Source organism: Homarus americanus, unplaced genomic scaffold, assembly GCF_018991925.1.
Source record: "Homarus americanus isolate GMGI-L3 unplaced genomic scaffold, GMGI_Hamer_2.0 scaffold57980, whole genome shotgun sequence".
NCBI lineage: Eukaryota > Metazoa > Arthropoda > Malacostraca > Decapoda > Nephropidae > Homarus > Homarus americanus.
The window spans coordinates 23,207,876-23,278,475 of record NW_024716703.1 but is presented as its reverse complement, the minus strand read 5'-3'; the positions used below and the strand labels follow the sequence as shown (position 1 = coordinate 23,278,475).

The 70,600-nt window shown below is 43.1% G+C and overlaps 1 protein-coding gene across 1 annotated transcript; it reads right to left on the bottom strand.

Annotated features, from left to right (window-relative positions):
• Positions 1-12,320: 12,320 nt before the first annotated feature.
• On the bottom strand, positions 12,321-69,355 carry LOC121858337 (max-interacting protein 1-like). Its single transcript, XM_042354733.1, has 4 exons — positions 69,233-69,355; positions 40,258-40,474; positions 22,187-22,329; positions 12,321-18,231 (listed from the first exon to the last, which is right to left on the bottom strand). The coding sequence occupies exons 1-3, from the start codon at positions 69,305-69,307 to the stop codon at positions 22,187-22,189; spliced, it is 435 nt and encodes a 144-aa protein (XP_042210667.1). The 5' UTR covers positions 69,308-69,355; the 3' UTR covers positions 12,321-18,231.
• Between the last annotated feature and the right edge of the window lie 1,245 nt (positions 69,356-70,600).

Genomic DNA, 70,600 nt, shown 5'->3' with positions numbered 1-70,600 from the left:
CCTACTGTAGAGTACACAGTACGCCATATCTCTTGAGCTCACGACGTCCTTCCTTCACATACCAAGGCAAGTAATCACCTACTGTACACAATATAGTGAAGGGAAGGGCAGGGTCTAGTCTGTCCTTTGGTAGATCTGTACTTGTGTGGCTCCTCATAATTTTCTATACTTAATGCATTTGGATATGTGCACTGACGATCCACCAATGATCCAGTACCCAGATGCTCGTATCTCATTGAGTGTAATGGCACGTCCCTGATGCTGGACAACGTTACGATAATAGCAGATCACCAGTTTTGTTATATGACCTTTACTTAGTAAAATTGCAGGATTTTCGACTTTAGGTGTACTTGCTTGATTTGTCCACCTACTCTCAAGATGCCCTTTTCGTTCATGACTATTTTACATTTCTTGACATCGAGTCGATTTAGGGCTTCCATGCTCGTGATCAAGGAGAGTAGACATTTAATTCCACTTTCGAATATTTCGTGTTGAACTTACTTAACAATTTCAGTTTCAGCATTTTGAAGTTCCTCCACGTCAACAGGACTGTACTTCAATGCCTTATTTTCTTGGCATGTCTTTACGTTCACATCGCTTGCTCGACCTTTGAATTCTCTACACAGCCATATAAACAGACAGTCGTAGCTCTTTTTACTCAGTGTCAGCTTGAGGTTCCCAATTGTTCAAAAAGAGATGCAAATACTTATAACAGGGTGCACATGCTACAATCTTTATTTGGGGATCACCACCAGGTAAGCGTTCAACTACCTGTGAATGTACTGATCACATTTGTACACTATTCGTATCTTAGTAGAGCTATTTGCCTAATTAACCAATGCACAAAAGAGACTTATTTAACGATATAGAAGAGACTTAATATGGGCAGATTTGACACAACTGTAAGGCAATGGAGCAATGGATTCGACTGAGCGTCCGAACCCGCTGCAGCCCGAAGTCACTACATATAACACCATCCATCATCACTACATATAACACCACCCATCATCACTACATATAACACCACCCATCATCACTACATATAACACCACCCATCATCACTACATATAACACCACCCATCATCACTACATATAACACCACCCATATCACTAATATAACACCACCCATCACTACATATAACACCACCCATCATCACTACATATCACCACCCATCATCACTACATAACACCACCCATCATCACTACATAACACCACCCATCATCACTACAAATAACACCACCCATCATCACTACAAATAACACCACCCATCATCACTACATATAACACCACCCATCATCACTCAAATAACACATCATCACTACATATAACACCACCCATCATCACTAAATCAATCATTAATAACACCCATCATCACTACATATAACACCACCCATCATCACTACATATAACACCACCCATCATCACTACATATAACACCATCCATCATCACTACAAATCGATAAAGTAGTTTCCGAGATTCTCGTGCGGACACACAAACAAACAAACAGGCAGTCTTCTTTGTTTTATATAGTTAGATACTTGTTTTATAGTTAAAGGCAAGTCATAAGTTACTGATGATTATATTTAGTTCTACAGTATGTTTCAACTACGGTTCAAGTTATCTCCACTGTGCCAAGGTAATGAAATTAACTGTATTATTTAATAAAAGTATTCTTATACTTTACTTAAAACGATTCCCTGGAGGCTGTATGAATTACACTCAGTAATCGTCAAGTATATACAATTAGTTTTCAACCAAAGTTCATAAAATTTCAAAATATTAGTTTAATCATACAAGCGAATTAAATTTCGCGGTGTGCTAAGGATATTTAATGTTTCAGGAATACAGGTTAGTATAGCGAATAAAATAACTAATTTGGCTTTTTTTTCATACAATATTAACTTCTCACATACAGGGTGAGCATAAAGTCTTTCCCTGATTCTGAAAAATCATATCTCGAAGACCATTCTAGAAAGAAACATGAATGTTGTAGCATTGTGTAGACGAATTCATAGATATTTTTTTCATGCATATTTTAAGCTGCAAAAAACTGTATGTTTGTACCTAGCATATGTTTTGTGTAATAAAGGTTTGTAATCAGGGAAAGACTTTATGCTCACCCTGTATTTAGTGATACTTTAATCTGTTTCAAAGTCAAAGATAACATGAGGGAGAATGAGCATAAACATTCAGACGGAAGATATTAATTAGAGAAAAGGGGACAGATAAGATGGAGGAGCGTGGTGCAAATAGCGATGTTTCTGTAGTGTAATGTCACGCAAACTCCTGGAAGATTTTACTGGCATACTGTAAGGCAGCCCTGGTGTCTCTCAAGAATACGAAGTCCCTGTTGTTTCTCTGACTCTGGTTGTGCTGACGAGTGTAAGTAACCGCTGCCAACTGTTGAATTGTGAAGCTGTCGGGCAAAAGTCCTTGGTTTGTGATGTAATTGATCAAAATGGTCATAAATCCTTCCAAGTTACGGGCCACCCCATCAACCTCCTTCATGTAAGGCTGGCCAAAGTGTACTTGGTCGAGGTGCAGATGTTCAAGAGCTACTAGATAAGGCTGGATAGTAGAGTAAATCTTCACCAACTCTTTGTCGAAGTTTCTAGCTGCGTCGGAGGAGTTATAGTTAAGCAGAACGGGAAGGTAAGGCTCCATATAGTACACCCGGCTGGCTTCACTTGAACAATCAGGCTCAGCATCATCGCAGGTTTTGGGAGGCTGGAGCTGGTTGACGTCATCCCAGGTGTCGAACATTATGGCTTGTACCTGTGGTAGATAAAGTCACGGGAGTTATTGAAATTGGAGACGTTCTGCAGTAACCCTAGCAGTAACTTGTCTTAAGTCGCGCCTTATTCATGATGCAACTATAAGGAATTGATGTGTTCCTCTGGCAGTGTCTGTGTTCCATGCCTGTTCGTGTCAGGTGTTGTGTAGTCTAGTTGCACACGTTTGCGAAAGCACATATACTTTCATAATCATACAAGCTTACACCCTTACCTACACACACACACACAAAGAACTTCATTTAAAGTTACCTTTGTTCTAAATCAGTAACCCAATTCATCTTATCAGTCTAGATATTTAATTCTTAAACGACCAAGAGGATGGTCTCCACTACAACAGAACTTACGAAATTATCTTTAAAGTCTTCAATCAAGGAGAGACAGATCTCGACGCTGCTGACGAGTTTTGTAGCCATCTGTGCCTCTGTGACCGACCCCTCTTTCCTGACGATGGAAGGGGACTTGGCTTGACTGAGATAAGAGGGGGCTGTGTGCTGACTCAGGTTAGAGGTGGGCGTACCATGGATGAGGGCAGCGTCTGTCGTGGGTCCATCCAGTACCAACACCACCAGTACAATCACTAGCCTGTACCCTGTGACGAAGAGGTATGAAGAAGAAATGCTATGATGAACAAATAGTTTCCTTATGTATTATTTTTCTTATCTAAGAAAGTCACTTACTCATCTGCTGTCGCAAGAGCAGTGGTGTTTGTTAAGCCTTTAATTAAAAAGGAAAAACTTCTGATAAACAGTTAAACAAAATCGTGTGAAACTAATATAATAAGCAAGTTCAAGTTTATTCCTTAATCAGGACAAATTTCTCAATCTGAACTGAAATTTTATGACGTAAGAATAAATAAATGATATGGCAAAATATGGTATATGGATGTTAACCTCATCTACACATACACATAAACACGCATGTACCATACGAGGCTAAAAGTGAGCTCAGGTTCACAATTGGCTCAGCCATGTTAATATTGTTATTATCCAATCTGTATCTGTGTTTTTCTGGCTAAATAAACTGTTTCAATTCAATTCAATTCAATACGTTAAACCACGTTTTTCCTCTACACCACCAGCGAGGCAGGGCTATAACCACGTGTTTCCTCTACAATAACAAATTATCGGTGATTCTTGTATATCTGTATGTTAATTCCGTGTCTTTTTTTTGTATTGAAAGCTTTTGTTGAACAATCCACTCCCCAATGCTAATATACCTATCACTGTAAGTAATTTTTTTCCATTGTGCAATGTATTTTCAACCACTGGCTGCTGCGCTTTTCAATAAACCGCAAATTATTATTATTTTTATACTCACACATAATCAATGACAACTTCCGTGCTGCTCACTCCACTAAGAGTCTCTCTGGAAACTCTCTCAAAGGATGGTTCAAGAACTTGATTCAGGGTAGCGTCGTGCGGCTCCTGTGCCTGTTTGTCATATATAGGGTATATGTGCAGTATATATACCAACAAACGTATCGTTCTCCGTGAAGCCCCACCTACCATCTGCTGTCGCAACTCCGGACTTACATTACTTTTCGTCGACAAATTATCCTGTTTCGACGGAAGTTTTAACATAAACAAGCAATACTGAACGTCATTAGTGGGCACAGTATTATGAAAGTGTAGTATTACATGCTATGTGTTACGTTTGTTTGCTTCTGTTCGTGTGCGAGCCTTTGACGAGCACACACATATCAGTTCTTGATGGTAAGTTTCATTGAACATTTCTCAACACTTTTGATTGTAGCTCATTCTTTATGCTATATTCCTTAAATTTTCAGAAGCTTTACGTCTCATTTTATAAATAGCTGTAGTCATCAACAGGTGTGCTAAAACATTCGCCGAGAGCTACGTTCAAGAAGTGACATGTACAGCGTATGTGCTTGTCAGAGAGTCGCAGTGTGAGCAATTATTAAATTAAAATGGAAAAATAAACATTTCCTGCGATTCCAAATTTTTGAGACACTCCAGCGATGGACTTTAGTATGTTCTATTTGTTTCCATTTTGTTTCTAATGTAAGTTAAAAGAGACGAATGAGGAATGTCAGGTGTCGACGGCAACAATTATTGTGTATGTTTTCCTGAAGTAAACCTGGGGAGCGGAGATGATGCTGGTGTAAAAAGTCTTATGTAACGTTCTTCTTTAATCTGATCCTTCCCTTCCTACTTTTTCTGCTCTTCGTCGTCTAGGAAGGAAAATAAGAATACATACTTTCTGTTCGTCCATGTTCCCGCCTGTGCGTCTAGAGAGGGCGTCGGAGCAGCAGTACACACACACGCAATTAGTCTCAGGACCTAGATGTTACGAGTCTTCGAAGTTGTAGTAGATCCCAGTGCGACCTACGTAGAAGGGAAAGGAAATAAATTCGAAGAGTATTTTGTAATGTTGGTATTTCCTTCAGTTCACGACGACTTTAAGGATATTGCGCCTTGGAGTTAGATGTTGCTTTATCCTCCCATCTGTATCCTGTACTGCTTAACGTTTGCGTCTTGTTTTGTTGATGTTGAAAAACCTGTTGACTTGTATTACTCAGGTTTGTATTGAAGCATTTTAAGGTGTTTTTTCTTTTAGTGTTGATATATCTACAGCACTTGAGACCACACAGCTATGAATTGTGTGGTGAAGCAAAAATCGGATACTTTATAACACTATATAATTAGGTATTAGGATCCAACAAAAGGGGTATATAATATTACGAAAATCATTGTTAAAGGTTAAATATATACAAACAAAAATGGTATCTTGGATGTAATGATGACACACATTTTGGTGCAGTATACGGTTTTGATCCCCCTCCTCCCTCCCTCTCTGATTCAGTGTTACAGCTTCGTTTTAAGAATCCCATTGTATTATTAGAAGAGTTATGAATCAACCGGCTGGATTAAGATATTGTAGCCGGGCTTATCTTGCGCCTGATAGTAGAACTCATGACGTAGGATGGTGACTGTTAGATTACAACGCGTGAACGACAAATTTACAATCCAGACGGATGTATCAGGAATAATGGGGAAGTGTTCATTATACTGCGTGGGTAAAACCAATGAGATAAGATATAACTGTTAAGTTCGTGGTTCCCTATTTTTTTAAAGTGACAGTAAATGCACGATGTTTTTTTTTTTCGCTTGGCTACTGGACCTTATAAGAGTAGTTAGTCTATTTTTTCCCATGATGAAACAGTCTTTAAGGTACTCTGCCTGAGCTGCAGTTAACAATTATCTTGGACAGTTAACGTTGCCCGACACTTTACTTCCTTTTTGTTTCCCTTTCTTCGCCAGTAGTCGGCTCTCTAGTCTACCCGGTTACCCGTTGTTGGCAAACATGGTCTTGCGCGGGCTTTTAAATGTATTTGAGTATGTACCAGTGCCAGTCAAATCTGATCTTGAATGAGCTCACACATTTTTCGTTCACTTATTTTATCCTTTTCGCCACTGATCAGCCTGCTAGCCGCTGTTGGCAAGTGCTGGGAAACAGTGAAATTATTTCTGGCAGTTTCATTGGATTTGCTATACCTGAAAACCTCTATGCAGATACCAAAAACATCCTTTTAGCGTCTCTCTATCAATAGTTGTGCCCATATTCCTATGTGAACAAATTTGGCCGACGGCCATCTTGGATTTATGCAAATTTATGCCATCACCTAGATCTGGTATCTATGACCCCCGACAATTTCCGGTTTCACTTATTATCATGGGCACAGTTGTACCGATAATATTTTCACACCCATACTTATTCATATTCTGCTTCGTCGTCTATAAAACATGTATGAAACAAGCACGTTACCCCTAGAAAGAGATTTGTTTTCTGTATTGCCTTTGTATCGTAAATTTAAAATTATGATGTAACATGAATGAGAAGCATTAAGTGATATAAATACCTACCAATAGGTGAAGCATTCAAGATTCAATATGTATATGTTGAAAGCTTCAACTATATTTAAAGGTAGTTAAAATGTACCCAGATGATGTATATGAATTCCCAGCCAAATCTGTGATAAATGTTTTTGCCTCTTGTCAAGTTACAAGTTATCCATTCAAAACTGGAGTTATATGCCTTTGATTCGCCGCCACCAGAGAACTCGATGACTATATTGAAGTAATTGTCTTAAAAAAAGTCTAAAAACATTGATCAGAAAACGTCATGTTGATACAAAACAGCATAGTAGACCAAAGAATAGGCTGGCCCTAGCCTCGCCCGACGTCCCCAGGTATTACGATGGAGTGGTGATTAGCCCTGACCACGACACTTAACATTTATTGTAGCAATTAACATCCCTATGCAAGTGGTCAGATTATGATGTGTAGACAAGCGCTCCTTATATATAGTGTATAAAAATATGAAACGTTATTGCCTCTAATCTGCTATCCGCAGGATGGTGTGGAGGGAGATACTGACGCTGGGAACAACAGCTGTCTGTGTTGCTCTTCCGTGCCTATTTTACCATATATTTCACTAATCACTCCTTCAGATACGTGATTCTATAAATTAACACTTGTCATAATGCCCTTTAATATATATAGAGTAAGGTTATTGTGTTCATTTCTCATGGCTGGTGTGAACAGTGCGGTGACTTGCAAGGGGTATTGGGGAGTGCGTCAAGGAGAGATGGGTCATGGGGCGGGGCTGAGACAAGTCGTAAGGTCTACCACACTGATAGTTTCGTTGTAAGTAATCAGTGTTTTATCAACACGTTTCATATTTGTTATCATTCATATAAATAAAACATTATCCTTTTTTGTTTATTATATATGCGGTCATATGTCGTACAGTTAGCATCACAGTTTGCTGCAACGGAAGGCGAGAGCCTACTTATGCAGTGGGACCTAAAGTTTTTTACAATGCAATGTTTCTGCTTTGATGGAGACCATAGTTATTATGTCATTGTAGTATATTTTTAAAGATGCTCAGGGTTAGTCATACAGCTATGTTTGTCTTTGATACCCCCAAAATGTTCTACATTACGGAGGGTATACGCAAACACTTGTTATCTTGAAAATAGGTTCTTATTCTCGTACGGGAGATATACAGTTGTACCCCACTTAACGCGGTCAATTGAACCCAGAGGGTCCCGTGTTAAGTGAAATCCGCGTTAAGTGAACAACAGAACATATGGGATTAATTCCAATAGAAACCAGCCCGACCCCCAAACTCCACTTTTTGACGACACATAACTATGTTGTAGTAAAAATTTTATCTTAACTTTATGATGGTATGAAAAAACAAGTAATATAGAAGAGGTTGGGTTAGGAAAAATAAAGGTTAACATAGGAAAAATGAAGGTTAAGTTAGAGAAACTAAAAGTTAGGTGGAACACTTACGGTAGTAGAAGAGATGGGTCGGCATACGGGGATGGAGGCTGGTTCCGAGGCAGAGGGCAGATTACTGGCCCTCAGGTGAATCACCATTACTAGGTGAATCACCATCACTGTCACTTACAGTTGTCAGGGCTTCCCTGACAAATCCCTCAAAGTCAACTTCACTGTCACTATCACTGGCTTGGGCTGGCTGTGGTGGGTTGCGGGCGAAGAACTCGGTTATGCTTTTTTGACGGCTGGTGTTTATGTTGTCATGATACACCGTGATGTACGGCTCCATAGCCTGCACCAGCCGGGTATGGAAGACTTCATAGCGGTCATCGTCATTGTCGCGGGAAAGGACGGACTTAATTTTCTCTGCAAACTCTATGGCACACTTAATATCACTATGACTTAAACTAGGTTCTTCGGAGAATGACGCACCTTCTTCCTCCTCTTCACTGGCGTGTTCTTCTTCCAACATCTCGTCGGCAGTCACTTCAGGATCTCTGATCACCTCCAGGATGTCTTCGTTGGTGGTCTCGGAGAAGCCTTCAGCTGTAATATTGAGCGCAGCTTCTCTGGCAAGGTCCACTGCTACTGCAACAGTCTGAACCTCACCAGTCACAGGTTCACTCCTCCTCTCACCTGGTATGCCATGCAACACATGTCTCCATGCGTGACGAATCGTAGCAATAGTCAGCAGATCCCATGCCTCCACCAAGAAGTCTACAGCTTGTTTAACGTTAAACTTCTTCCAAAATTGTTTGACGAGAAGTTCTTGAGTCACCACCTCTTGTTCCTTGTCCTCGTCGCTTTTGCTCTCGCTGTCGGTGTCACCCAGCTTACGCAACTCATCCTTGGTGTTGGTAGAGTCGTTCAGGAGCTTGAACTTCTTTGCAGAGTACGCAGCTTTCACATTGCAGATCAACTCCTGGTCCATGGGCTGGATTAATGACGTAGTGTTGGGAGGAAGGAAGACCACTTTTACGTTGGGGTGACGATCCATAAGTAGGGGCGAGTGTCCAGGTGCGTTGTCAAGGAGCAACAAAATATTGAATGAAACATTCTGTTGCTCGCAGAATTTCTTCACGTCGGGAACAAAACAGTTGTCAAACCAGAAGAGGGACAGAGAAGAGGACATCCACGCCTTACGTGCGGTTAGCCAGTGGACATTAAGCTTGTTCATGTCCATATTCTTGTAGGCGTGCGGCTTGCGGGCTGTGTGAATCACCGATAACTTTGGTTTACAGGTACCGGAGGCATTGGTGGTAAACAGGACGGTGATGCGTTCCTTCTGCAACTTCCGACCCCTTACCTTGCTGGCAGACTGGACAACGAAGGTCTTGGAAGGTAACTTTTTCCAGAAAAGACCAGATTCGTCCATGTTAAACACCTGGTTGTCAGTGTACTGTCCTTCCTCCATAATCTCACGTAAGAACGGAGGAAAATCTCTAGCCGCCACACGGTCAGCACTCGCTTCCTCACCACCAATGTTGATGTTGGTGATCTTGTTCCTCTTCTTAAACCTATGCAGCCAACCAGAGGAAGCATTGAAGGGTTTGGGCTCTGCAATTCCCAGCTTACGTGACACTGCTGCGTATAGCTCACGTGCGTACTCCTGCACTGAGCGCGTGTCCACCGCCATGTTGCGTCGCGCCTGACGAACCAAATAACTCACCAGCAAATTTTCCACTTTTGCCAGCACCCTGTTCTGGCAATACCTGATAGATGAAGCACCTGCAGACTTTGTGATTTTCATGTGCTCTTTGATCTTGGCTGCATCCTTCTTGATCGTGCGAATCGTAGATTCGTTGACGCGATGCTGGCGCGCGAGATCAACTTGCCGTGTTCCTTTCTCCAAATCTTGAACAATTTGGTACTTCACCTCGTAGCTTAAGGAACGTCGTGTCTTCTTTGGCTTAGTGCCGCTGGGTCCAGGTAAGGAAAGGTCTCTCTCTGGTGGCAGTGGTGGTCCGGCGGAAGCCATTTTACGGAACAATGGATGCGCGTTTACACGGTGTGGCCTTGAGGGATGAAACTGCCGCGGCTAGGTCAAGCATCGTCTCTCCTCCCTCCCTCCCTCCTCGGGGTGGTCACGTCATAATACTTTAAGCCAATTACAGCTAGCAGCGGAGGGGGGTAGGGATGCATGGCCAATCACAGTCCGATACATCATATGACGTCAGTGATAACGCAACAAAGACACACACTGCGCAACCTTACCGCGCCGCTTGCCCAAGCGGAGGGAGGAGGAGGGAGAGGCAGGCAGGCAGGCGGGCGGGTGGCGCGTGGGGCAAATCTAAAAATAGCGTCTCGAGCCGGACACTCACCGCGTATATGATGAAAAAATCCGTGTTAAGTGAAAGTTCAGCTCTGGCGAGGCACCGCGTATATGATAAAACGGGCTAAGTGAAACCGCGTTAGGCGGGGTAATACTGTACAGAGGAAACAAATAGACAGTGGGCTTCCACACCATAAGGACTAGCGATCTCAACTCTCTGTATCACTCCGTGCTGGCATGTACAGATGCCAGCATTCACAAGCTGAATACATAATATGTAAATATAATAATTCACATACATAACAGGGTGCATAATAACCATAATTACTATACAATACACAGAAGGTACTTAATTATTTTAATTTATTCCTTTAAGTCAGTAACAGGTCCAGCCGCCTTCCTTCTCTATTACCGCCTGTAACCTGTCAGTCATGGAGGAGACGATGGTCTTTATTTGTTGGGCGTTGGCACGAAACAGTTCCCACTGAGCCCGAATGTGGGCCATCAGCTGCTCAGGTCTCCGTTCAAACTCCGGCTCCCACGTGTTGACGATGTTGGTCCAAACATTTTCGATTGGGTTGCTGTTACAACCCTTGCTAGGCCAGTCCAGCCGCTGCAAGTTATCCTGATTCCCAAACCACTCTTGGACAGCTCTAGGATGGGGCCAGGAGGGAAGGGAAAGTTCTTTTCCTGAAGGGTGGGGAGGAAAAAGTTTTGAAGAATATCAATATATTTTTCTGCAGTGAACCTCCCTTCAATCCTGGTTACATCACCCATTCCATGGATGCAAATCCAGCCCCATATGTTGCATGTGACATGACCACTTCATGCATCCTCATGAATAGTATGAATCTGCAGAAATATTGTCTAAATTTTTCTTCAACTTAAATTTCCTGCACAAGATGATGGTATTCGCCAAAGTTTGGTCTTTTCACATTTGTTTCATGTACCCACTTCTTTTTTCTTTTTTTAGACATTCCCAGGGTCATGAGTAGAAATTCCTTCTCTTCCTCATAAAACCACTGAGCATTGCCTTCCATCTTGACTGATGCAATGATACTGAGAGTGTCTCTCAAAATACTGTACATGGCTTGCATAGTAAGCATCGCGACCAAAAATCCACAGCATAGCTAGCATCGCATCCAGTGTGAAACGGCCTTTATGCTCAACCATAAGGAATTAAAGAAGATTACCTGATGGCAGTTGTTGGGTAAAACAAGAATGGTAAGTCCCCCTCCCACCCACCTTATTCACTGCTGCAAACCCAGAGTGCCAGCCCAGGAAATGCAACAAAGACTAGGGGATAGGCACAGCTTGCTGGTCCAATTGCCATTAGGCTTGATGAAAAAAAATTATATGGCGGGATGCCCTTACTAACATTACCTCACAGGGTGGGAACAGTTGACAAAGCAGGGCGCATCTTCCTGAGGTAATCAAATGCCCCCAGCACTACCTGCTTACCTATCTATTGCTCCAATCAAATTGATAAGAAAACTTAGCAAGCCTTAAATACTGTTGGGACAGTACTTAGAAAGCCAGTACAACCAGTGGAAATATTTAAAAAGATACAAAACCCCGGAAATGGTTCGCACACACACACACACTATAATGTGCCTCATTCACTTTTCTGTACTACAGTTCAGTAATATTTTACCACTGCAAGTCTGAAAAGTAAATCTTTTGGAGCTTTGGAGCCTTGAAAAATCTTGAAATTGTGAAATATAAAACATGACTAAAGATAAAAATAAGACAGTACTGTATAGCCAATTAACATATTTTAATGATTTTTTGGCACACATTTATTTTAAAATTTTTCACAAGGGAGGCCTAAGCTGAGGTATAGATAACTATTTTATTTTTTAAATACAGCATGACTTAAATTTCTAACTACCTGTATATTCAAAAGCTTGACTAATAACTGAAAGGATAATGATAATTACACTTACACAAATTATTTTTATTTTAGATTCAAGAAAATCATGTAGAACAGAAACAACAGTTACCAGAAATATTTACATTAATGGTATTTGCGACACATAGCGGGTTCGACTTGAGGAGGGGCTGATCTATTGGCAGAAGAGGGAAGGGAGCCAGTGACTGATTCTGATTCCATTATTGTGTCTGAGAACCCAGGACTGTCGAGTTTTGATTGGTCGGAAGTGATTGGAGAACAAGAATATTACAGTATCTAGTAATAATCAGTCATGTGGAGGGATCTTATTTGTATAGGCTGGAAGGCTGCCAGATCACAAGATGAATTATTAATATGACTACACAAGCCATCATTTGGAGGGGTTCGTTGTATATGGTCATGAGAACACCCAACCATTAGTTCAAGACACTGCTTTTACTAAATGGACTGGGGATTATTGCAAGAGTTGAATAATACAACTTCTGCAAACTTTGAATCCCCCTGAGTAGCAATAACTTTCAAGATTGTTGGCAGTCAGCAAAAGGCGCCAAGGACGGCTTTTTAGGGTGTGGACAACAAACAGACTACATGGCAGCCTGAGGCCACTGGGCAGCCTTGCAGCCTCGCCTCTGTAACGCTGAGGTGAATTCGTCATAGAGATGGCATAAAGGAAATTGTAGACCAAAGAGTATTAAGTTATACTGTTAAACATATGAACAGTACCAACTCTGTTCATTTCAAGATCAAAAGCAAAAGGGCCCTGCTTTTCAGATCTTTATGTCCAAAAAATTTCCAAATACCTTTACCCAACACTCCAGTCAGGAAGTCTCCCGTTAACACCTTCCAGCCGATCCCTCACACACAGGGCAAGTCTGTTCCAAAACAGCTTGCCATGCTTAAGCTCTCCTTTTACATAAATCAACACAAACACATTCATTGTTTAAAACTTATTTACACATTAGGCCAAGATCATATACGAGACAAATGTAATCTGGTTGTAAAAAGATTCTTGCAAAACAATTTATATTTTGGTTAAAATTATCTTATCTTTTTGACTTATTATTTGTTTATCCAATTAGAAATTTTTATCATGTGAATGTGCCGTAAATTCTCGAGCAGTACTTGGGCCTGTTTCCAATGGAAACAGCAGGTTTTGGACACGGGAGCATGGCCCATCCTACTAGAATACACCACTTGCTCAATGGACCTACACCAGCCTCCAACTTTAGTTAAGTAGTGTATGTCACAAGCACAAAGGATTAGTTGTTAATGGATTGTTTTTGTAGTATTTTCTAAGTTTGATGCAGAGATCTTAGACAAGTTTGAGGCAAGGGTGAATGAAATGTTAAGACACAGATGAGTTTTTCAGTGAGTGTTTCTATGGATGACTGAAGCACATCAGACAATCCAACACATAGGATAAAATCAAATACAGTTAAAAGAACGAGGATTGGGCACTTCTACCTACAGCCATAATAGGAAATGGGATGAAGATAGCAAGATTAAAGTATCTTCCATTTGGGCATTTTCTAATAGTGAGCCTTTTAGTAAGACACACAATGCCAGTTCAATTTTTCCCAACTCCTACATGGCTTGTGAAGAATTATGGAAAGGGCAAGACACATTGACACAATATGAACAAATTTTTTTCTTTTTGTACATTTTTTTGTGAGCACCCACCCCAGTGTTCCATTGAGGATAAAGGTGTACACACATCACCACCCTCCCACTGCCATCACCATATTTAGATTGCCTATTCTTCAGAGAAAAAAAATCTGGTAAATTGCTTACTGATTCCCTTTTGATAAGATCTCTCATATCCTGACTTGGTCAGGATTTACATACTGTATTGTAATATTGCAGGTAGCAATTCAGAGTGGTGATGACAGGTGGTGGGCCTCTTGGGCACAATGGCCCCGGCTGCACTTGTCAGTGTGCTCGGATGGGCACCAATGACATAATACACACCACAGCAGTCCCAATACATTATACATTCTTTGCTGGCTTGAGTCTGGGATCAGCACTGCTGTGAATGCATCTCTTGGCATAGCAATGAGCACCTCACATACAGATTACTTGCTATACTGGTGTGCATTTTGTCCAGGCATCTCACGAGATCAAACTAAAATATTAAGAGGGAAGAACCTCAGTGTCGCAAGGGACTCTGCTCTCCCCCCACCAAAATCCTACACACTACCAATTTGGTAAGCTTCATTCCATATTTAGGTACAACCTTGTCAAGCCTACTTTAATTAGGATTGTTTGTAGAATTGTAGATAGTAGCTAAATAAATGCATGGTGTGTATCTGTGAGTAGACATAAGTGTGACATACAGTACTCACAGTCACTTACATTTTAAAAGTTAATACCTGCAATTACAAAGTTTCAGTCTTTAAACTGAATTGGATGAACCTCAAGCTGGCATAAAACATGTGGGTAGAAATGTTAAGATGGGTGAGGTAAGGAAGATTTTGTGCACTGAGGCAACTTTCCTGGACAGCAGAGTCTAAGGTACAAGTGATGCCAGGTTTACAGGTGCACTGCTCTTACATGCTTCTGAGCTATAGGATTTCATAGTCACAGAGTTACTAACCAATAATATTTGTATAATTTGAATTTCCTACACTGCTTTCATTTATCAATTACTATGTAACCTGCAAACTGGCAGCACTAGTTTACAGCTGGTTGGTAGCGACTGACTACAGTAACATTGAAGGCCCTGTGGGTAATGGGTCGTGATGATGACTTATGCTAACAGTTTACCCACACATAACTTATAATATATTCATCACTATGGAAATATCTTTCTTGATTTAAAACCAAATCATGGCAGATGCATGACAAGGAGAAGTTTTGTCATTATTATTCATCTTATAGAAGCCTCACTTTGTAAAAATGACAACAACAACGATGATGTAGAGAAGTACAGTACATTATTCTCACAGCTTAGTTATACCCAAGCTATAGTTCACAGATAAAGTATCTAGAAATGTGGCGCAGATTGCAATCCATTGAAGAAAATTCCTGAGGGTGCACAGGATACTGTTGCTTTGCCAGTGGTACTCCATTGCAGGTTTGTCTAACAATGTTCAGCTTATCAATAACAGTTATTGCACATTTAAGCTTATCAGAGGATGGTCTGTGGAAAGACAAGCCAGAACTCTTCAATGCTGGTGATTTTGGGTGGTGCAAGATTTCTTCACAGAAGATGGTTCTCTTTTTAAAAGAATATAATTTGGCATAATTTACAATTATTTTATAAGAAAATTAGCATGATAGAAATAGCTTTAAGGCTTGTAATTGTTTATCCCAACACATTAAGTAGATGTTCACAGCTAACCATAACATTCAGAAGCTAAAGGAGCACTGATAAAAGTTACTATTAGTCACTAACAAGTGTTTAAAACAAGTGCAGGCCTTAGGTAAGTTGTAAATTAAACCTTAATTTATTTACTGATTGAAACAAAACCACATGCTAACTAATATTATCAGCTCTTAAGAACTTATCATGGCACCACCCAACACCCCTTGGGACGGCTTGCGGCCACAACATTTACAAGCAGCACCTCGTGTACATTTTGATCGATGAGCACGTGGTCAACTGCCATACATGCACATAGTGGCTCGTATAAATGGACGAGTGCACCGAGGTCTGTGCGTGTGTCTGCAAATGGGATTCAAGTCTGTAAGAACAAGGTCTCTCTGTTTCCACATTGAGTTAGTGCTTAAATGAGGATGTACGTAATTTACCTACAATAAAATCTATAAACTAAAAAGTACTATCAGCTAATCATTTTAAAGAATTTTATTTTAGTAGACAATCTGAAGTGAAATAATACAATTGTAAATGGAATTAACTGAGGCATTTGGAGCCAAGGCCATTAGATACAATAATTAAAATAAATAAATCTACAAAGGACAATGAGAGAGAAAAAAGAAAACTCCTATGGAATCAGCAGAAATTAAAGCTACCAGGAGTCCAGTGGAAAAGGCTGGTACCCTGTGTCCAGACTCTACACGTTGTACTAGTCAGTATTTACACTGTACAGTTGAGACAGCCCAGGTGTCCCATCAGCAGAGCCTTGTTGATAATGCAAAACCAACTTATTTATGGAATATCAAACTGCATGGTAAAAGTAGCCAGGCTAGACTCATCGACAGAGGTGGAGTTAAATATATTCTTGCCCAGTGATGTGGTTGGAACTTTTCTTGCATTCCATGGGATGGCAGTCAAAGAGCTGGCAGTAATTATTGCATTCAAAGTTCTTGTATAAAAAAGTTATAACTATGCACTTACAGTATTTTTCAAAGGTCTATCACAGATTCCACTTCTTCAGTTAAGTATGGTATCTCTAGTTGCACATGCTTCAATCTAAATCTCGCACTTCAAAGTTTTTCTGGCAGTAGAACAAATCCACATTCTTAAAATTCCATTTTATAGCACCAACTCTTCTCCAACCTTCTGTTGTGAAAGTTTCTCAAGTTTTAGGGTTGGAATGCTAGAATGGCAGAGAAAATACAAAAAGGTAACCCGAAGCAAACAGCATCTTCAGCCTTGGACTTTTACCAACATGAGGCTGCACTGATGACATAAAATGAAGGAATCAGGTTGAGGATGAGCACAATAAAGTGTGCTAGAGGAAATTTGTGATGGATTTTTTTTTTAAAGGAAATGGAAGTACTGTATAACAAGAGAATCTTAGAGGGAAGTAAACTTTAATGCAATTAAATGAGGAAATTAAGTATAGTAAGAGGGACTCCTGGGCACAGTCTTTTGAGTGGAGATCCGTTGACACATTCCACAGTGGATTGGGGTAGCTAAGATGGATAACTCACTGGTTTGCCATTTTTGACTAACTGTTTGAGTCCAAGTGTACCTCTTCAAAATGATAAATACCATTAATTTTCCAAATTGCCAAATGAAGTTAATGACAATTCCCTAGGCAACTGATTATTAAAATGGAGTTACAATTTGTCAATTATGGGTCACCAGGAGACAGCAGGAGGGTAGGTGTTGCCAGTCCCATACCTTCCTTATTCTCAACAGTATTGTTATTACAAGTCAATGGCCTCGTTTCAACTACCAACCTTGATATCATTTTATGTACTTGCCTTATCAAAAAATATAAACTATATTACTCTTGCTGTTTGTTCCATAGTTTGGATCGAAGCAACTAAAATGAACAACTATTCAAGCATTACAATTTCAATCTGTTATAATGCAGCAATATCCATCTCCGGGAATCTTTTGTGTGACTAGAACGGATTGTTTCCATTATGTTATTCCAACACAAAACACTTACTTATACACAAGTGTAGAAGTAGACAGTTTTTTGTGTTAGGCTGGATGGAAGAAGGGGCTAGGATTTTGGAAAATGAGAAATGATCTTACATGTGACAAGAGCAATTACATATCTGTCTCATAAAAAAGAAAAATATTTTAATATATCTGCACATCAATCACTCATCACTGCTCGAACACTTCTCCTGTCGTTCACATATAATTTATAAAACCTTCTTAAGTTCACATCTTCTATGATAACAATGTGCTTTGTATCATTCTCTTTTTGGCATAAATGACAAAAAAATAAAAATCTAAAACATCATGGTGGGTGTTGGTTTGTTGCTCCATAATCTTGTTTAAAATCAGCCTGCAAGGTTCCTTAGATATCATGGAGAATGGAGAAGAGGAAGCGAATTAGTTTTTTGATGAATATTGAAAAGCTCCTCTCACTAAACCGAGGACTGAGGGTGTTGCTAGGTCTCCTTTGTCAACACAGATTCCTCAAAGTGGACATTAAATTTGCTGAATATGATTTTGCTTTTGGTGGTATTAGCCTGCCTGCAACTCCTCATTCCATGTTATTAAAAACTTGCTCGGCTCAGATCCAACATCGCCTGGTACCACCACAATTCCTGGCTCCTACACACTTGCCACCACCTGAAAAGTAAGTTAACAGGTTACCATTTTGTGGGAAAAAATTTAATTACCTCATAAAAATGTATATTTTCACCAAAGGAACTAACAAACTATTGCTTCCAAACAAAATTACTCCTTTCCACTGAGTTCTACATCAGCTAAAGATCTTAAAAATTTTACAGTATGTTTCATTAATCAAAAGGATTAAGAGTAAAATGATATGCATAACTGTACAGTCATGAACAATGAGTTCTAACTCCGCACAAGAAATTTTAGAACAGTTCTGTATACACTAGCGTATATTTCACGGTTTGGCCTCCAAGGGCATTAAAAAACTTATAAACATGTACTGTAATGCTAATACTGTACTTAAATTTCTTATGAACCAGAGAGCTGCAGTCCAGCACAAGGAGTCCTTGCTATCCATATACAGTACTGTACAGGCACTGTACTCACATGTATAGCAATTTTTACCACCAAGAATTCATTATTCCTCAGCCATACTCAGTTATATGTGCTGTATATAGTAATCCTATATGATTCAATTATTTTGTATTGTATCTGTGCCTTTGACAATTTGTGGGAGGCGATAAAATATTAAATAATATATACTGCACAGTAATTTGAAATATCTGCTAGCAGGTGATGTGTCCACTCATGTTTCTCGTTTTAACACTAATTCAAACATTCCAAAACAATTAACATTTATATCCGAAATGTATGCATCATTTGATTAATTTTCTATACCTGGAGGTTTATGAGGTTAAGTAACAATAGCATACAATTTTATAAGTTGAAGTTTGAAATGCAGTTACAGTAATCATTTCTAATAAACACCATTGACGAGAAAGCTGCCCTGCAGATATAGGTGGTTCCAAATTGTGCCAAAATCTTGATACAGTAGCTCAATTCTTAACTGCTGAATGTGTCTTTGATGAAGTAATCCAAAACTTTGCTATGGCATCATAACTTCAAGATTCTCCCTTGCCTCGTTGTCAGCCTGTATTGCTGACATTTTGAGCTCAAAGGAGCCACAGTATTTTACATCTGTCTTAATAGAACTTAACAAAATCAGAAGACTCAGTAAGCAACTCAGGGGGTCTATCATTGTAAATTGCTGCCCGCATCCATGGGAAGTACTGTACGGTAGAGATAATTGAGCTGAGAACAGTTAGAACAGCTCAAAGGTAGGGGTGTTGCAAAACGTGTCATCAGAGCAGGCCTGACCTGAACTGACCTGACCCGACACAAGGAGAGTAAGTGTATTAATCCCTTGACCATAATTTATGGTCCCGACTTAACAAGACAGCACCTGTGGGCCACGTCCTTCAGTCCTTGGATCCTGGACTAAAAAAAAGTCACATATGACCTCTGCAAGACCCAGGTGACTCCAGGGATCCCATGAAGTCTATGGAAGCCCAGTGACCCAAAGCTCTATGCGACCCTATTTGGGGTCATGACCCAGTGTTTGGGAACCACTGATCTAGAGAATTCAGAGAATCTCATAAATGCATTAAATTAAGTGAAATATTGATATTAACTAATTCTAATCAATCCTATAAAGTACCAAGCTCTAGTGAATGCTAGGCCTTGTTCACTGACAAGCAAGAAACGTCAAGTTTTGAGTTCAACTAGTTCACTTGGCTCAAACACTGATGAGATTAAGATTTTTTTTTTGAGATGCTATATGAACATAAACAATGTGATCCCGAATCAGATTAATGACTCTGTAATTCAGTAATTTATCCTGCTCCCACTATGATTACAAGGAATGAATGAACAACTGCTTTAGTTTAGGCTGCGTTCTTTCATTCTCAAAGGTACGTCAATCTGTGTACATGTAAGTCAATATATTTGTTGAATGAGTTTATTTTGTGCAGTTTAAATAAGCAAGTAGCTCTACTAAGCTTGTTAAGATCATTGGCATGACATAAGCATTCATACTGGAAGAGAGTATCGTTTGCTAACCGACCCTACAAAACATTTGTTAACATCTCAATTTAGGCTGTGTTCTTTCATTCTCAAAGACATTGTATAGAGTTGATGCTACCTTGGGAGGTGGCCTAGAGATAGAACTACAATATTGGATCTCAGGCTGGAGGTGTAGTGAGGTCTATTAAGATCAAAGAAGGTGTTTTATCCATGACCTCTGGTGACCCCCTAACATCAACGGCTGTGTGAAACCAAGACGTGGTTCTCCAGAGAGACAGAGAAAGCTCTTGTTATAGTCAGTGACATTTTGATAACCTTCATATTTTTATGCACTCCCATCATAAAATATGTAAGATGAACACAGCATAGAGGGAATAATCATGGAACAATCATCCCAACCATCGAGCAAGTAAATCATCTTAATTATAGGGCTCGACCAGTACCAGAGGCCTATACTAGATGGACGAAGCAACTCACGGGCAAGAATTCAGTCATAGCAAACTGGAGTGACTAAGGGACCGATCCAAAACACTTCGTGTCCATGGTGCCTATCGGACTCTGAAGGTATCCTTTATCAAATTCATACCCGGAGGTGTCACAAGTGGTCAGTAATATGCCCCTCCACCAAGCAGTGGTGTGGTCTCTGATCACGACAACATGCAACACAGGGTTGCAGAGACAAAATTGCCCACGAGGAAGCATTCAACAGGTGTGTAAACTGCAAACTGATGGGATTCCTGTGTGGCACCCTGGCAGTCCTAAAGCTCCTACACCCCCTCAGCATCCAGACCCGCTATCCAGGCAGGTCTAAAAAAACACTACTGCTACGAGGGAACTCATTACGGCCATCCCCTGGCCCACCCTTCCTGCCAAAGCTCCAGGATCATCATCAGCAGTCAACACTTGATCTGCATGGGGCAACACAGACGTATTGATACATCAGGTAGCTGCCAACACACCCCGTGAACACACACACACACACACACACAAAGTGAAAAGATTAATGAAATAAAACATTTCAAAGTTCAATTTACATTTCAAAATGATATGTTAAAGAACCTAAGCGATACACTACAGAAATAAAGAGCACCACCAACATGAAGCAGTAATGGGAAAATTGCAGTCAAATGGAAGGCACTCAAATGTCAGGACAGTACTAGATGTGGAAAATCAACAGCCAACAGGAACTCATGTCCACGCAGAGGAAATCAGTGATACTGGGAGCAGTGTCACGGAGGCTCCTGTGGTCAAAGACAATGAAGATGAACAGATAATAACACAAAATTGTGATGATGTAGATTGTGACAAAACTGTGTGAGTGTCGTCCGATGAAATACAGCAACTGCTGGCTAGTATATGCTCCAGAGGTGTTTCTAGAAAACTCGGGCTCCTCCTGCCTAAGGCGAGGACAGAAAAAAGATACTATCTTAAAGTGTCTCTAACTTCTTTCCAAATGCTGTACATGTACTGTAAAGTGCATAATAGCCAGTGTTAATACAAGACAGAAGTATAAAGAGGCGAAGGTGATGAGCTGGAACATCTTACCCCTCAGAAAACAATACCCTGACCTCCACCACAAAGTTGTGACGGAGGACATCGATATCGTGTGTCTGCAGGAGCGTCTGCCCAATTATGTGCACATTATCATGATCCTAGTTCTACTCAGTGGTGTAGCCAGTGGTGATTGGTTACTTAGTTCCTTGTTGCTTAATTAATGGTTGGGCTTTGTTGTTTCGTATTATATTATACTACGTACTATAGTAAACAAACGGCCTTGAGTTGCCAGCTGTCTCCAGCAGTGTTCGAAGAATCTTGAACGAGACTGTACATACCTCTCAATCGAAAATTCAAATTAACTCGAAAACTAAAAAATTATGATAGAAACGCTATAGAGTAACGTAATCTCATTTATTTCTGCTCTATGTCCATATATACAACTCAATATACAGATCCATGGACACTTTCAAATATTAACCTCTTATGGTAATATCAAATTACATAAAATACGAGTGGGAACATAAATATAGAAGAAACAAATTGTTACCTAAAGTGCATCGGAAGGCGGCTCAGTAATGGTGAGGCGGCGGGTGGAGATAGTGACCCCTCCGTCACTGGCAGACGACTGGATGGAGGAGTGGTCGTCCGTGTCACTCTGGTTGCTCGCATAACCCAGGATGTCTACCTCATCTGAAATGTAAAATGTTCATGTAGATGATGTATTTTACGCTGTTCGACTCCTGTGACTATCATTGGTGTAAAATAAAATCTTGTAGCAACCTGTACAACAATTACAAAAAAGAAATATGCTGTCTATATAAACATGGCACATGATTAAACAATGAAGAGTGTCAGAAAAAAAAAGATGAAAGGAATGACGCCCCTATACTACTCAGGTGCAGTATGACCATACCAGGAAGTTCCTGGTAGGAACAAAAACCGAGAAGTCGAATCTAAATGCAAAAATTCTCTTACACAATAAAGTAGCGACTGTTTCAGTAAACTTATCTTTACTATCAACATCGATATTCATTCTATGACATTGGATCAAAATCTTGCTAGATTAGTCAGGTAACATAAATAAAATATCAAGCCATTAATACTTTCCCGAGCATATTTAAAGAACCAAAGGCATTTTGCTTTGAGATGATGATAATAATAATAATAATAATAATAATAATAATAATAATAATAATAATAATAATAATAATAATAATAATCGATCAGCTTTCCAATAAAACTCTGTATACAGTACTCGATTACTGAATTTTCATCAACGTCAAATTTTCTAGGTGAAAACTTTACAAAGTTACTCAATTTATATATTTTCACTATTCAGTCCCTCCAAGGCTAATTTTACCATGGAGAGGTTTCTTTAGCACAGAGATGGATATGGGATTATTTATTTTCAATGCGGATTCCATGGAAGATATAATGAAAGATCATCTTGTTGAAGTGAAGGCCACTGAAAAAATCCCAATGGAGTCTGAATCAATGCAGCCAGGCATCTTCTGGCGTGCTCAGCTCTAAACGTTCCCACAGTTGACGAAGAGAGCTCTAGAGGTCCGAGTACCACTTGCGACAGGTTTTCAACGCTCCTACACATCTGAACGAAGGTCTGAAACCGTTTGGATGTTAGTGATGACATACGTGGTGCCATTTTAAGGAAAGAACCTCGTTTCACCAACATCATCGATCAAAAGCAAGAGCAAAAGAGCCACTAACTAAGACTGTGCCGGTGTGTAGTATGGTTGTAATAAACCTATGCATTTACAAATCTAATCCTAATTCTAAGACTTATTTCTGACAAGGGGTACGAAACAATCTTATGAGAACTCAAGAGGTGAAGGGGCACTAAACAAGGTTAAGAACCACTGTTTTAACTGGAGGACGGGACAAGGTCAACATTGAATGTTCCATATGGCAGAGAACAGGAGCATTACAATACCCAAAAAATTCAAGTCATCAATTTGATGGTCATTAGAGTCAGGCGGTCACTGTAATAGCATACGGTAAACATTATTCAATTTCAACCCGATAATAAACTCTGAATCAATTAATAATACTTGATGAACATTCGATTTCGCCAAGTAACAATGTCGACCAAAACTGCCTAGAACTATTTTTTTTAATTGTAAAATTATCAGACGCATAAAGGTTAACCAATAAGATTCACAGTGTTTAAAATTCGAGTCAATCCGAAGCCAACTTACCGTCCTCATACCTACTATATTTAGAGCTGTGAGGGCGGCCGCTGGTCCCTACAGGCCCAACACACCAGCGGGACAAGTTACAAGGCATATGAACACCCTCGAGTCTTCCTTTAACTACTAGTGACTACAGTGCTTTGTTGGGAGAGGAAAGATGAGCACAGTTGGATAGAGAGAGAGGTGGGTACAGGTAGTAAGTTATAGTACAGGCAAACTCTGACGTAAAGACTTAAAGCTTGTAAAAAAAAAATCTAGAAATATTCGTTTAAGATACAGTTAACGCAGTGGTGAACTATTACAGTAATAAGAAAAAAATATAATTAGTAACTCACGTCTAACAGAAAACATTGTAGGGGGAAATAATGAACGCTAAAAACACTGATCACACCGTCATTAAATTTTAGAAAACAGGGGGAAACGCATCTAGTCATCGTCCACTCGCATATATCGTCACCATCTCTAGTTTATTTTGGTGTTTATATCTCGGTAAGGTAGTCAGCTAGAATATGAAAAATAATCGAGGGGTTAAGATCACTGATATTTTTTGCAATCAAGACAATACAGCGTAATTTTTTTTTTGCTGATAATATTTTGTCTCACTAGTTATTTACGTTGTTTGTGACGGGTAAATTAAAGATCATTTTGGTTGACTATATAATGAGTTTCTCCAAAGACGGAAGAATTTTCTCAACAGTTTAGTATAGTACAACACTGTTTTCCTTATGTTCCAATATTTGAAGAGAATCAGTTTCATGGTTAATATAAACACATTACTTTCACTAAAACTTTGAAGCAACAAACTAAACATCTTCATTAAATCACTGTAGGCTGTATTGGGTAGTCTGGGTACGTGAGTGACTTACTGGCGGATCATGAGGACATCGTCATATGATTTCGTCTTCGGATGTAATACGAAAAACCATTTGAAGAGACTAACCCTGATAGACTGTTTAATGCTATAGAGTTACAGAGCCAGCGGTCTTCCCAGTAAATGAAATGCGACAGGCCAACACCGTAGACTTACGTACACGTTAGTAATTTTTCTTTTGTGCATTGTTTGTGTAATTAACATTGGGTATATCTAAAAAGCTGGTCCTCTGCTGCAGCAGTCCCCTAAATTACTCACATTCCCTTCAATTGGTAGCTGTTGATAAAGGTGTCTAACAGCATCGCAAGCCTAAATCACTAAATAATTTTGGCTTTCAGATCTTTTTCATTATGCAAGTGTAATGTTTCACAAACAAGTAAACCAAATTCTCATTCTAAATAAACTTTATTTATTTTCAAACTTATAGAAACGGTTTTTTTTTTTTGGCTATGTTGGGAGGAGGGAGACGCGAGCGTTGCGTTAGAAGTCTCTCCAAAAACATTGTACTGACGCCAGCATCCACCACCAGATGTGGTCTGAAACAAAGACTCAACCTAGTGCCAAACTCGCGCCCTTGAAAACCTCTGCCAGGGTAGAGCTTGCTAGGCAGGACAAAGACTGCTCGCCGCCACCAAATCAACTTATACCCACGCAGTCCCTTTCCCAGCGCCAACCAATCAACGCACATCATGTCATCGTGTTTACAAATACACCATACATACAACAGAAATAGTCCCGAACAATTTTCAAGTACAGATCCCACACAAACGGGTGAAACCTTAATACTATATACTAAGGATAAAATAAATATACAAAGCAGAAAAACAAGATGAGACACCCATGGTAGGAAACATTACGCTGAGAAGAAAATACGAATTGGTGACGTGTGACAACCCCCGGGTACTTACTTAGCCAGCACATGACTTCTCCGTGTTCATTGAAAGACTGTAGACACCATTGAGAGCCCCACGAGTCGAATGTATTCAAACAGAGCAAGCGATCTTACTTCCACAGCCCGGATCATTTTGAGATAATGTTCCACTGCGCACTTCCTGCATAGCAAGCGAGCGAGCGAGTAGGAGGAGGGAGGGAGGGGGAAGATATTAGGACTGGTGGGGAAGAGAAGGAGAGAAATGACTGAGAGAGTGTGAGAGAAAAGGGAATAGGGCAAGAAAAAAAGAAAGCCGGAGGGAGGGAAAGGGAGGGGGAAGGGGTAAAATACAGACCTGGAGGATATAATGCAATAGAGAAGGGACTATGAAGACAAAGAAGAGGGAGAGACTCTGTAGAGATCGGTAATTGAGAGAGAGAGAGAAGTCTTTTACTTTACTTCCTCTCCATTACGAACAAGCAACGAGAGGGAGGGATGAAAGGAAATAATGGAAAGAAAATGGAAAATAGAAGCAATGAATGGAGGATATAAAAGTCTCTCTATTACTTCACATCACCATCTTCTCTTGTTCGCCCTTTTCCACCACATTTCTTCCTCTTGTCCTCTTTTCCATTTATCCTTCTAATTAACTGCAAAGAAATGGCTGAGAAACATGAAAAGTAGATACCGATAGGGAAGAGAAGTTAACATCGTAAAGAAGGAAAAAATGAGGTGTCAAACGAACGAACGATGATGATGATAAGGTCAAGATGGAAGAAAGTAGAGGTGATATATCAAAAGTTCCTTACGTTCCACTGTCCTGATGATGTCCGCCGTTTAAGTGTCCGTCTACGAGACCCCAAAAGGAAACTGTACGTCGCTTTGTGAGCCTTCATATCTTCACGGCACAAGGCACATCCCGCACACCTATGACCTATAATGTTGGGGAAATGTTTTTACTGTCCTTGTATGACCTAGTTTTCCGCTAAATGAGGTTACATACACACACACACCTAGTTTCCGTCCGTTACCTACTACAATTAAATGACATGTATGTGTGTGTGTGTGAGTGTTGATGGGGAACGTGATTGGCCATGCTCCTCGGTCCCCGGCCAATCAACTTGGTCTACAGTATACCATTGACAGATCTTACAAAAAGCGACTCGCTGATAAAGATTCGGCTTTTCGATAAGTGTTTACGTTTACCCATATATTTAATAGTTTTGATAAGTTTCTATAATCTACTGGAGTTAACGGAAGACATATATCAGAGAGAGACCCCAGATCTTGAAGAAAACGTTAGGGTAAAGCTCTGCTGCTTTTAACCCAGCAGCAAGCGACCAAGGTCACGACAAGGTAGGGGGAGAACTGAGCCTTTGGCACTCCTTCCTACCAGATATAGGCACAGGAGTCCGGCTCACCCCAGCTGATACTGGTGAGTGGATACCCAGTGGGATGGTGAAAAGCCGGAGACCAACTGGTACTTTATTTAACCAGCATTATACTTCATAAATCTTTATAATCACAATTCTCAAACAACTGAAATGAGTATCCATTAATACATGCAATTCCTACACGAGTGTCTACTGTTGGCAGATCAGGTGTTAATGGTGAGTGTGTACCTACGTGACGTGGACCAACTGTGAGGTCCATGAGGTGAACATGACTGTGACTCGCGGTGAAGCATTATGTCCTGACATGTCGACCACACACCCACAAGATGCCAGTTGGATTTACCAGCTCATGCCACAGACTGTGTTGTGGGCACGTCCGACTCCCATCAGTTGAGGTGCCCAGCTACCTGGTGTCCTTACTAGCAACACTCACCTACTGAGGTAAAGACAAACCGTTGGTGTTGCTGCTTAACCTGGCGTTCACTAGTATGCCACACAGAAACATTATCCAAGAATAAGTTTTAGGGGAGCATGAACCCCAGCCATCCTTGCCGTCTCAGCAGTAAACATACTATGTGACACGTCGAGTCATATTTCAACTTGCGCCACTGGTTTATACTCATCTTTTTATATTTATGCCATTCCGCCTCTCTTACATCCGCCGGCATGGGGTGGGGGAGGGGAGGGGAGGGGAGTGGGGAGGGGTGGGGGAGGGGGTGGGGGAGGGGAGGTGGGGGGAGGTGGGGTGGGGGCGGTGACGATAGTTTGTTATAAAGAAATATACTTGAGGATAAATAAATTGTGATGATAATGATGTTACTGATGCCGATAATGAACAGTATTTGGGGACGTCCACTGCACCATCAGAAAGAACAACAGTGTCAAGAACAACAGTGAACACAAGATGATGAAGTGAAAAGCAGTGTGCTGATGAGAACATAAAAAGTGTCATTCTTAACCTCCATCTGCGCTTAACAATGAAACTATCACTCGTCTTCCTCCCTCTCTACCATCTACACAACACTGAGACTCCCCCTATGAACAGTGAAAAATACCAGTAGTGTCCCAGTGTGTGTGTGTGTGTGTGTGTGTGTGTGTGTGTGTGTGTGTGCGGAGACAAAGGCAGCAGCAGTGACAGAGGCAGCAGCAGTGACAAAGGCAGCAGCAGTGACAAAGGCAGCAGCAGTGACACAGTTAAAAGCAGCATTAGTAATATCTTGCAACAACACGGAGGACTCGACAAAACATACAGCGAAGCATAAATGAAATAAGTAAGGGGAGACAACAGTAAATGGAAAGACAACAGACGAATAATGGGGAAGCGCGAGAGACATTTCCTAGAGGAGTGTGTTGTTGTATGGACCGCATTTTGAAGTAAGAAAAAGGATCTTACTATCGCTGAAAACTTCGATAAATATCAATTAAGAAACTTTTAAGTTGTAAAAGACATAAGAGTGTTGTGGTCGGCATGGATGAACTACTATGGGAGAGAGAGAAGGTTGCCTCTGATTGGCTAAGAGATACGAGAACGGCGTCCCCTCATTTGCCTCTCAGAATGGTTGCTTAAAAGGGACGATATTTGTTGTCTTCGTAACCTTTGACTGACTGTAAGACACCAGAATAAAATCTTCTTCGTTTCTCTGATTGGCTGCGGGGGATCAGGACGGTGCCATCAACTCTTCTGATCTGGCCAATAAGAGGAGTAGTGGGTTGCATCCGTTCATCCTGGTTGTGAGATAGTTCCCTCGAGGGGGTTGGGCTCGTCGCCACTCTATTTAACAACTCAGTGACTCGAGAGAAGTTAGGTGGGCTGGTGATTGATGATGTCTTTAGATTCCTCGTTGATCGAAGTCTAGAGGAAGGACCCCCCCCTCTCTCTCCCTCCCTAACAGTCCTCTCTCCACTCCTACCTCCCTCCTTCCCCCCGCAGTCTTACAGTGTGCTTGAGGGAGGGAGTTCGGGTTAGACTTGGCAACCTATACTCGTGGAGAAGGTGAACCTGCCTACTTACGGTGTGATGGTGCACACCTACAATGTGAGTGTGATGCGTAAACTTGGTCACCTACACCACGAGGGTGTAAACTTGGCCACCTACACCTATAAGAGAGTAAACTTGGCCACCTACACCTATGAGGATGTAAACTTGGCCACCTACACCTATGAGGGTATAAACTTGGCCACCTACACCTATAAGGGTCTAAACATGTCCACCTACACCTATGAGGGTGTAAACTTGGCCACCTACACCTATAAGGGTGTAAACTTGGCCACCTACAGCGATGAGGGAGTTAACCTGGCTACCTGAGTCGCCTGCATAATGATAACCAGCTACCTACCTGGTTAAACGCCACTGGGCAAAGTTCCCAAAAAAGACGAGTGTGACTAAAAATTGGTGACTGGCTGCCTTGAGTCACACTTGAAAATAAAAATATCCCTCACTTGCGAAAAGACATACAACACTCAGATCAGAAAAGGCAAGCATTGGGTTACACTTTCTAGTTGTTTATACAGTACAGGTAAGATGAGTTGTAGAAGCTGCGGTGGAGCATTTAAACGAGTACAACAAACACGACTCTTATTCTCAAGGCGAGAGTATCACGTTGGTAGACCCCTCCCCAGTGAACGCCTTATGTATTGTTCGATAGTGCTGGGTGTGACGGCCCTCCCATAACACGCGAATGCTACCCTCACACACAGAAAAGGGGACAGAAAATGGAGAATTCTTTATTTGATTATCAGGCCATCGTAGGGTTGTTAGCTCCTAGGGGTGGTGTGTGGATGTGGTGGTGGCGAGATGGGCAAGGGGTGGTGGGGAGGGGAGGGAGAAGACTAGATGGCAGCAGGTTGGAGTTGGAGGCTTGAAGAGAGCCAGCTGCTCGCCAGATGGTCCTGTTTGGCACCAGCCCATACCGCAAAAGGGAAGAAAAATAATCCCAACGCTTGCAACAGTTAAAAAAGAGGTTTTGCCCGAGGCTCACGTGAAGACCCGATGGAGTGTTTGTACTCGCGTCATCTGTAAATGTTTAGACTCTTCTGTATGCAAACTGTACTGCTCCTTAAGGGTACCATGGCTGCCTCTAGTATTGACAACAAACACAGTAGTTTAACATCACATCCGTATCAAGTACGCGGACGTCAGTTTCGACATCCAAACGAGAAGTGACAGGAAATTTTCACTGTATTCTTACCACAGGAATACTGAGTGTAGGAGCGAGTACAGTACTTGAGATGAAACACATGATACTCTTATGGTGCTCACTCAAGCCCACGACCTACAGTTTAGTCTTTTATTCTTTAGTTACTGAACCATAATTTACCTCATATTAAACTAATAAAATAGGATTTACTAGTCAAAAAGGAAAATAAAAACATTCACAAAATTTTCAACATGTAAAGATATTCTTCCCACGTGCAGTGTCTCCTCACCTGCTGATGTGTGTTACATCACGTAATCCTTGGCGTGGCTCATCTAATGCGGCCCCGGCCTGAGGTATCCGTGATCTGGTGTACATTCCTGAGCCAAGGAGCTGGGCTCTCCGCACACTGCCCGCCCGTTTACGTCACAACACACACCTCGCCAGGACTATAATTAACTCTCCTCTTCCTTCTCCCGCTATCTCCCGTGCATCACCTTCCTTTACACACCTCATCTCTCTTCTGTTGCGAATAAGTTGTGGTATTGATATATTTCAGCAGCACCGTCTTATTTTTGTCTCCTGTATAGCGATATTCAAGAGAATGATTAAACATAACTGTACGTTCTTGTAGAGACAACTGTCATCACCCCTCGCTGCTCCCGCTCACCAGTGTCTCTCACGTACGTGTGTGTGTGTGTGTGTGTGTGTGTGTGTGTGTGTGTGTGTGTGTGTGTGTGTGTGTGTGTGTGTGTGTGTGTGTGTGTGTGTGTGTGTCTGTGTGTGTGTGTGTGTCTGTGGGTGTGTGTGTGTGTGTGTGTGTGTGTGTGTGTGTGTCTGTGGGTGTGTGTGTGTCTGTGGGTGTGTGTGTGTGTGTGTGTGTGGGTGTGTGTGTGTGTGTGTCTGTTGGTGTGTGGGTGTCTGTGTGTGTGTCTGTGGCTGTGTGTGTATGTGTGTGTGTGTGTGTGTGTTAAACACTAACATAATGCTGCGTCGCGCAACCTTAGTTTGTGTAAGTGTATATAATGAGACGCACTGGACAAGCAGGCCAGGGAAAACAACGCTGTACAATAACATACAAACGGCAGGGTAGAGTGTCCACAGGTACAGCTACTCCCCCTCCCCCCGCCATTGTTACACGCTCCAGCGTTACTTAACCCATTGACCAGTAATAATGTCCCATAACGCTAGTTCCACTTCATTAACAATGCTGGGCACAAGTGTCGACATAGGCTACACTCTAGGGCCATGTGTACCACCATACTGGGCGTCGACAGCATCCTAGTACTTGTGTCAACACAAGACACAGACTGCAATATGTATTGCTACTGAGGACACAAACAATTTAACTGCCAGGTAGTGATACAGTGGACAAACTTGGCCACCGGTACTAGGAAACACCTTGCTGTGGCCACCCGTACTAGGAAACACCTTGCTGTGGCCACCCGGACAACTCACCGGTTTCCTCGGCACCGTGTGACGCGGAGCTGCTCAGGGGCGACGACAAATCCTTGAACAGCTCACCTGCAAGAAACAACACACCATGAGTCACCAGCCCAGTCTTTACTCACACGTACAATATCATGACACTCACCTTATTCTTAAGTTAAACACCATAACCGTCCTGCGAGCAAACTGCGATTTTTTTCATTATTACTGAGATGAAAATGTGAAATTTTCACTAACAGCTCACACAATACACAGACGGATATAAGAAGAGAAAGCTGCACTAGGAACAGGCGTTAGATACATTATGACCAGTGAACTGTACTTAAGGAACTTCTGGAGACCCGTGTACTGGCACACAACATATCAATCCATGCAGGCGTAATGTTACCTGTCTGTCAAGTACACTGCAGTTACACCTGGTTACACCTGCTCACACATAGCCGCATCTGATGAATTTGTTTTACCAACAGTTTCAGACACTTCCATATACTCCAACATGTAACTATCGCCGTGACACTGATCAACTGAAATTGAAAATATTACAATCAATCAAGGAAGTTGACTGTCTATGAATCATTCATCATATAACTATTGATTTTCCAAAATAAATAGTGAAAATCTCATCATTTTCATTTCGCGGCTGCATTCCCAGTTAGAGAATATTGAGGAGACAATTCATCAATCAACAGTTAGTCCATAACGTGGCGTAACACATGCTGAAGGTCAGAGTAATTACACGGTGAGAGCTGCAGAACTCACGTGTGTGTGTACCTCACCATCAACACCCTGAAGGACCCAGTATACTCCTTGGTAGCAGAGAATGCAAGTCTTACAAAACACTCCTTGTTTACACTTCGTCCCCTGCAGCTAACGCTCCACCCACAGCTTAGGGTAAAAATTATTTTTTTTTTTATCAGATCAGTGTTGCCAGATGATAAAGTAAAGATGAGTTTACGGGAGGGAAATCAATAATGGCGAAAACGTCCTTGTGACAAGTTATTATGTGAGCAAGTTCCGGCGGTATTCCTGCTCACAAGTTTCCGTCGAAAATTAGTGAAGCTTAATACTTAGCAAGTGTAAGTTATTGAGGTCCCTTTCTCTTTATATAAAGATAATTCAAATAGAACTTTTCCTCGCGCAAATATACAATAAATTAATCAGAATACCAAACCCGTCTAAGTAACTTTTTATAATAAACACGACAGCATATAACAGCGTGGAACTGTTCTCAAGTACCCCCCTCAGGCCCAACCTACCATTATCAACTAACAATACAAAGGGAATGGCTGTACGTAACGCTCCAACCATCCTTCGCTTCCCTCTACCACCACAATTATCAACTGTCCACCATACTCTCTCTCTCTCTCTCTCTCTCTCAAGGTAACGTCACCAATCACCTTAAAATCCTCACGTTGTCTGGAGGTACCACGTTACATGACTTTGTCCATTTAGCTACAACCACAACAACTAGCTATGGTTCTGGTTACCATTACCAGGATACTGCGCTCAGTGTACAGTCTTGTTCCATACTGCCGCCACCTGTCCTCTCACCTTCAGCCACCATCACTGAGCAGTACACGAGCAAGATACGATGTGACGCTCTATATTAAACGTTATATAGAGGGCTGACACGAGGGTTACCTGTCGTCTCTCACCACCCAGTGTGTCCCCGACTGTCTGGTGCGAACAATGACATCATTAAACAGTCCATCAGTGATACACAGTGTTCAAGGAGTAAACTACACAGCCGTACAGTACTTGGCACACCCCCTGTCCTCTTTACAGATCTGTCATTAATTCACATGTCAAAACACACCCTAATCCCCCCCCCCCACTCCGTCAGATCATGGAATGCCTTAAATTCTCTACTGAACGATCATCGATGCAACGAACTCAGGGAAATTTGGGCTATACTTTTACCCTATCTATCCCTAACACCGAGGACGTTGCCAAAACTTTTGAAAATGATTTCGGGGCACATAATTTAGACGATACAAAAATGCAAAATAATGACAACATCACTGCTGAATGGTGGTTATAGATCTCCCCGCCAACGGGAGATAAATATATATGTCTGAGAGTATTAAAGGTGCCTTAACGTTGGCTATTGGCAGCCGCGTCCTCGGGAGGCCATACATCTTCCCCCCTTCCTGCCTTCACCACCAGTTATTGCCACCACAACAGAATATAGAAAATTTATAATGATGATGGTCCTGCTTATGGTAAACCTGGCAGAGGTGGTGGTGCTACTGACGGTGGTGGTGAAGGCATTAATTGTGGTGTCCCTGGCGGTGGTGCAAATAACACCGTGCAAATAATGTTGATGGTAAGAGACGTCAGAGGTGCAGTAACACAGTAATGCAAATGGTGATATTATGAAAACAGTGATGGAGGTGTTTGTATCCTACAGGGTACAAACAGCAGGAGTGTGTGTGTGTGTGTGTGTGTGTGTGTGTGTGTGTGTAGTGCGAGGGACTCAACATTGGAAATACCGTACTGTACTGCGTGAGTAAGAAACATAAAAGTTCGGCAATTCTTTCCACTCCTTCTTTCCCCGACTCACCTCAACTACCTCAAACTTATACCAACAGAGGACCAAAATAACATGACACTAAACTTAACCCAATTCAAGCTACAAATGACCGCCTTCACCAACTACCTACCCGACTGTAGTCTTCATTCAACCACCACCGGAGTGGGAAGGGAAGAAAGGAGGGTAGAGGAGGGGGGACCCTAATCTTGGCACCTTACACTTCTCAGCATTTTAGTGGAAGAGATTTCGGCAATATCGGGCCAGGTGGTCTCCAGGTGAAGAGGTGAGCGTAATAAAGTCACACCGAGCCTCAACAAACACTCGCAGCTCGCACATTACCGCGCTCCGCTGCATCATAACAATTCAACCCATTTTTTCTTCCACATTCTTTTTTTTTCTCTTTTTTTTAATCTTCTGTAGCAGCTTATTGTAGCGAACTTCCAATTAATATTCTGTAGTTTCTGCTTTGTTGAAATATACAAGTTAACCATTAAAATATAATCTGCCTCATTGTAAAAATTCTTAACTTGGAAATATATTATAGACAGAATACAAATTATTTATTTTACTTGAACAACTCATAAGGTTTTTTGTCTAAGTAGAATTCTATCTATAATAATTTTGAAGTTATTAAGTTTAAAATAGATAGAAAGACAGATATATAATAACACCTATACTGACACATTTCAATTTATTCTAAAATTCAACATCACACAGACGAGAGAACAAGAGGCGTGACTTACCCAGCCGATGACTACCTGCATCACTTCCCTCACCACTTCATCTCTTTTCTCATTAACAACTGTAATTGATGTGTAATTATATCGTCGTTAGTTCGCTGAAATGAACTTGAGGGAGGAGACAGGAGACAGGTAATGGATTTCTATACTGACTAAATACAAGAGAATTTCAGGCAGTCTATTTTAAATGGAAATCCAATGACAGGCAATTTGTCCTGCGCACGACAGCCAGTCCTTCTCACCTTTAATAACCGCAAGTTATTTATATCTTCACTGCCGATAATCATTAATAATTAGTGAACGTGTCTACCACCGTTAACAAGCTGTAGAGGCCGTCGTCCTGTACCTGTGTCTTGTAACACCTACCTCTCTCTCTCTCTCTCTCTCTCTCTCTCTCTCTTCTCTCTCTCTCTCTATCCTGTCCCTGTGTCTTGTAATCTCTCTCCCGATACTTACCTGGCCACAACATGACGACTATACACCAGTAAACATAAGAGTACCCGCTATACGCTCTCAACTGGTCAACACTCACCGCAACAGGCAAGAACTAACAGATAAACACAACGTGGAAACTACTTAGGTAACCAATGTAATCCGGTTTGTCTAGGCCTACAGGAGTCTAAATGTAATCCGGTTTGTCTAGGCCTACAGGAGTCTAGGGTTTCATTAATCCAGTTCAGCGAGGTTGTAAATTGACGTCGGACCGAGTTAATGGTGATTGTTATTATTCCACTACGTCAAAATTGCAAACTTACTCTGTGGTTTCTTAGCTTGACTGTCGCGCGTCAGTAGCTATCCTAACCTTCGCTCGCTCTTAGGTCCCAACATACTGTAATCACCTCGTACAGAGTGTGATTTACGCCAGCAACAGTTTACGTGTTTTCTAGGGTGCAAATGACTGACTCACTGACTGACTCACTCACTCAATGACGGATAATATTTCATTCCTGTGATGGAGTAACTCGCTCGTTCAGTCTTGGAATATGGCTGAACTGTAGCGGATGTAAGAAGTTGTAGCTGGGGATCGTCTGTTTCGTGTTTAACTTTCCTTTTGTGTCAGTGGTTGGTGGATAATTATCAGCGGCAGTGGCCAGGCTGACAGAGACGCTGCTGGTGGAATTATGAGAGGGATAATTTAAGTCACGTCACTCATGGTTACTTTGAAATACGTCAGGTAGATGGCGCCCCTGTGTGTGTGTGTGTATGTGTGTGTGTGTGTGTGTGTGTGTGTGTGTGTGTGTGTGTGTGTGTGTGTGTGTGTGTGTGTGTACTGATAAAGTTATACAAGGCAAAGTCTTGCTTACGTTACAAACTGTGTTGCGTAATTCTCGAGGTGATTCACTTAAAACTTAGCTTGGTGCTGTATTCTAGTTGATGCCAAAACAATTTTAAAGTCTGAAATTACTTTACCTCCAATAAGTTGAATTATACTGTATATGAAATGACTACATTGCTTTACAGAGTGAGAGAGAGAGAGAGAGAGAGAGTTATGCGAGGCGTGAGTGATAGCCGCAGTCTGTGATGGCACACTACAGACTCATCTATTTTCAAGTGTTTTATTTACTCAGTATCAAATAATCATTGAGGTGTGAGGTATCTCCCTCCACCCGATCCTTCTGCCTCACATAATACACACCACAAAACTGATGATTAACTATCTCCAGTGTTAAACTTGTGTGCTATTAGTGCAATACATTCCTGGTGTAATTTCACGGTGATTCTATAATTTCACAGACAATAATTACACACAGTATAAGACTTAAAATTATCATAGTAACGGTGGGAGAGATGATAAAGGATATACAGCAGCTGAGGAATAAGAAGCGGGTAATATAAGAAGGTGGTGTTCACTGGCCGAGAGAGAGAGAGAGAGAGAGAGAGAGTATACGACATAGTGAGCTATAGAGAAATGTAGTTGAGTTATAATGAAAACATAACTCATGGAAAAAATAAAATATATATACTGATAAGAGATGGGGGGAGCTGAGTTGTTTATACTAGATATTGGGCTCTAACCTCTTCACTTTGGCCGACGATGGTAGTAGTATGGTAGGCCGGGCGAGGAGCCACAACGCCACCACGTTATGGGAACCCCGATGGGCTATGGAAAGTCATGTAGAAAATGGGAGTTTTATGGGGGAGGATAATGGGAGAGTCAGACAGGAAAGTGATGAGTTTTAATAATGGACCACAAGAGAAGGTTACTATAGAAGGTGATGATGGGAGCCTGGGAAGGAGGATATGGGTGTTAAAGATGGGTTAGAGGATGATGGGGGCGGTGGGGGGAGGCTCAGAGGAGGAGAAAGTTTAACGGGTGTTGAGGAAGAGCAAGGAGCACCAGGTTGAAGGTGTTGACACGATCTTGGAGGAGTGGATAAGGTGGAGAAGGAGGGGATGATGGTAGATGGTGGTGGTCTGAGAGAGAGAGGGGGGGGGTGGGGTGTGTTGATGGTCCAGGTGAGGGAGGGTTCAGAGAGGTAACGAGGTTAGAGTAAGCAGGTAGTTAAGTGTCATGATGGCTGGTGATGGAACTTAAGCGAAGGAATAAGAAAACATGTGGATGATAAAGGAAGAAAAAAGGAGTAACAAAAATAAAAACAATAAAGTATTAAAAATTCCGAAAAGCAAAAAAAAAAAAAAAAGATTTTCTCGACAAATATATCGCTCAAGTTAAGACAGTGTTCAGGTCATTACTTTATGAGCGATCCTATGTGGGATTCCCAGGCCAAGGTGATCAGTAAGTTATGATAAGTGTGAAGAGCGAAGTTGGAGTATATGCCTGAGTGAAATGCCTTCCACTTCTCGGGGATGGAGGAGTCGTGTCGGCGTCCTTCAAGATGGTCCTGAGACGCTGATGGTATTTAAGAGAGACCAACTACTCAGCAGAGACCACCACCAGCCTGCACCACCAGCCAGCACCAGCACCACCACCACCACCACCACCAGCACCACCAGCCAGCACAGTAGTCACCGTCATAAAGTAAGTACGAAGACCAGCACTTGGATAAAAAGATGACCATGTCTGCACTAAAAAAAAATCCCCAATGTGGAAAAGATACATCACTTAGGTCAAAAAGGGCGGGATTTGTCTGACTAAACGTAGTAAAAAAAAATCACGTGTATGGCCTCCAAGCGCCGCGGGAGAAGCTTGGTCCACCGATCTCATCGTCTAAAAGGGTTTGTTCCCGCCATACGTAAGCCTGGTCCCTTAGCTATAGAGGTCTTCTTTCAGCTACATGTTAACTTTGTCCCCTATCCTTACGTAACTCTGGTCGAGTCTCCTAGTCTCCTGGCCTTACGTAAGTGACGTGAGAGGGGGGAGAGGGACGATCACCCTCGACGCGTCTACTCGTCACCAAGTGTCTGAAACACTCAAAACAACAAACTTTTCCAAAGTAATTTCTTGTCTCTAAAGATAAAATTCTTTTAACATACAATCTGTTCTATTCTTACGTAGTGCCACATCTACACGACTGTCAGCATGACAGGAACTTGACTCACGCGACAGAGAGAAATGTGAGAGCTACTCGTGTACTGTGGCTCACTCTCCCTCCCCCAGTACACGACCCCCTCAATGACTCCTCTCGTAGATTGCTTCTTCTCGGGACGTTGTTTTGACAAGTACTTTAACCTGATTATGCAAATGAACACAGGCTGTTTTACGAAACTACTTCAAAGAGTAGAAAAGACGGGCAGGTAAGGCCCAGAAAGCCTTTGAAACTAGTTATAGACAGCCAGGCAGCGTCGTTCTGAGAGAGATGAACGCCGACCAACTCAGACTAATGAATGGTGGATCTGATCTGCCAACATTCGAAAAGGGAATTACACCGGCCTCCTACAAGCTCTTTAACATTCCTTGCTAACTACCCTCTACCCTGGGTCTTGTTCCCCCACCAAAAAAATCCCACTTTGGATAATTAGCCCTCATTACAGGCTATCTTATATAACCCACTATCTTTACTTATATAACCCACTACCTTTACTTAAATAACCCACTATCTTTACTTATATAACCCAATATATTTACTAATATAACCCACTATATTTACTTAAATAACCCAAATTATTTCGCGCGAAATGTGTAGATACTAAATAGGAATAATCATCTGATTTAGCCGTAAAATGTAACTAAGGAACTTGCCAAATAGAGGTTTTTTTTTAATTTAACTTAATGCATATTACATCACACACGGTGACATTTACTTTATTTAATTAATTTTAAAACGTCGTTTACTATGAAAACATAACCATATATATATATATATATATATATATATATATATATATATATATATATATATATATATATATATATATATATATATATATATATATATATATTCTCTCTTTGTAAGTGAGTCAACAGACTAGACGGAAGACAGAGCTCCACGACAGACCGCTGCTGCTCTAGCTTGATGATCCACTTCCCTTACCTCCCCCTCCGCCCCACCTGGCCACGGCCCCACTGTGATAAGCCTCGTTACCCAACAACACGGACTCCAACACACCATAGGGCGCCACTCACTCATAACTAACACTACATTTCCACTGCAGGCGACATTTTCCTCCCTAACCACCTCATTCAGATAAGAGTTTAGTCAAGGATACGTCGTGGGGGGGAACAAAATGTTATTTACTTTCACCAACAAGGATGAAAATCACACGGCTCATTTCTGTCGGTCTTGACCTTTTGACCTGTAATCAACATGGCGACTAGTGTGCTTACACGATGTCCCCCAAGGAACTTTAATACACAGAGGCGGCATAACGTCATACTCCGCGCAGGACTCATGGAGACAGTGAGCGGGGTTAGCGGCCATATTGTTTGACGCAAAACAAAACATTTCATAGACTATCTTTTACTTAATTCGTAGCTGTATTCTGTAAAACAAACAATGTAATATTACTGTGGATACATCACAATATATAATACAGTCTTAACCATCACCGCCATCACGATATCTTTGCGGAAACTCTAAAAGCAGGAAGACAGTGACTATACTAAACTGGCACTTTCGCTTGATAGAACTTAATTACAACTTCAACACTTACCGATGGAATGTTATACTCTCTCTCCTGTCTCTCTGGGTACATCTACAGTATATGCTCAGCAGGATGACATAATGGAGCACAATTCGGGAGCAGCAGTACAGAGTGCATGGACATGTTTTGAGTCGACAAAAATGGCGGCGTCGACCGGGCGGTAGCTTCAGGGAGAGACGCCATGCCACCACCAGTAAATGTGAAAGACTAAGATTCCACACCCGCCCAATAGCCTGCCTCAGGTATGGTCTACATGTGCTCTAAGGTGTGCTAGGTTACATCCACTGTAATGTCCCATTATCTCTCCGATAAAATTGAAAAAAAAAATAAAGCGAGGAAAAAGCCACTGCAGTCACAGTCCCCGGAGACAACTCACCTGATTCTGAGGTAGAGGAAGAGGAGGAGGAGGAAGATGCGGATGAGGAGGAGAAGGAGGAACTCTCAGAGACTGAGCGTCGCTTGCCCATTTTCTCCACGTCGAAGTGTGGCAGGAGCTCCGGCCCCAGGGACTCGAGCCGCCGCCGCAGGTACCTCTGTTCCCGGGCCAAGTGATCCTTGTGAGCCGTCTGCTTCCTCTCCTTGTCCTCCAAGTTCTGTAACCACACAAAGACCACACTTGAGGTACAAGTTATCATTATAGTGAGTTCTTTATTAGTACACTGGCACCAAGTGACTCACCATCACCAATGGCAGCTGTTTGTGACGATTTCTTGGATTAAAATGCCTAGAATTATTACAATAAGACACTAATAATACCAATAATAGTGATGACAACAGCCACAATAATAATAATAATAATAATAATAATAATAATAATATTAATAACAATAACAATAATAATAATAATAATAATAATAATAATAATAATAATAATAATAATAATAATAATAATAATAATAATAATAATAATAATAATAATAATAATAATAATAATAATAATAATAATAGAATTTATCAGATAAAAAAAAATTCAGTACAGCGAGCGGTCATAACCCAATGTTTGTTACAATATGTGGTACTGATACACCTCCACACCATGTACTACCTGAGTGGGACGTTACACAACACTTGATGGAGGAGTGTACTCGAGATCGACTAAAAATAAATAAAATAAAAATATAATAAAAACAAACACACGTACAGTTGCATCCACAATACTTACAACACTTGGCAACATCTGGGGCACCTAACATGTGGAGTGATGCAAGTGGGTGGTAACATCTGCCCTCCCTTACAGACTACACCAGACTAGTAACAATATGCTACATCATAAGAATACACAGAAACGAGTAAATTAACACAATAAATATCTAATCCCTCTTACCTCCATGACCCTAAAACAGAAGACAGATACTGATCGGTGTCCAAGGAATTCTGTCCACAACCGTACACATATCCCGTTCAGCATGGCAGGCTTAAGACAATAACCCCACTGTCCGTTTTAGGTTTTAGGGGTTAAGAACCTAATGTTTGTTCATTAGGAAAATAAACACTTGTACGGAGATGAAAAACTAAAAAATAAATATAAAAAGAAGATTCTGGGAGTCTTCAGGCGAACTGACTCCCAAGAGGATGAAGAGGAGTCTTAAAATCAACAAAGAAATTACGAAATGGAATCTGAAATGAGATCTGGCCTCCCAGCACGGGTTAGGGTTTTGGGCTATTCCCCGCCGGACCTCCACCTTCTTTGTCTCTTTTTAACATTTTATATTTCACTTTTTTTTTCATTTACTTTCATATTTCGTTTATTCTTTTTTAATAAGTTTTTACGTTTCTCCTCGGGTAATCTCACACGACCTGCACAGTATGACTAAAACCAATCCAAGATCGAGATTTTTCAACAATATCGTAAAAAAATAATATCAAATTTACACTAAGACTCGACCTTAACTAGGTAATAAACACCTCATAAAGATAGATAAGGTAAAGAATCATTTCTAAAAGATTATATGTCAATTTTGTCTCCTAACAGGTGATTAGTGAACTAGTTACTGTCGTCTCAGTCTAATGCTACTTTGCTAGACAATTTTTGTGTAATAGATCCAGTCAATCAGTTAGAAGCATATTCACATCTTGACTTACGATAAATAATCATCATATGAACTTCTGTGAATCTCGACCCAGCTGCCCATTCATTCACCACCAGACAAAAACAAAACAAAGAAAGTTCTATTGTTTCCCTCTGCCTCACACACAGTACTTCGGTCCTTCCCTGGCGTAGACATAAACTATTCTCTAAGTAATATTACCGTATGACTGACGACACAACATTTAACTGTCTATAGATCCCAAACTCGCCAGCAGCCAACTAAATGTCTCTTCTTTCTTCCATATACAATACATATTTAATTCTCTACGTTTCCAGACTACATTATTACCTTTACTCATAATAAAACAAAAAAAAATTCACCTATATTTTCCTTAGGCATTTTCATCGTCTCTCCCTTTTACCGATATTTAATTATTGTATGTATAGAAATGCCTGATGCAGTGTCCTCTCATGTTCTTAACGTGTGTTAACAAATGTGGCCATCAACCTTCCTTCCGCCCCTAAACATCGACTCATCACTTATCCACTTGAAGCACCTCGCCCTAGCTCATGTTTTCTGTGGCATACATATCTTTTCCTCAAGCACACTCCACAAAGTTCATCCATCTATATATATTTACGTAAAGTTTGCGCTCCTCTGTGTGTGTGTGTGTGTGTGTGTTATATAAAGTACTGTCGACCTGTGGTGTAATGGTTAGCAAGCGAGGGGAACCGGGGTCGATCCCCGTGCAGGGTGAAACTATGGGCAAGTTTCTTTACGCCATTTGCCTCTGTCTACCCACCTCTAATTGGAAACCTGGATTTTAATCGATTTGTGAATCGTATTCCGGGGTAATGGTTAGCCAGTGCAGTTGGCGAGTTGTCCGGTCTTCTTGGATTATTCCTTGGCACTGGGTCATGCAGCTCGTTAACTTAGGGTGTGGTTGTTGCGTTGGCAACAGCTTCTACACCTTAAAACAAATTCACGCCTAGGTGGCCCTTGGGCCGGCCATCCTCGTTACAGGAGTGGCAACCATTATATATAAAGTACTACACATCCTCGTTACACGAGTAGCAACCATTATATATAAAAGTACTACATAAAGAACCAAGTAAAAGTTACTCCCTTTGTTGATATCAGAAGACAAAACACAACGACCCTGGAGCCACATGATGTAAACAAAGTGAGCTGCAGCACCAACACTCACACAACAACATGTGCTGCCGTTTGTTCTAGGGACTTGTCGAACAATAAAAAAGGTATAATTTCTTGCCCTTGAAGCCATTGTGTACTTTGCGCAGTAATGTTTGATGAAGAAATATTGACTCTGACGCTTAATTATAAAAGTACTGCCTGCGTCACCTCCCTGTAAGGCTATACAAAAAGTGTGGTAAAAGAACGTGACTTAAGATGCTTTTTCTTCTCTCCGTCTCGTTAATCTGTGAGCATCAACAAACACGCGAAGACAACAGAGGCGGGCAGCTGGGGTATCGTGCCTGGGGTCCTGAGTAAAGCCCCCTAGGACAAAAGCTTCCTGGACAAAACCATCTCAGTTAAAGTGCAAGATAGGATGAGTTAGGTTAGGTTAGGTTCATAAACTGTAAACTTTAAATAATAAAGAATAAAAATAATATAAAAAAATCTAATAATTATTTGTGCTCGGGGCATTTTTTTTCTAGGGGCTTTTGTCCTACACTCAACGTACCTCCCACCCTCATACACCTAAACCCACCTTCCTCCACTACTTCACTACACCTCCCTCCCTCTGTACTCCTGGGGTTGCCTTGATAGGTAGTGTTAAGGGACCTATACCAGGCAAGAGGAGGTGGAGGAGGTGTGGATACCAAAAAGGTCTAGTGAAGGGTAGATACGGTATACCTTCGATACCTAGGACTATGTATGGGATGACTCTCTCTCTCTCTCTCTCTCTCTCTCTCTCTCTCTCTCTCTCTCAAAGCAAGTGGTCAGGGACAAAATTAGACGTGACGCACTTTAAAGGTAATATGTCGCATCACAGGTCGTCTCCCACGACCCCCCCCCCCCTCCGTTACACCTGATGCCGCTCCCTTCCCTCCCCACCCCCACACACACTGCCTCGTCTCCCAGCCAACACACTCTCTGCCTCGTCTCCCAGCCAACACACTCTCTGCCTCCTCTCCCAGCCAACACACTCACCATGTTTCCCTACCTACACATACTCGGCCTTGCCTCACCATCCACACTGCACATAATGTCACGCTTTTCCACCTCTCCCCTATGCCCCTAATCCCTCACACCTGGCAACCCTCCCTCTCACACCTAGCACCCCTCCCTCAGATCCAATCCCACACACCTAACAACCTCCTCCTCCTCCTCCCACCCAATCTCTCACACAAACATTTTCTTCAAACAACTTTCCCTCACTCCCCACCATCCCATACTCTCCTTAACGACTGTGTTCCCCGTGGCGCTGTGGGAAGACTTACCCCCTTTCCCCCTCTCCATTCAGGGCACACTTGTTATTACCAATGATGCTCCGTGTGTACCTCCAACAGCTGACCCAGGATGCCAGTAATTACGTAAAGTCGTTTCGTTTAAGGTTAAGTAAACACGTGACGTTTTGGGTGAGTTACATTTCAATATTTCTTGTGATTCATTTGGTTTATTATTATTATTATTATTATCATTATTATTATTATTATTATTATTATTATTATTAGATACACGAGCAAGGTTCCCTGTACCAGCCTGTTCAGTGTACACGGGTAGATGTATGTTTATGTACAGTATAGTTTGGGGAAAGCGCGCGGCTCTACGAGGTGGTAAAGAATCTAAGATAATTATGTATTAGTTTATTGTTATTGTTAGATGCACGACGGCACTCCCAACACCAGGACTCTTATGTGTGTTCCGAGTTCACCACTGAAAACACGGAGGAGGAGGAGGAGGAGTAGTAATAAAGGCGTATTGAACACCGATGGGAAGGAGGGGAGGTACAGGGCAGGAGGGGCAATCGGTGGGCGTCTCTCCAGCCTACATGCTAGACGTGGGCCAGGCCAGATTTATCCTATCATAACACATCTCCCTTTATGATAACGTGGCCCAGACATGCAAGTGTTGCTGCACCAGACTAGACCGAGGAAGGGGGGTGGCAGCAGGTATAAAACTGAAGGGGTTAGCAGGCGGTAAAAGTGAGGGGGTCAGCAGGGTATATAATGGAGGATCAGCAGGGTATGAGTGAGGGGGTCAGGAGGAGCGTAAAAGAAGGTGAGGCAGTGAGGGGTAGAGATAAAGGGAGGAGGTAGAGATAAAGGGAGGGAGGGTGAGAATAGGGGGAGGTAGAGATAAAGGGAGGAGGTAGAGATAAAGGGGGAGGGAGAGAGGTAGAGATAAAAGGGGGGAGAGCGAGGTAGAGATAAAAGGATGGAAGGAAAGAAATATTAAAAAAGGGAGGAGAAAAGATGTGGAGAGCTGATGTTAAAAGGGTTGGCAAGAAAAATATAGAGAGAGGGATGGGGGAGGTAAGGAGTGGGAGGAGCTGGAAATGGCAGCGGAGAAAGTGAGAGGCGGTAAAGTGAAGGTAGAAGAGGGAAAGGAGAAAAGAACTGAATACGGGTCGAGGAGGGGATGGGGGTAGGAGAGGGAGAGAAGAAGAGACTGCAGGAAGAGTAGGAAGGGGGGAGCAAATAGTAAGAGAGAGAGAGGACAAGAAATAATCTAAGTGACAGGGAACCTGATGTATACGAAGAAAACCATAATGGTGACTGCAGGGAAAATAGAATACGATGAAAAAGACGGATCTCAGCTAACGAGACAGGGAAAATGTTCGTTTTCTGTATATCTGGCAAATACAAGTTCCCGAACCTCTGACCTGCTCGATGCTGTTGGAAGGAAAAACGTGAGTGCTTATTCGTTCTTGACATTGTTATTTTCAGAAAAAAATCATCAAAATAGTTTACACAACATGAAATAAGTCTCTCAAAGCAACTGAAAATATACTAAAGTTACGGAGGGAGGAGGAAGAGGAGGTAGAAAAATAAGAGGAAATGAGGAGGTGCAGGAAACAGAAAGCAAAGAAGATAGAGAAGGAATAGAAACAGGAAGCAAAGGAGGTGGAGAAGGAGGTGAGGGAAGGAAGAGGAAAAAGGTTTTAGGGAGGGAGGTAGGTCACAGTAAGTGAAGAGGAAGAAAGGGAAAGAGAATAAAAACACCACAATGAAACAGTGGCACTCCTCCTCCAGAAGGTACACGGAGGTATCATCAGGGCTTCAAGTTTTCATCCACCCAGATATAAATAATGAGACTCGGGGGCTGTGTTCCCGCCACAAATACACGAGAGGTTTGTTAAGGTCGTACCATTTTCACGAGCTGGGATTTTTTACCCACTGAACATATTATCTCATTTGGATGCATCGAATTTTAACATATCTCCTTGATTAGTCGAATACTGCAGGTACAAAAACTGCATACCTGATACCCTGATGATGACGATGAATGTGATATTTTCTTTTTTATGAACTACGGGAGATAAATATGACAATGTGGCCTATACTTAAGTACACGACGAAACTTATGAATCAACCCATGAGCGTCTGCCATGTAGGTTTTGGCGTCACACTATCACCTACAGGTTGAGGCAGGACTGGTACATTCTCTCCCTGTCGTCTGGATAATGGTGAGCCAGTTGGGTTTTTACGACAAGCTATTGGTTATACTAGTCCAGATGTCAACCAAACATTACCTCTTCAATGATGATATGAACCCGGGACCAATGATCTGCCAAGCATGTAAGCTATTCTGCTATGATGATGATTATGATGGTGACGATGATGGCAATGCTGAAGGCAAAGCAAGTCGACGTCCACACCTTCGGCTTGGGTAGACTCAATAAAATAAATACGAAACCAGGGGCAACACAAAAACTGGTCATCGGCTGCCGTAAAGCTCCACTTAAAAAAATAAACATTCACCGACAGCGGAAAACATCCACCAGTAATGTCAGGAAAGGCTGGCAAAATGCTGCCAACATTCCACAGGAGACGAGCGAGGAGTGACACCACAAAGGTCACTAGAGTTTATTGATGACAACAAAGGTCAATATAAAGAGAAGTCAACAATATGTCGAAGAAATTACAATAAGAGGAAAACTTAGACTACTGAATATCTATGTTGGATTGTCAGCACCAGAAACAAAGTGGGTACATAGACTCACGAACACTGGGGCAGTTCGCGTCAGATCATCCCCAAATTGCTATAAAATCACGAGGCAATTCAAGTGAATTTGGCCAGATGGGGTAAAAAAATCAATAGTTTTCAAGAAAATGACAAGTAATCGGGCCGAAGTTTCCCTGTTATCGTGTTCAGAAGGCGTGATGGCCCGAGGAGCAGTGGAAGGGGCGGGATATATTTACACGCTCCAAACATATATACAGAGACACGCGTGAGTATTCAGACCGGGAAAATGCCTCAGTGTGGGAAGTTCTGGCTGCTGCAGTTTTACCATATAAGCTGAAATGTTAGTTCTTCCAAGTGATGTGCTTTATGCAAAAAATAAAATAGTTTACGTGAGTGTAGTGATGTGTAGTGCTACGGCCTTCAGGAGGAGTGGTGCCACACACTTCAGTAAGCTAACAGAGAAATAACCCACTGTATCAACCCATCATACTCTGCCTTCAGGTATGTTGCCCCTCCTCCCCTCATCTAAAACACCTGCGCTTGGTCCTCCTCTCCTTGCCACTCTATTCACGCCCCCGTCCCCAATCCCTTCCTGTTCCGTCAGTTTATCTATCTGTCTTCCTCTCTGTCCCTTCTATTCTCTGCTCCGCCTGATCTCTCTCCCCCACACACCTCCGGGCCTTGTTCCCATTTGCGTTACATCGCCTATCTCTCCCACCTCACCTCACTTCACTTCACCTCACCCCCTGAACTTCCTGGCATTGTTTTGCCTCTCTGCCGATCCTTCCCCTATGCTCCTCCTGCCCCGCCTCAACATCTTGGCGTGACCCGTCCCTGCTAAGCCAACAGCAGGATGGCCGAGGAACCTCCGGTAAAGCCACTCTGGGACATTTTCCGTCGATTTGAACTTCATTCCAAAATATTCTCGTGGTACAATTACCTGGGGGGTAAGGACGCCACACTCGCCCTTACCGCAGGGGGCCAGGGAGGCGGGAATGGCGTGAGGGACTAATGATCCGCCACCATAACAAGCCATCGCGTTTCACGCTTGTTTGGCACTTGTGGTGAACGCCCCAGACACACAAAATGCTGCAGACGCCGGATAAACGCGCCGTATCTCCTGATTTATTTTGGCAAGAAGCGGCAACATGGCAGACAATTCATCGTGGAATTTACATTTAGTCTCAGAATTCTTTACCATCTGCCTCTCTTCTTATCTCGTTGGTAATAATAATGTTGCTTGAATTATACTGCACCAATTAATTGCATTTTTATAAACTACTCATATAAATAGCCGTATCCAAATGGCGACACAAGCACGCACACAACGATACAGAAAATCACACAGGCATTCCAAATGTGTACACAACCTCACTACACTCCACCCTGACACGCGCACACCAGGAGCTGCTGACGAGCCCTGGCCACCCTCACCCACCAGTACTACCACCACTCAGGGAACACTGTTATCACTAACACTCAGCCAACACCACTATCACTACCTCACTACTACTACTACTACTACTACTTACTCTCAACCACCGCCGCCGCCGCCGTCACCACCACTCAATTACCACCACCACCACCACCACCACCACTAACACTCAGCCAAACAACCTTCCAACATCACATCCACGAAACATCACTTAGTCAACACCCCTTCCCCCCAATACCAACACTACCATAACTTACCCGGCATCCTCCTCCACCCCCACCCGACACACACACACACATTCCCATCCTTCACTGGTAGATCTTCCTCCACCTCCGCCTCTTCCCCCTCCGACGTCATACCTTGTCTCATTAAGTTTGCTGTTGATGCGTCAAGTGTGACTCTGGCGGTCTGCTTAGCGTACTGTGAGCTGGTGCAGTACTGGGTGTGTGTGTGTTAAACCCCAGGGCGCGCACACACACTATTCTGCGTCCAGGGAGTGTAAGTGTGGGTCTGTGTGAGAGTGTTGTAGTGTTGTGTGGTTGTAAGTGTGGGTCTGTGTGTGAGTGTTGTAGTGTTGTGTGGTTGTAAGTGTGGGTCTGTGTGTGAGTGTTGTAGTGTTGTGTGGTTATAAGTGTGGGTCTGTGTGTGAGTGTTGTAGTGTTGTGTGGTTATAAGTGTGGGTCTGTGTGTGAGTGTTGTAGTGTTGTGTGGTTGTAAGTGTGGGTCTATGAGGGAGTGTGTGTGGTTATAAGTGTGAGATGCACGAGTACTATCACTCTCATCACCATCTCCTGGTTGTTGGACTTTATCTGTTGACATTGAATGGGATCTTATCCTACCTGGAGTTCCTAATTAACCCACACTGTTGTACGCCCGTGAGAAACACTACAGAAGCTTCAACATTACACTGACCAGAGCTTAACAACTTACAACCTATCCCTCCATGGTAACAACAACCTGTAATGAGGCTTCCTGGTGTACCATAAGAGACGAGGCGTAAAGGAGCGGCAGCCTCCTGTTACTGGGGCGACAGGGAAATGCCAGAGGGTGCCACAGTCAGGTAGGCTGCCCTCGTCCCACCTGCCCTCCATTGTCTGACACCTTGTTGACACGAGTTTGGTTTTCATCATCGTCGAGCAGCAACACGTAAACAGGAAGTATTACCAAGTAATACTATACTGCATATATCAATAATTGTCACAATGAAGACACACACACACACACACACACACATATATATATATATATATATATATATATATATATATATATATATATATATATATATATATATATATATATATATATATATATATATATATATATATATATATATAATATATGCACCTTTAAGATAATTTTCCTTACTTAGAAAACTAAACAGGATGAAGAGTTGTGTTGGGCGGGGCAAAAGCTCGCCTTGTGTCGAACAGAAATGGCCGACTTCAATTAATAAAAAAAAAAATACATTAGTCACATTCACTAACACGGGGTAAATGAACAGTATAACGTATTGATCTCTTTAGTAAGATAAAGAAAATGCAAATGCATGACCCTGTTTATCCACTTTACGTTAGATATTTCAATTATAAAATAAGAACGATGTATTAGAAGAAGAATGACTCGCCTAGAACGACTGCCTGAGAAATACTATGTCATGGCACTGGTTCAGGGAGTGACACCCGAAGGGAGTTCTGGTTGGCGTATGTCCAGAATTAATACCATGTCTTTCATTCAAGATGATACACCACTACACCAAGTTTGTTGACACACACACCAACCAAAGCCTAAGACAACACCTGGGAATGGAAAATCTGTTATTAGAGGCAGTGACCTTCTCATGTGACGCACTGACCTCATGTGACGCAGTGACCTCATGTGACGCAGTGACCCGGTAATCAACAAATACCTTGCCTGAGTGATGATGAACTGCTATAGCGGAAACGAATGGATGGCACACACACACACACACACACACACACACACATAACGGTAGCATAACTATAACAACAGACGGATAAAAGCAACTGCGTTATTTTTTTTTTAATAGACAAATAATTAAATACATCAAGAAACGCTGCCCAGCTTTCAAAATACACCCAAATTGATAAAATATCGAGGTAGTGAAGGTGAACGAGTCCAAAATCTTTCTTTTTAAAGCCGTCGCCTGTCTTATGGTCCTTTTACGGCCTGGATTTTTTATCGAAAGTCATAAAAAACACTATAAACTTGTATGTAGACTTTACGGTCAATCCTGAACCTACGTCCCTCAGAGGTATCTCATCTCTCTCTCTCTCTCTCCATCATCCTTCCTCTCCTACTCCTCTCTTTTCTCACCTAGTTCCCTCTCCTCCCTCTTTTTCCTTTTATTATGAACAAGTTTTTCAACCAATCGAATCCTTCTTACCTCACTCTCTCCTTCCTTCTGGTATGTTTTTTTTCCTATTCACCTCTCTCTCTCTCTCTCTCTCTCTCTCTCTGCATTATTATCAGCATCATTCTTCTGCAGTCATTCCTCACCTCTCTCTTCTTCTTTCCGGTTATCACTCTGTAAAATTCTTCTGTATTCATTATTTTATTCTCTCCGTATACGTACTGCTTTCTCGCTGGTCTTTATTCCACATCCGATTCAGCCCCGAACCTATCTGGATTCGAACCCACCCTTACTCGGATTCGCTCGAACCCCAAGCCTCTCGGACCCCTTAATTCCTCTTTAAAGATCCACTCTTTCTTCCAACTTCCATCTTCTCCTGCATTCTGAACGTCTCCCTTCACGTCTATACAACAAGCCGCCGCCATCACCCTTTCTCCTCCCTTTCCCTTTTCTCGTGCCCCCCCTCCTCTCAAACATATCCACCCATTTTTATTTTACTCCTTCCTTTCTACCTCCTTCAGTCTCCTTCTTCACTATCTCCTTCAAAGACTCTTTCCACACTACTTCCTTCAATTTCTCTCTCTCTCTCTCCAGATTTTATCGAACGTGTCTTTATTATCTCCCTCTCTCTCTGTTTCCTCCCTCACTCTATTCTTTAAGCAACCATCACCTCCACCCCTTTATTTTTCCATCCTCTTGTTGCTTCCACATCTCCTTCGCTCACTCCCTTCCACCTTTTTAGTCTTCTTCCTCATACCATTTCTTCATCGCTATTCTTACCTCCCTCTTCATCCTCATCCTTGTAATCTCTTTTCTCCACCGCTCCCCAAGTCCCCTCTTTCATCAGCCCCCCTTCTTCATCCTCTCTTTCATCAGCCCCTTTCTTCATCCCTCCTTCCTCATCCCCTCTTTCATCAGCCCCCTTCTCACCCTCTTTCATCAGCCCCTTCCTCATCCCCTTTCATCAGCCCCTTTCATCCTCCTTCCTCATCCCCTTTCATCAGCCCCTTCCTCTCTTCTCTCTTTCATCAACCCCCTTCTTCACCCCCTCTTTCATCATCCACCTTCCCCGTTCCCACTTTCATCAGGCCTCTTCTTCATCTCCTCTTTCTCCACCACCAAAGATCTTGAAAATTTGTCTTGGTTTTAGGATGCAGAGGTTAATATTGTAAATGCATCTGCAAGCTTGAGACAAAAAAGAATAGGGAAGGAGGGAAGGAGGGACGGAGGGAGTGCTGGGAGGGAGGGAGGGAGGGAGGGAGGGATTGCTGGGAGGTCACTGTCATTCAAATAAAACAATGGTGAAAAAACAAAAGCAATTCGACCTCATTGTGTAGTTGACCATGACTAATTTGATGGGAACCGTGAACCTCTTCAAGAATGTATATCCGGTCTTAAGTGTACTGTATATGTATAAGACTATGTATGAGTTACGTTATGTCTACCGTCATTACCTTTAACCTCCACTCCCCTTTCTCGTCACCCCCTTCCTTCACCATTATTACTCACTCATTCATTCTTCTTCACTATCACTCTCACCCATTCATTCTTCTGCACTATCACTCTCACCCACTCATTCTTCTTCACTATCACTCTCACCCACTCATTCTTCTGCACTATCACTCTCACCCATTCAATCTTCTTCACTATCACTCACCCACTCATTCTTCTTCACTATCACTCTCACCCACCCACATTCTTCTGCACATCACTCCACCCACCCATTCTCCTGCACTTCACCACACCCATTCATCTCTTCACCACCATCACTCTCACCCATCCATTCTTCTCTCACTCATCACTCTCCCACCCACCATTCTTCTGCACATCACTCCCACCCACCATTCTTTCCTTCACTAATACCTCACCATCCATTCTTCCTTCACCATCACCTCACCCTTCCACTCTTTGTTCAGCCTCCACCCTCACCTCTTTCCCTCTCCGGGTCCCCTCTGCTCCCTCACTATCTCCCCACCCCCTCTCAGTGAGTCCTTCCTCCCACGGAAATTAAAATCTCTCATATCAATATTTTCTTTATTTCCTTTCATTCATATCTATATTTTTTTACTGGTCTGTCTCCCGTCCGCCTCCTCTTCACCTCCCGCTTCTTAATTATTCCTTTTTCTGTGTTTACTCACCTTCGTCTTTCTCTAACTACTTCGTCTAATACAGCTACTCCCCGTTTCTTCCTCCCCCTCTAGCCATAGCCTTCCCCCTCGCTGGTAAATATTTACTAGCTTAGCTGGTAAATATTTCACGCTGGTAACATCCTCCTCACTCTCGGATAGACACGCTTCTCTTCAAGGTCATAATCATCACTCTTAGCTCACACTAAATGAGGCACCACCTTACTCTCGAGCTTCCTCCTGTCGCCTCCCAAACACTCTATACTACTCGTCCACCTTCCATTCATCTAACACAACTCTGGGTTACATGTACTTCTCCAGCCAACGTGTGAACCTTAATTTTTAAAACCGGGTTCCCTCTGACACTTGCCCATCCAGACACTAGGCCTTTCTACCCTTATTCGCACTACCAACCTTTCCTATCATTGTTCCTAGGTCACCATCCATCCACTCCATCCTCCTCCTCCCCGCTAACCCTACATCACATCACTCGCTCGTCTGCCCCCCTCTCACCTCTCCTCACTTTCCATCCCTCCTTGTAACCAGCGCCCCTCACCACGCACCCTTCTCTCTCCTCACTCTACTCTCCTCCTTGTAACCAGCGCCCCTCACCACGCATCCTCTCACCTCTCCTCACCCCCTGTTGTAACCAGCGCCCCTCACCACACATCTTCTCAACCCCTGTTGTAGCCAGCGCCCCTCACCACGCATCCTCTCACCTCTCCTCACCCCCTGTTGTAACCAGCACCCCTCACCACACATCTTCTCACCCCCTGCTGTAACCATCGCCCCTCACCACGCATCCTCTCATCTCTCCTCACCCCTTGTTGTAACCAGGGCCCCCTCACCACGCACCCTTACACATCCTCACCCCACACCAGACTTGTGTACCAGTTATTTAAGTCCAGTCAGGGCGTCAAGTCTTTTGCCCGACAGTTTGACTTACTTTTCAGTGCGGGGTTTTCAGATGATGTCCGGAGTTTGACGTTGTCATTGGGGCATCAGTCAGCTTTACATCACAAGTTCTGCAGACACGTCCTTTTTCTTCCTGTACTCTCGTGATCCCCAAAGCCACAAGAAAGGAATCTTCTGAGGTGAAGACGCCCGTCCATTACACGGTGTCTGTGAGCTTGACTTGTGTGCCCAGCCCCTACTAGTGACCCTCGGTGGACGTATTCACACTGTGTACCAATTTATTAAGCAGGGAGTTGATTGGTTAATTAACATATCAAACCTCACCAGCACCTCACTCTGTCACTGGTAGGAAGGTGAGGCGCCACGATACCATATGTTGATGCGTGATATATACTGTACACGAGCAGCCGGGAGTTTTTGGTCCCATAAGAAGTCGTCACTAAGAAAATCCATCATCGAGTCCATCTTGCGTCAACAACAATAACACACCCTCACACTCTCCCCTCGCTACACCCTGACACACCCTTATGTCTACCCCCAACTCTCCATTTACACCCTAAGACACCATCACTTTCTCTCTTCACTACATTCTGTCTAACACTCCCTCATCCTCTCCTCTTATTGCATTCTAACACACCCTTATCTCTACCCCATCCCTCTGTTTCCACCCTAACACACCCTTTACACGCTATCCTGGGTCCACAGTCTACACCAAGGCACTCTGATATTCTCTCTAATGCAGCAGTGAAGCATCAGTGTCGGCCTCCACTATCACCTGTCGTTGTCTCGTGTTATGTGTCGTCGTTTCTTGATGTCTGTCGTCATTATCTCTCGTTATCGCTTGTCACTGTTATCTGCCGTCGTCTCTCCCTGGTTCTTATCAACCATCCTCACTGCTTGTGTCCACCTTTCGACGTTACTAGTCATCATTATTCTCACCAGGTGTTGTTTCTGGTCGTCGTCAGGTGTCCTTGTGGTTTGTCGTTAGAACTTGTCGTCCCCAGCCGTCGTTGCCACCCCGCCACCGTCCTCGTCTTCAGCTGGAGGCGAGCAGCGGCGTTAATGATCATTAGTCACTCCCTGATCGACTCGTCTCGCCCACCAACACAATTAGGCAGGACGATCAACACGCCGGGAAAAATAAACGAGAGCTGGCTACGTCCTGAAGAGGGCAGGGAAAAGGTTGGGGATTTTTTTTTAATTTGTCGTAGCGTCTCATCCCCGTTACCTAGGCGACAAAACCAAATTGAAGGTTAACAAGCAGTGGCCTTACTCTCATCACCACGTCCTCTACTCACCTATATGTTCTGACACAACACAAACGGGTGAGGGATCCTGCGGCAACACCATTATTCTTAAGTTGGTGTGTGGTACAGTAATGATGTAGAGATGCAATCACACAGAAAACTCTCTATCAACTTATTCACTTTCCATTCCAGTGACAGAGAAGATCAGCAAAATAGAGGAAACTTTATGCAGGTATTCGATATCACCGTCAGCGACAGACTGAACACCATAGTCGAGATGGCTGGGAAGAGGAAATAAGGCAAGACTGTAATACTTTATTCGACTGTCAATCAACCACAACAATTCTGGATTGGTGCCATGCGTTTCTATGCACTACACGACGAAGGGAAAGAAATATGAGAAATGGTCTGTGAAGAGCAGCAAAAAGTCTGACCACCCGGTTCTTAATACCGTAGTGGTTAAGAGAAATGAGTAACCGTGGTGGAAACCCGGAAGAAATTCTGGGTGTGTCGGCTTTCAGGATGGAGGCATGAGAACATAAGACATCTAAAAAGTTTTCTAAACGGGTTCTCTATGACCAAGGTCAAGGCTAACTTTATAACCATTATAGCCTTCACTTTAACACCTCCCCGGGGGTCATAGGGTCATTCCAAGGTCAAGACGAAAGATTTTTACAGTGTATCGTCACTCTTTAAAACAATAGCGTTTTTGCTCCCCGGGGAAGACGGTTCATGTAATTTAAGCTTTTATTGCGGTGGGGGTCGTGGGTGGGTGGTTGAGGGGGGGGGGAGGTATTTAGGTGAAGGTCAAATAGTTTACCCAGACCACCAGTTGACCTTGATCGTGTTGTAGCCAAAGTAAAGTTGCAAAGTTGTACTCTCAACCAAATTTTATCCACTAGACTAGAGTGTAATGTTGAGGCGCTCCATTGCTCACCAGCCTGAGGGAGGTCTTTCAAGTGAGGCCTAACGCAACCAATAATTAATTCTTAAGCACCTTTTCCTCCTCACTGGTCTCAGTCATGAGGTGGAGAAACAACAGCATAAACAATAACAACACACAAACCAGTCTTCTCATCACACCAGCCGCCACAGGTGAGTCAAGGAAGCACCCAGGGTCATCACACCTTACGTAAGACACCTACCAATAATGGACGTATCTTCCTACTTTTACATATCACAAACGTCTACCTCACCTCACATCTACACGTGCACCTCCTCAATCATATCCACCCCTCACACACACACACACACACACACACACACACACACACACAAGGAAAGGTCCACTCACCGATTTTCTACAACAGGATGGATCGTTTAGCGCCTTACAAAAACACTATTAGCTATCTTGCCGGGTAAAAGATCCGCGGCTCCCAGCACTAAAGATGAGGAGGAACAACCCATGGGGGACTTACAACCGGGAGGAGGTAGATGGGGAGGGGGTGGAGGGGAAGAGAAAAGGGAAGAAAGAGATGAAAATGGGGAAAAGGAGGTAAGATGGGGATGGGAGAAAAGAGAAGGTGGGATGGGGAGCGGGGGGAAAGAGGAGAGAGATGAGGAATGGGACAAAGAGTCGGTTGATAGGGGAGGAAAGGGAAATGAGATAGGAATGGGTAAGGCGATAAGTCTCTGAAAAGGCTATCAGGATTCACTGGCCAGGGGTACGTTGGGGGGAGGGAGCTGGCATGAGTGGGGGGGGAGGAGGGTGAATTAATGTGGATAGGGAGGCAAGAACTGGCGTAGGTAGGAAGAAGACTGACATGGATAAGGCGAGGAAGTGGATTAGGTTAGGGGGCTAAAATGAATAGGTAAGGGATAGGACCTGATGTGGGAAGGGAGGGAGGGGGGACTAAATATGGATAAGAGGGGAAAGGTAAATGGTGGGCGGAGTTGAAAGGTCACTAGTGAGGGAGAAGAGGGAAAAGAGAGGGGAACACAGTGAGATGGGGCGACAGGAAGAGAAGGTAAAAGGCGAAGACGAGGCATAAAAGAGGGAGGAAAAAGAGGATGAGGCACAAGTGAGGGAAGAGGAAGAGGTGGTGGAAGAGAAAGAGGGAAAGTAAGTGAGGAGGAGGAAGGCCATTCCGGTATGCATGGAGGAAGGGAAGAAGGGGCGGACCTACATTACTTCTTGCCTCCCCGCCCCCCATGGGAGACCTTCATCTTGAGGGCTGTGATTAAGAGGTTGGTTGGGGGGAAGGGGGACGTTGGTGGGTAAGAGGTGGGGGGGGGGGAGTGATCGTCTGGGGAGGAAAGGGGAGACGGAAGTATACAAGAAAGGACAGAGAAGAGGGAAGGGCTGAGAGAAAAAGAGAGAAAAGAGGAATAGGGAAAAACTGAAAAGATTTTCCCTACCACTCTCCATTATTCCCAACTCCTCAAAACTTCCCCCAAATACCCCCCCATTATTCCCCACGATTTTCCCTAGCACTCCCCCCTCCTCCCCATCCTACACAGTACCTTCCCTACACCATTAAAACCTCCTATTAAAAACATCCTCAGAGAAATAGTAACATTACGCACATACAACACTAGTAAAATATGTTCAAAGTTTATCAGTAAAACATTTTGACGTCTCTAAAATAACTTAATTGCCTTGGTGACCTGATAATCGTATTTACAGGACTTGGGGAGAAAAATGTTATTGTAAGGATGCGGGATAACAAATTACCGCTAATCCACACTAATTAGGGAGATGTTTAAATTTCTACAACATGAAATAACATCGTTTGTGACTTTTCATTTAGAAATGTTTAATTGTGAATGTTTTTGTGTGTTTTTTTATCTCCTTTTACTAATATAATTCTAGTATATAGTATACCTTGAAGTTAAACACCGTTACACTCAAAACTCACCACACTCAACACTTAATACTCACCACACTCAACACTTAATATTCACCACACTCATCACTTAATACTCACCACACTCAACACTCACCACACTCAACACTCACCACACTCAAAACTCACCACACTCACAGACAAAACTCATCACACTAAACACTCACCACACTCACAAAACTCACCACACTCACACACTCACCAACACTCACCACACTCAACACTCACCCACACTCAAAACTCACCACACTCACACAAAAACTCACCACTCAACACTCACAAAACTCACCACACTCACCACACTCAACACTCACCACACTCAAAACTCACCACACTCACATACAAAACTCATCACACTAAACACTCACAACACAACACACTCATTACTCAACACTTGCACTTTCAATAGAGATGAACAAGGGGAATCACTGCAGGATACAACAGCACACAGTACAGTTATCACAGTAACAGAGTCTGAGGAGGCAAGAGGTGACCGTAACAGCTGGGTAAGGAAGAGCGAGGTGTGTGGGCCAGTTAACAAGTGAGACAAATTCCTCTATACTTGCAAAAATAACAATGGACCTAATCTAACCTTACCTACCCTGACTTAACCTTACCTACCCTGACTTAACCTAACCTGACTTAACCTAACATGACTTAACCTACCCTGATTTAACCTACCCTGACTTAACCTAACTTAACCTACCCTGACTTAACCTAACCTAACCTTATCTACCCTAACCTTAACTTTTATAACCTAAACTTATCAAACTTAAACTTATCTAACCTAACCTAACCTAACCTAACCTAACCTAACCTAACCTAACCAAACCAAACATTAAAAATAGAATCAAAATTACATCACGACTCCATCTTAATTATATACATACTGTACAATTCCATTAACACCGGACATAATTAAAGTACTATAACTTCCCCCAAAGATTCTGTATTTTAGTTCGCGCCAGAAGCTAAGTGAAGGTAGTTAGAAAGGCAGAGTTACACAATAATAACAATGCTATTCTTTTTTTTGTGTAATTTCTTGTGCTATTTTTGGTGTTAATTATTATGCTATTTTTGGTGTTAAGTTTATGCTATTTTCGTGCTATTTCTGGTGCTACCTGTCTGTGCAATTTGTTATGATATTTCTGGTGGAGCGACGAGGTAAATACGCTGACTCTAGGCGGTGCTACAGGCGGTGCTACAGGCAGGTGCTCCAGGCGGTGCTCCATTAACCAGCTCCTCTACTGACAATACTGTCCTGACCTAACACGCGTTACCATGTTCTGTTTTTTTTTTGTAGAAAGTCCAAATGGCCTTATTTTGTGTGTGTGTGTGTGTGTGTGTGTGTGTGTGTGAAAAAGAGTTCGGTTAACACAGAGTTGGGATTATCCAAATTTCTCGATTATCTAAGTCCGGATTACCGATGGCTTCTGTGCATACTTTTATACGCCCTGTGTTCTTATGCATAAAGACAATATTTTAGGTAAGAAAATTAAAATATTACAATGACTCACTTGTTTACAATGACGAACGAACACTACTGCCAGGGGGATACAAATAGCAGACTCACTCATCATCTACTTTAAACTCGATGTATGGAATATTTAAAAAAAAGATTTTACTGGAATATATATAAAAAAAAAATACAATACCTGCAATATATCGGGATCGTCCAGGACAATTACACAGAAACGTATTATAATCTCATGACACGGTAATACCAACACAGTGAGTTTTAATACGGACTATCACTCAAACCTTTCCTCCATAATGCTTTTTACGCCACAAAAGCGACAGATTTATTCCGCATCGACGGTGGAGGAAAATTGATAATTCATATAACAGGAGGGGATGAAAAATAGAAACACAGGTCAACGTTGGAGGGCAAAGAGAGAGAGAGAGAGAGAGAGAGAGAGAGAGAGAGAGAGATATAAATACACGGGAGAGGTATACAGTATCGCTAATAACAGTGGGTGGACGAGGATGCCGTGACCATGGTAACATTATGGTACGTTCGAGGACGGTCATTCAGGATGCCGGATCCGTTTCCTAGACGACGATCACGTTACCACCACCTGCACGCTGCCTCGCCCAAGCATGGGAGGGCCACGCCTGTGTATAAGCTCCCTCCTGCATGCTGTCACAACTACCTCACGCCCCGACGCATGGTGACATAAGACGGTATACAAGGTCACCCTATCTAATATCTAGTTAATAATAACCTGTAAGAACAAAATGTGAGGTAGCGTTAAACAGAGAGATAGACGGTAATGAAGAGAAGGAGGTGGAAGGAAACACTAATAGTCGGAGGGAAAAACGTCCAGGAAGAAGAAGCATTGAAGAGAGAGAGAGAGAGAGAGAGAGAGAGAGAGAGAGAGAGAGAGAGAGAGATTGTGTGTGTGGAGGAGAGGAGAGCATGGTGGCGTCGAGTGATTTACTGGGAGGTCACAGAAGGTAAATTGAATTATTAATGTATTACCATTATCAATATTATCATTAAACAGTTTATCATACATTATCATCACTAGAGTATCACTGAGGTTATTTGGTAGTCATCGTCGTTCCTATCGTTAAGACTTCCACTATCATCATCACCCCCCCCCGTGATACTACAGTACTGCCGCCTCACTATCCAACCCCCCCGTGAAACTACAGTACCGACCACTCACCACCAACCCCCCCACACACACACGGAAGTCTACGTTGTCGCCCCACCATATTTCACTTACTTCCGACGCACTCACTTGGAGACAGAAACAAGAGTGGTGTTTAAGACTCAGGTCACATGGAATAACATATGTGATAACTAACACTAAGGGTGAACTGTTGCTATATCAGGTCACATACCAACGAATGAAAAGAAAAAAAAAATATGAAGAGGGTGGTTTTGTGTTATCGGGCCAAGGAGACGCGATATCAGGCTAACGGATGACTCAAGAGCAGTTCAAGGATGATTAGTGATATCAGGCCACGGATAATTTATATCGGGTTATGGATGATTTGTATCTGGCCACGGATGATTTATTTCTAGCTTCAGGTGATTTATATGTGGCCTGGGGTAGACTTATATCTGGCTACGAGTGATTTACATCTGGCTACTGGTGATTTATTTCTGATCAATGGATGACTTTTATTTGTGGCCACGGATGATTTACGATATCAAGGCCACAACGCACGATAAAAGGCCACAGTGGACGATCTCTTTCGAGTATACGTCTCTCTCTCTCTCTCTCTCTCTCTCTCTCTCTCTCTCTCTCTCTCGCCTCCAGATGAATCACAGGGAACCAGCACGAGTTTATCACCGTCCACGACACCACGGCCCTACGAGGCACCCGGCACCAGAGGTCAAAATCCCAGTCAGGTGGCCCACGAGTGTCGACCTAAAACCCCCCGTGGGCGTAGTTGGCCGCGAGCTGTAATGGGCCCGAGTAATGGAACCACCGCTATCCATCTCCTATCTCCCCACATCCTCCTCTTCCTCTCTCCCCATCACCCCCCTCCCCCCATCATCCCGGTATCCGCGTTCGTAACTTCCTCCTCCCTCATCTTTCTTCTCCTACAAACGCACGCACACGCACACACACACACACACACTTGTATAAGCCACACGCTCTTGTCGGCTTCAGTTTTCACAATCAGCAAAATTTGTCATTCAACTTTTTATATTCAATCAACCAACGCCAATAAAACATCTACTAACTCGATGTTCTTATATAAAAATACAAGTTCTTTAATTCAACCGACGCTCGCATACGCAATACATTCCAACCATGACGAAAGAAATGCGAGTTTTTTTTCTTTCATTTCTTTCATTAAATCCTGCTGTATCTCCGAGGCTGGTTGGGTCCTCCTGCGCCGCGATAAACAATACCTCTGGGGGAACGGGGCTTCAGGGCTGACATTAATGAGACAGTTTCATGCTAAGAAGAATTCAAGAAACAAGCTATTATAGTCTTTAAGTTTAATATCAATATATAAGTTGTCAAAAAATAGCGTTCACTATTTCCCAGGTGATTCATGACGTCACGCGAGGGAGAGGCAGGAGATTGCAAGTTGCATTTTAAGAATGTTGAAACAAAAATATTTCTTGTTCTATTCTTAAAAGATAATGTGAATAAAATTCCCTCACTCATGAACGAGCAATTAGTTAACGTTCATCTACTGTAGTAATTTAGTCATCACTTCTATATAAGTCTTAAGAGTATCAGAAACAGATCTCAGACATTCGCCATATGAGCATTGTGGTCGTCCCGTTCCCTCACCATTTATAAAGAGCAGAAGCCGAGCAATATACTGTATTTTTAAGTAATTATTGACAATATTAAAATTTTCATATAAATGTAAAGTAGCTAAAACAACTATCTGTGCAGGTGGGGGTCGATATGTTCCGAAACTGTACGTGTGACTAGTGACAGTCCTCATATACCAAAATTTATCGTCCATGGTCTCATATTGTTTCCCACAAAGCATGCACAGATAGTTGTTTTAGCTACTGTACATCGCAAAAATATGTTAAGGAGCAATCTGGACATACTGTAACTGTGATCAAGTCTACACTGCTACATTATAACTACTAACTCTTGTGAGCCTTACACGATGACTTTCTTTGACGTCACACCCAAGGTCCAACTTGAGGCAGTATCGTAGTTCCTCGTAGGCATATCTTTTAAAACGTGTTAGCCAGCCCTGACTGCCTGACAAGCTCACTGAAATAAAAACTAAAAATAAAAATCTTGCAGCGCCCAGGTCGCCTGACACAGCTGGTGACTAATTCCCGGTCACCTTTGATCCCGTAACTGGAGGTGTGAGGACGCATCTAAATGGCTCACTTTACCTGGGGAACAAAACGGCAGCCAAAATTTTCACTGAGACTTTAAAATAGAAACTGTTGGACAATACTGATAAAGTGTAACATAACTGAGCCTTCTGGGAGACGACATTCCCATAAAAAGCACCTGATAATCTTCTGAGTATAAAACAGATGCGTTGACTGTACCATAACTAAAGGCATTCTAGAGAGGGAAAAAGTAACCAGGTTGCGGATCACTGAGGCCCCGTTACGGACCCTGGTGGTAGTGAGAGCACAGCGAGGCGGTCTGCTGGGTGGTGATCTGGTCAGTCGACTCGAAGTGCTGGATTAAAACTGAAGAACTCTCCAGATGGTCACTTCTCCCTCAGCCACACTCCCCTTAACCCAACCTCATTCCCACACCCCAACCTCATTCCCACACCCCAACCTCATTCCCACACCCCAACCTCATTCCCACACCCCAACCTCATTCCCACACACCCCAACCTCATTCCCACACCCCAACCTCATTCCCACACACCCCAACCTCATTCCCACACCCCAATCTCATTCCCACACCCCAACCTCATTCCCACACACCCCAATTGAACCTCACTCTCACCCATCTACCCCAAAGGCACACTAACTCTATCGACTATTCCGGGGCGTCTCCTGCTGGTGTTGAGGACAGGAGATAACGACGTGTAGAGACAGGAGATAACGACGTGTGGAGACAGGAGATAACGACGTGTGGAGACAGGAGATAACGACGTGTGGAGACAGGAGATAACGACGTGTAGAGACAGGAGATAACGACGTGTAGAGACAGGAGATAACGACGTGTAGAGACGGGAGATAACGACGTGTAGAGACAGGAGATAACGACGTGTAGAGACAGGGACATTTGGAGACGAGTAAGATTGACATAAGTTAAGGACACGTCAACACCTTACTCTTATAACGACAGTACAAGAACATACACTACTGCCGCCTGGGAAGGACCGGAAGAACACAGCGCAATGGCGTGTGGTACGTTCTAAGGGGCATGGAGGAGGAGGAAGAGAAACAAGAGGAGAAGGCGAAGAAAGAGGAGGAAGAGATAGATGATAAAGAAGAGGAAGAGGGGATAAATGATAAAGAAGAGGAAGAGAAAAAGGAAGATGAAAAGGAAAATAAAGAAGAGGAACTGGTGATAAATGATAAAGAGGAGGAAGAAAATGAGGAAGAGGAAGCAACAACACCGTCAGATTAAACTCCTCACATTCCACTATTCCCACAGCGGTAGACTAGAGCACTGGGAAGTGAGTGATGAGAATAGACCCGCAAACTCAGCACTGTCATGGCGACCAACGCATGACGGAGAACCCCCCCTCCCCGTCACCCAACCCACCGCCCACACTCCCATCTAACCAAGAGTGAGGGCGGCCCGAAGGACTCTTAACCCACACAAGCCAAGCCACCCCAAGCCACCCCCACACCACACACCCCCTCCTCCCCCTAGTCAAGAGACGCTAACGACGACAATATTTTAAGGAAGGGAGGAAGTCGAGTGAAGGAGGCCATCCCCCCTCCCCCACCTCAAACAAAAAAAAAAAAAAATAACAAACAAGATGAATATGGTGTAGGAGATGAAAGTGAAGGGAAATGAAGATGTATATGATGTAAAAGAGATGTGCGAGTGATAGGAAATGAAGAAGAATAAGAGAGGGAAGGATGAAGTGTAAAAGATGTGAAAGTGAAGGGAAATGATGATGATGATGACGAAGATTGATGAAGGTGATGAAGGAAATGAAGACGAGTACGAACTAAAGACAGGTAGGAGACCCAGTACAGCGAAGGGGGGGGAGGACGGCTGAAAATTATACCAGGACGACTCGTGTGTGTGTGTGTGTGTGTGTGTGTGTGTGTGTGTGTGTGTGTGTGTGTGTGTGTGTGTGTGTGTGTGTGTGTGAGTGCGTGTGTGTGTGTGATAAAAAACAAAAGCCGGTAAAAACATTGCAAAAATCATCAAAGAAAAATTAAAACTAATGACGTAATCTGAACAGGTATAACATAAAAATCATGACATAAAGAGAGAGAGAGAGAGAGAGAGAGAGAGAGAGAGAGAGAGAGAGAGAGAGAGAGAGAGAGAGAGAGAGAGAGAGAGAGAGAGAGAGAGAGAGAGAGAGATATGGCCAGGCTCGGGTACTAAGATATTAGAGAAAGTAGGGAGACGCATCACTGCAAAGAAGAAGAGGGGAGGTGCGGGAGGTAAGGAGGAGGAGGAGGAGGAGGTAACCGCAAGAGGACGAAATAGAGGAACGAAACTGGATAAAGGAGCTGAGGTAGCACGAGAGAGAGAGAGAGAGAGAGAGAGAGAGAGAGAGAGAGAGAGAGAGAGAGAGAGTGGCAACTCGCACCGCTCTGCCAGAAATATGAGGCCCCACGTTCGATTCCTGGACAGTTCTCGATAGCCGCCGCCCGCTTGTGGTTTGCGTTCCTCCCGCTCCCGCCATCGCTCCTCCCGCTGGTCTTCCTGTCATTTCTCTCCTCGTTCCTTCAATCGTCAGTCTTGGTGATGGTGTCGTTGGCAGCAGAGGAGGAGGATGAGAAAAGGAGGAAAGAGGAGCAGGAGGAGAATGAGAAGGAGGGGAAGGAGGAACAGAAAAATTGGGAGTACTAGAAAGAGGACGAGGAGAATTACGAATAGAAATAAAGGGGAGAAGAATGTGGAGGAAGAGGCAGAGGATAATTAAGACGAAAAGGAGGAGGTAGAGGAGAAGAGGCGAAAAGAGAAAGAGGAGATAGGAGGTAGGAGAAGAACAGGAGGAAATGCAAGGAGGAGAAGGAGGAGGAGGAGGAGAAGAGGAGGAAAGGCAAGGAGGAGAAGGAGGAGATAGGAGAGGCAAGGAGGAAGGAGGAGGGGGGGTAGTCTTCCCTCTTAACCACAGGAGGCGTCACTTGGCAGCAGACATGTTTATTAGGGGTGAGGTAAAAGAGTGTGTATAAACAACTAAATAACTCCTTAGCTACGGTGGATGGGACGAAGGAGAGAGAGAGAGAGAGAGAGAGAGAGAGAGAGAGAGAGAGAGAGAGAGAGAGAGGTTTAAACTTCAGTACAAAAAAACAACTCTTACCCAACCCTTGAAAAAAAAATTCTACCTATAAATCCTTCCTAACACAATTATAAGCCCCTAAAACCCTTAAACCAGTGGTGTCAAACTCCAAACCTTTCGAGGGCCAATTCTTATTTTAGTGACCCTCTTCAGGGCCAACACAAGTGCTATATCACATATTTGCAGGATTGAAGTTTACAGCTTCACATATTGCCTTACCTGGCTTACCTCATTTGGGTTTGTCTGATCTTAAGTATGTCATATTCATTCTACTTAATAAACATGATTATATCTATTTCTTTCATAATTTCACGGGATGATAAATTTTACCGTCATCCCGCGGGCCACACCTGACCATCCCAAAGGCCACATTTGGCCCGCGGGCCATGAGTTTGACACCCCGGCCTTAAACCGTACAATTATCTATTCAATTAAAATAAAAATAAACTTATCCGATCCTAAAAAAAAAACCTTATCTATCCTAATACCTTAAGTAATTATAAAATCATTATTTAAGCCTAAAAACCTCATTAAAGCTTAGCCCTGCAGACTGAAAAAATAGAAAAATATCTTGGTATTTTTGTTTTCCTCTGTCGGGAACAGTACTTGAAACGGCAATAATAACGTTGAAAATATGTTATGACTATACCGTATCTATATGCCTTAGGGTGCTGGAGGGGGAGGGGGTGAGAGGAAGGGAGGGGGGTGAGGAGAGGAAGGGGAGGTGGGTGGGTGAGAGGAAAGAGGAAGGTGAGAGTGAGGGGTGGTGAATGGAAGTGGAGGGGAGTGAGTGAGAGGAAGGGGGAGGTGGTTGGGTGAGAGGAAGGGGAAAAATTAACTTACGTTTTTTGGTGTGTAGGAAGGGTGAAGGTTGTGGTGGGTGGAAGGGTGAGGGCGGTAGTGGTGGGTGGCAGGGTGAGGGCGGTAGTGGTGGGTGGCAGGGTGAGGGCGGGGTATATAAAGCAGTTTGTGGGGTATGTATATAGAGACGAGACACACGCACGCACAGACAGACAGCTAGAGAGAGAGAGAGAGAGAGAGAGAGAGAGAGAGAGAGAGAGAGAGAGAGAGAGAGAGAGAGAGAGAGAGAGAGAGAGAGAGAGAGAGTACACATTATTATAGTTTCTGATAAATTGTGGGCCAGGAATCATGGCTGGGAGATGTGATCCGAGGCGTGGTCCCTGGAAGGTGTAGTTGAAGGGAGATGTGGTCGTGGGAAGGCGTGGTTGAGGAAGGCGTGGTTAAGGAAAGGCGTGGTTGCGAGACAGGTAAGAGGAAGAAGCTTGTGGAGTGTGAACGACAACGCACCTGTCAACCTCAACTCCTAACACCTGTAACACATCACCTGTCTACCTCAACTCCTAACACCTGTAACACATCACCTGTCTACCTCAACTCCTAACACCTGTAACACATCACCTGCTTACCTCAACTCCTAACACCTGTAACACATCACCTGTCTACCTCAACTCCTAACACCTGTAACACATCACCTGTTTACCTCAACTCCTAACACCCGTAACACATCACCTGTCTACCTCAACTCCTAACACCCGTAACACGTCACCTGTCTACCTCAACTCCTAACACCTGTAACACATCACCTGTTTACCTCAACTCCTAACACCTGTAACACGTCACCTGTCTACCAAACTCCTAACACCTGTAACACATCACCTGTCCACCTCAACTCCTAACACCTGCAACATAACACCTTCAGAGCTGTCAACCAAAAAGAGAGAGAGAGAGAGAGAGAGAGAGAGAGAGAGATGGTGGTGGTAGGCCTACAAACAACTACCTGTACCATCAACCACCCTCACCACCACCACCCACCATAATAACATCCATTTACTCCACCAGCGCCGCCCCTTTAAGGTCGACCCGAGGAATGGGGGCATTTTTCACTCTACAACACTATTGAGAGTAATCAAACGGAATGGGATGAGACAACACCCTGAAATATGCTTACCGAAACAAACACTTGAAATATGCTTACCAACAACACCTGAAATATGCACCAAGACAACACCCTAAAATATGCTTACCAAATATGGACAAAAATAACAACAAAATAACGAAAGGAAAAAAAATAACTCAGATTCTCACACCTATCGACCAATGCCACCTCCGTTCATCCATTAATTCATCAGTAAATATCCATTAATTCATCAGTAAATAACAATAAAAATAAAAGGCGAATCAATCATACACTTCTACTCTCAATAGAAAAAAAAATAGGAAAGGACCGGTAAATAAAAGCATCGCATGGTTTCCTCGCAATAACTTTCTGGGAACAAAAGTTTATAACAAGACATGGCTCAGTGGATACCAGTTGAAGATTTAAGTTAGTGATGCGTTGCTCACATGAGGCAGCAGTCTACCCTCTCCTTCCCTTCCCTTCCCTTCCCATGACCCTATTCTACCCTTTTTACTCCCTTTCACACCATGACCCTAATCTTCCTTTCTCGGCCCACCCTCCCTCACCATGACCCTGTTCTACCCTCCCTCCTTCACCATGACCCTGTTCTATACCCTCCTTTCCACACCATGACCTGTTCTACCCTTCCTTTCCTCCCTCCGTCCCACACTATGACCCTGTTCTACCCTCCCTCCCTCCCTCCCTCCCACACTATGACCCTGTTCTACTCTTCCTCCCTCCAACACCATGACCCTGTTCTACCCTCCCTCCCACCCACACCATGACCCTGTTCTACCCTCCCTCCCACACCATGACCTGTGCCACCTTCCTGTGAGGCTCAATATTTACCATTTCCCCCAAGACAACGCAGAGTAAACAAAGAGGAGCGAGACATAACAAGGAATGATTGGGTTTCAATAAGTGATAAAGGAGAGAGAGAAGAAGAAGAAAAAAAAATATCCCAGTGAACAAAGCTACTGAGGGGAAGGTGGGGAGGCAGCAGAGGAATGTTCTGGAGTGGAGAGGCGGGAGAGGTGAGAGGGATTGGCGAGAGGAAGAACAGAATGGGGGAAAGAGGCAGGTGGGAGGAGTGGGAGTAGAGATGAGAGGTCACGGGTCAAGTGCCTCCTCTTCCTCCACCATCATCTGCTCCTCCTCCTGTTATAAAATGACCCGGGTGGAGGTGAGACACTCAGCCCCTCTAGTACGCTCACCTGATGCTCGTGTACGGCTATAAGACTACGGTAAGTAACTGACGGGTGTATAGGATTAAGGTATAACAAATGTACTAATCAAAGGTACGTACACATCGATACACTAACGGATGAGTGCTCTTGATGCCCGTGTGAAAGGTGTCGTGAGGATGGTGGTAAGTACAGTGACACTGGCGAGGGAGTGACCAAGTAAGTAACTACTGACCTTAATGAAGTGCTTGGCGCGGGTGAGGAGACCCAGCGTGGTGTGTCTTGAACCGTCAGGCCCCAGCGGTACCATCTCCTTCAGCGTTTCCAAGCACGTCCGTAGGTGCGCCCGCCTGCATGAGACAAACACACACGTCAGGAGGTAATACACACACACACACACACACACACACACACACACACACACACACACACACACACACACTTGCCTGTTGCTGCTAGTACATTGTATCACACTCCTGCCTATATCGATCACATGTCTGTCACAAGCAGCAACACACCACTATCACGAAAAGCCACGCTCTTAAACAAGCAGAAAACACACCTAAGTCAGGTACAAATTAGGTACAAGCCACGGTCATGACACGTTCAAGTCAGGTATAAGCCACGGTCATGTCACGTACAAGTCGTGTATAAGCCACTGTCAAGTCAGGTGGGTGTCCGGTCAAGAAGATGCCCGAGTCACGTTTCAGATCGTTGAAAACCACCGCCACAGCACGACTCATCCCTCCCTTACCCTAGGTTCACATTCACCCTCTCTCCCTCACCTTGGGTTCACATTCACCCTCTCTCACCCTAGGTTCACATTCACCCTCTCTCCCTCACCCTAGGTTCACATTCACCCTCTCTCCTCACCCTAGGTTCACATTCACCCTGGTTCACATTCACCCTCTCTCAGGTTCACATTCACCCTCTCTCCCTCACCCTAGGTTCACATTCACCCTCTCTCCCTCACCCTAGGTTCACATTCACCCTCTCCCCCCTAGGTTCACATTCACCCTCTCTCCCTCACCCCACATTCACCCTCTCTCCCTCACCCACATACCCTAGGTTCACATTCACCCTCTCAGGTTCACATTCACCCTCTCTCCCTCACCCTGGGTTCACATTCACCCTCTCTCCCTCACCCTAGGTTCACATTCACCCTCTCTCCCTCACCCTAGGTTCACATTCACCCTCTCCCTCACCCTAGGTTCACATTCACCCTCTCTCCCTCACCCTAGGTTCACATTCACCCTCTCTCCTCACCCTAGGTTCACATTCACCCTCTCTCCCTCACCCTAGGTTCACATTCACCCTCTCTCCCTCACCCTAGGTTCACATTCACCCTCTCTCCCTCACCCTAGGTTCACATTCACCCTCTCTCCCTCACCCTAGGTTCACATTCACTCTCTCTCCCTCACCCTAGGTTCACATTCACCCTCTCTCCCTCACCCAAGGTTCACATTCACCCTCTCTCCCTCACCCTAGGTTCACATTCACCCTCTCTCCCTCACCCTAGATTCACATTCCCCCTCTCTCCCCCAGGTTCTCATCATCCTCCCTCCCTCCCTCCATCTCCCCCTCCCCACCCTGGTTAACATTC

Excerpts from the sequence above, each read along its gene's own strand:
- LOC121858337 (XM_042354733.1), bottom strand. The coding sequence starts at position 69,307 with ATGGTACCGCTGGGGCCTGACGGTTCAAGACACACCACGCTGGGTCTC. Across the intron at positions 40,475-69,232 it reads GCGCCAAGCACTTCATTAAG|AACTTGGAGGACAAGGAGAG; the intron begins GTCAGTAGTTAC and ends GTGTGGTTACAG. Across the intron at positions 22,330-40,257 it reads TTCCTCTACCTCAGAATCAG|ATGAGGTAGACATCCTGGGT; the intron begins GTGAGTTGTCTC and ends TTTACATTTCAG.